Here is a 72,089-nt window from a genome sequence, read left to right as displayed (position 1 = left end):
ATTAGCAATTAATTAAAACCGTGGTTACCAATTCGAAATGATCCATGCAAAGAATTATTTTGTTAAAGTAGTAAAAAGGCGCGCCAAACCTATACAAATAACTTGTAAAACAATCCAAGTAACAATAAGGAGTATAAACAATAACACTCTCTATATTCTCATTTTCCGAAAGAAATAAAAGTTACCTTTATACGGACAAACAACGATTTCTTATTGTTATTATAAGATTTCCTTAATTTTCGAAACAGCATTTATCATCTTACCAAAACCGATTGAACAGTCTAATCGTATATAGCGTGAACTTGGCTCGCAAGCCGTAATGTATTTAAATTTAAGAAAAAAAATGTTTAAATGATATAATGTGTGTTAGGTCATTAATCACAAAAGGCAAGATGTCCTACGCATATTGAAGACTTTTTGTCACTTTGGAGTACAGAATGAAAATACTTAACAATCAAACATAAGTAAAATATATCTTTTAATTTTATAAATAATGTTCTTTTGACAATAAATAGAATTATTGATTGTAGGAATTAATATTGATATGCTTGGGAAGAATTTTCCAATAATACATGCATTTAATTATTAATTTCATTGTTGAAGTTACTTTAGTATTGAGAGAAAATATACTATTAGGCTTACCTTTCTGTAAAGATGATTAATCGCTTCAGTCGTTGAAGTAAGATTTCCAAAGCATAATCCACACATGCGTGATGTTTCATGATAAGTAAAACCACTGCAACCGCCCGGGCAATATCTTGAACAGTCAATATCATTTCTTCTGTTGCTCCAAACAAGTTGCATTTGACATTCCAAATGGATTTGCTCTGTGAAATAAGAAGACATGCCCTTAGTGGCAAATTTATAATGAAACAAAGAAAACATGTACAAGACACAAAATATCACGACGAAGCGCATGGTTTCTTTTTAAGGCCCTTGCCTATTTGATATCAAGCAGCTAACGGCGAAAGAAACCCAAATGGACTTCAAATTTGATGAACCGAAAATCAAGGTATTCAAACAATAATGATTTTCAGTGCGTCGCTATTTTAGGCATGCATTTGCGTGTTTTATCAATCGATACTACTCACTCGCTTTCCTTGTATGACTTTGTGTTCATAACTTTTAATTGGACCCGCGAGTTCATAAATGTCGTGCTTTAAGTGGAATTATTAATGCCACATTCAAGGCAAATTTTGTTTTGTAGAACGTTGTCAAAAGCGATCTCAGTGGTTCAAATACAAATATGAAATAAAGTCTGATGGTACGGGTCAATGCCCAAATATAATTAATTTACTGAGTAAAAGAAGAACACTTTTCAGTCATCAGATATAATGATAGAAATAAACTATTCAGCAAGAACTCGGTCGTGCGTTTATGTTTCCTTTATATGTTTTCAGTATGCCTTGAATCGGTATAGGCAAGTACCGCTTGTGTACAAAACGTTCATTTTATGAATACCTGTTGTCCGAGTAAACGTTGAAAGGAAGCAAATGTACCGCCGTGCTGAGGATTCCCAGCGGGCATGTGCGTCGAATATCAGACAGAGCATTCTTTATTGACGTATCTAGTAGCACTTGATAAGTCATTTGCAAAATATACTGCAGTAACTTAACAAGTTTCATACAAATATATCAACATTGTTAATATTTACAATCATAATATCCGTCTATGGCATTGGTAAACAAGCTACATCAGCCAATATCTAAGATCATCAAAAATTGATACTATCAAAGTTCTTTCAATAGTAAATAACAGGAACTAACCAATTTTTTTTGCTTTCAACCGTACATTGTGATGCCGTATTCTTGTCCTTCGGAAGATTTCATATTCGATAAAGAAATAGTAGTTATAAATTCCAATAGAATAAGTACTTTTAAAATACAAATGTATTATCATTTCTTCAATTCCTTTATTATTTAAAATGTCATCTTCCCTCTTCATTCCAATGTTTTAGCATAGACCAGCATCGTGTTAAACAAATTATGTTAACTATATTACACATATGCACATTGATGTTAGAACCAATAGTGATATTTATTTTAATTATGTATAATTTGATATTAATGGCTAACTTAATTATGTATCTTCATGTATAGAAGTTATTATAACTGTATACGCTTCAATAGTGTTTCGTATAAATTGTTATAACAAAAAAAATGAAAGAAATTTTTTCTCTCGCGACGTGCCTACAACTAGCAGTGGTCTCCCAGTAGGCAGTTGCCGAACGTCGCGGGCCGGTGTTCGCAAGAAGGGACATCGGGCGCACGTACGGCAGCGCGAGCCAGGCCTGGTAGGACCCCAAACTCGGCGGGGCCACTAGCCCGAGCGAACCCCTTGGAAAAGGCAAGAATCAAGCGGTCCCGGCCGCATTCACAACCGGCCAGCGGGAGAAAACCACAGGCCTGCCCACGGCGGCGCGTACGGGGACTAGTCGACGAACTAGTAGTCGGTCCCGAGACGCTCGCAGTCTGACGCGGATTCCGTGCTCTCGATACGGAGAGCCTTGACGTGTCCTGCCAGCTCGGCGCGGTCTTTCTACCGAAGCCGGGCGGCGACCAATCGAATGTAGTACGGGGGAGCTCGCTCGCAGCGGTTGCGGTGAATATTCCGCCTCTCGCACAGCGCAGCAGCTCCCCGAGACGGGTGGTGAGCTGGTCGGTCAGATGTCGGCTGGCAGGCCGCGCGTATTCCCGCAATTGGAATGGGCACACTTTAGATCCTTGAGCGAGGATCGATTGGATGTCAAGTATGTTGCCAACAGCCGCGGTAATTCCAGCTCTAATATAAAAGATGCTGCAGTTAAAATGCTCGTAGTTGGATCTCGGGCACAGACATGCGGCCCGTCTTGCGACGGTCAACGCTCGCCCTGGCCTTCCGGCCGGCGTCACCATCCCCTGGTGCTCTTTACCGGGTGTCATGGGCGGCCGGCACGATTAACGTTGAAGAAATTAGAGTGCTTAGAGCAGGCCCTGGTTGTTCATGGAATAATGGAATAGGACATCGGTTCTATATGTTGGCTCTCGGAGCGCGATGTAATGATTGATAGGGACTGACGGGGGCATCCGTATTGCGGCGCTAGAGGTACAATTATTGGACCGTCGCAAGACGAACGACGGCGAAAGCATTTACCAAGCATGTTTTCATTAATCAAGAATGAAAGTCAGAGGTTTGAAGACGATCAGATACCGTCGTAGTTCTGATCACAAATGATGCCAACTGTCGATCCGCGGTGGTTGCTTAAATGACGCCGCGGGAAGACCCCGGGAAAACGAAGTTTCTGGGTTCCGGGGGGGGGGAGTATGGTTGCAAAGCTGAAACTTAAAGGAATTGACGGAAGGGCACCACCAGGAATGACCTGTGGCTTAATTTGACTCAGCACGGCGAACCTCACACGGCCCTGACACTGCGAGGATTGCCAGAGTGAAGTGAAAGCTCTTTCTTGATTCGGTAGGTGGTGATGCATGGCTGTTCTTAGTTGGTCGAGCGATCTGTCTGATAAATTCCGATCACGAATGAATTCAACCCGGTTATCGTCGCACGACGATCATTTGCTGGGTCCGGTTTAATGAGAGCGACCATGGTCGGGCGACTATGGTTATACCAGCGAATAATCGTCGTGCGACGATAGCCGTGTTTAATGGAGAGCGACGGTCGTCAATCGACCGCGCGTTGTTCGACATATTGTCGAGCGACCGCAGTCTACCCCTCACACCACGACTGCTCGTCGCTTGACGCTTTGTCGGCATTGAAAACCCGTGCAAAATGAACGCGGATAGTTTGGAGCTTAATCATGGCGGCCTCCATGCGACTTGTTCATCGAATGCGAAGACATTTTCGAAGAGAGCGAGTTTTTAGAGATAGGTTGAATCCATTAGACATGTACAATGATGATGAACTTTTCCGTTGATTTCGCTTACCAAGGAGAGAGCTATTGGAGCTCATAGACACCTTTGCTTTAGATCTAGAATACGTTTCCGAAATTTATACAATATTGTACAATCAATATGCGTATTTCCCATCCAATACACGGATGTCTCGAGCAAGGGAAAGTAATACATATCAGTAGTTTAGAAGAAATGCACTTAATTGATTTACCTTAATAACAATGGGATAAATATGTTTTATGATGCGAAACGTCGCGTCATTTATTTTTCTCCCGGCTTATTAGGAGTAGTATTAATACAAGAGAGGGGTGCAAACTGTTCACTGAAAGTTAAAGTTAAGTCCCACAGGAAGGCAATGCGCAAATAATCCCGGGTTTATGTGCACCAATATCATTCAATAAACTGCTCATTAAGGGCAACTTTCTTTGGAACTTATCTTGGCCTATAATTCACAAATTGTACACGTACGTTGAGATGAATTCAGTTGAAGGCACTGATTTTACATTCAACGTGTCCCGTTGACGCATTACTATACATATGGTCCGTGCTCTGTAAAAAGGGGGTTTAATCCATGTGCGTAAAGTAGCATCCACTATTAGCCTGTGTAGTCCGCACAGGCTAATCAGGGACGACACTGTGTGCCTAAAATAGACTTTTGTTAAGGAGGCACTTTCTTTAAACGAACAATATCATAAAATCGGAAAATATCGTCCCTAATTAGCCTGTGCGGACTGCCTAGGCTAATCTGGGACGACACTTTACGCACATGCATTTAACCCACTTTTGACAGAGTACGGCTCATATATATGCTGAACTATATGGAATGACAACATATATGTATATTGATAGCATTCTTTTAAAATTGTAAAAATACACCATGGTATAAAAAACGGCAATACTTATACCATACGCACAAATGATTTATACATGCAGTAAAGTGTAAAGTAAAATGATGTTGATAATTAGTTACATGTGCACAACTTTAATGTTACTCCAACAATAGCTTCATCACTTCGTGTTTATATATAAGAAACAGTACCAATTTAATTTTGAAATAACAATATTGAATGAGTCATATAACCTACATCAATATTAATAATGAATAATGGCTTTTAGAAGAAAGAATTTGTGGTTACAACGAATGAAGGGAAAAACAGAAACAAATATCAACAAATAAAGGATAAGTATTTTCCCTCATGAATCATTACGTAATTTTTGTAGGTTGAGAAATAAAATGATATATTGATAAAGACATCAATAATAAAATTAAATCACAAAAATAAGGCTAAAAAACACTCGGATTACTAGATCAGTTTCGAGCCATCAATAACCAGACTAATATCTTAAATACAGACAAGATAAGTGTCAGTAAACTTTTTTGTAATACTGACAGATGCTTCAAATATTCATTTCATTAATCTCCTAGTACCGACAGTACGAATTTATGACGTTTTTTTCAGATCAGATGTAAAATATATCCCGTATAAAAATACCGTTTGATTTAGACAAAACAGCATGGTATCAATAAAGCAAATCTCAGATATGTTGACAGTATTATAAAATATGCAGGAACGAACTCCCCGAAATACAATTTTCTCAGCACCATGTACCTAGATTTATTTAGAAGAGTCCCATACATATTATTCGAGTATGTGTATCAAGTTGAAGAGAAATTTACAATGGAATATGAATAATTAACAAAACGATCATTGCCCAGATAAAGTGTCATAAGTTCAATCCTATAAAATAGAAATATCAATCTTATTTAGATAGATTCTCATTAATATGAATTTTGCAGACGATAATGCAATGTATCAAACCTTTAAGTGCAATAATTATTGGGCAGATTTAGAAGCCAGATATAAAAGAACATTTTAACAAAAATGTCTCAGCAGTATGTCCATTATCATTAGTGGATTCCAGAGCTGATTGCAAACCCGTTATTTGGTTTTAAAGACTTCCGTAGACATCCAGACTCCACAATGCAGTTTTTGCACGCGTTTTCCTCGATCTACGAGCATTATTAATTCGATCCTTCCTTCCGTCCGATTTGTCGAGCGCACTAATACATATTGGTATACGGTTAATATTCATATAAATGTACGGTCTTTAGTACCAACATCTTGAAACTGCGTTGGCAAGTATGTTTGAGGTTCTGCAATTTTGACACGCGGAAGGATATTGTCCAGAGACGCGTGAACCATAGTAGTAGATTTTATTTCATTGCGTCAGATTTTGTATTTGAACTTTAAACACTTAATGAATATTATTACAAACACACCTTTGACGAAGAATCCGCAAGCGAATTCTATTTAAACAAATAATATCATATTATTTTAACAAATTTAAGATTTACTTTTCGTGATATGAGTTTTCGCACAATAAATAAAAAAATGTTGATGGCGGAAGTGATAATTTTCTAAAAATGGCGACTACAACGACCGCAGTCGACTGACCACACAGTCATGCGACCACAGTCGCGGAAAATTTCTCCGTGAACGCGACAATTTGTCAGTTGGCGGCCGACAACCGTCGGTCGACCGCACAGTCGCGCGACTACAGTCGTGTTTTGTAGTTTTTTATTAAACCGGACCCTAGTACAGTCATAGTCACCCGACCATTGTTGCTCTCATTAAACCGGACCCAGGGAATAATCGTCGTGCGACGATAACCGGGTTTAATAGAGAGCGACGATCGTCCGTCAACCGCGCGTTGTCCGACATACTGTCGAGCGACCGCAGTCCACCCCTCACACCACGACTGCTCGTCGCGTGACGCTTTGTCGGCACCCAAAACCCGTGCCAGAACACTCCCAGACAATCTGCGACTTTACCAAGATCGTCTGGGCACATGTAGGACATTCTTAAACAGTCTGCGACGGTTTCAGAAGGTCTCCCAGATTAGCTGGGCACCTGCAGGAGATTTCAAGACAGTCTGCGACGGTGCCAAGACCATCTGGGCACCTGCAGAAGACAACCAGACAGTGTCTCAAACGGTCTCAGTGTGCAGTCTCCAAGACCGGCCGCGCACCTGCAGGACACTCCCAGACAGTCTACGATAGTGTCAAGACCGTCTTGGCACCTGCAGAAGAATAACAGACTGCCAGGAGACACACACACGGTGCCAGACAATATACCGTCGGGGCACAAGCAGGAGAATACCAGACAGTCTGCGACGGTGCCAAGACCGTCCGGGCACCTGCAAAAGACTCCCAGACTGTGTCAGACAGTCTCTAACTCCGTCGAGGTACCTGCACGAGACTCCCAGACAGTCTGCGATGGTGCGAAGACCGTGTGGGCACATGTATGAGATTCCCAAACAGTTTTCGACTGAGTGAGAGACTGTCGGGCACTGTAACAGACTGTCTGGGAGTCTCCTGAAGTTGCCCAAACGGTCTTGGCACGTCGTAGAATGTATGGGAGTCTCTTGCATGTGCCCTGCCGGTCTGGGAGACTGTCTGGTACCATTGCAGACAGTCTTGGAGTCTCCTGTATGTGTTCTTACGGTCTTGACACCGTCGAAAACTGCATGGAAGTCTCCTGCAGGTGCCCCTCCGATCTGAGACACTGTCTGGCAACGTCGCAGACTGTCTTGGATTCTGCTTAAGATTCCCCGCCGGTCTGAGAGACTGTCTTGCACCGTCAAAGACTGTGTAAAAGTCTTCTGCAGGTGACGAGACGGTATTGGCACCGTAGCAGACCGTCTTTAAGTATCCTGCTGGTGCCCAGACGGTCTTAGCACCGTCACAGACTGTCTGGGTATTCTCCCGAAGGTGCCCTGATGGTCTCGGAGACTCCTGGCACCGCCTGAGAGTCTCCTGCGGCTGCCCAGACGGTCCTGGCACCGTTTAAGACTGTCTAGGAGTCTCCTGCGGGTGCCTCGCAGGTCTGGGAGATGTTCTGGCAGTGACGCAGACATTTTGGAAGTCTCCTGCAGGTGCCCAGATGGAATTGGCACCGTCACAGACAGTCTGGCAGTCTCCCACTGGTTCACAGACAGTCTTGGCACCGTCGCACACTGTCTCGTAGTCTCCCTCAGCTGCCCCGCCGATTAAAAAGACTGTCTGGCACCGTCGCAGACTGTCTGGGAGTTTCCTCCAGGTGGTCAGACGGTCATGATATCGTTGCAGAATGTCTGGGAGTCTCTTGCAGCTGTCCAGCCGTTTTTTCCACAGTCGCAGATAGTCTAGGAGTCTCCTGCAGGTGCATCGCCGGTCTTGAAGACTCTTTCGCACCTTCGTAGACTGTGTCGGGGTCTCCTGCAGGATCCCAAACAGTCTTGGCCCGTCGAAGACTGTCTAGGAGTCTCTTGCATGTGCCATGCCGGTCTGAGAGACTGTCTTGGCACCGTCGCAGACTGCAGGTGTCAATGCGGTCTTGGCACCGTCTCAGAATTTCTGGAAGTCTCCTGCTGGTACCTTGAAGTCAATCAGTGATCAGTCTAGTTCATTCCTCTTTATGTCACGTAGCTTTTTTTTTTACATGTGTCTGCTTTCTTCAACGGGACCCAACACGCTTTTATGGCTGCCACAGTCTCCTGCCACTTTTTCCACTAATTTGCCTCGGTCACCAATGGCCCGTGCTTTTCCTCCAGCAGGTTCTTAGTCTCGATAACAATATTTTAAATGATATTTATCTCTTTTTTACACCACAAATGGCACTGACTCAAAATGTTGCTGTCTTCGTTTTCCAATTTTTCGCGTGTAATTTCGCCGTCGGATTTTGATGGCGGAAGTGGTTATTTTCCTAAAAATAGCGACTTCCACGACCGCAGTCGACTGACCACATCGTCGTGCGACCACAGTCGCGGCAACTTGCTCCTTGAACGCAGCGAGTGGTCAGTTGGCGGCTGACGAGCGTCGGTCGACCACACAGTCAAGAGACTACAGTCGGGTTTTGTAGTTTTTCATGAGAGCAACCATGGTCGGGCGACTATGGTTGTACCAGCGAATAATCGTCGTGCGACGATAACCGAGTTTAATAGAGAGCGAATATCGTCAGTCGACGCGTGTTGTTCGACATACTGTCGAGCGACCGCAGTCCACTACTCACACCACGACTGCTCGTCGCTTGACGCCTTGTCGGCACCCAACACCCGTGCCAGGAGACTCCCAGACAATCTGCGACGATACCGAGATCGTCTGGGTACCTGTATGACACTCCAAGACAGTCTACGACGGTTTCAGAAGGTCTCCCAGACCAGCTGGGCACCTGCCGGAGACTCCAAGACAGTCTGAGACGGTACCAATACCATCTGGGCACCTGCAGCAGACATCCAGACAGTCTGCAACGGTGCCAGAGAGTCTTAATGACCGGCGAGGCACCTGCAGGAGACTACCAGACAGTCGGCGACGGTGCCAGTTTCCAAGACCGGTGACGCACCGGCAGGACACTCCCAGACAGTCTACGATGGTGCCAAGACCATCTGGGCACCTGCAGAAGAATCCCTGACTGTGCAAGACAGCCTCTCAGGCCGTCTGGGCACCTGCAGGAGATTCCCAAACAGTCTTCGACGGAGTGAGAGACTGTCTGGCACTGTTACAGACTGTCTGGGGGTCTCCTGCAGGTGCCCCTCCGGTCTGAGAGACCGTCTGGTAACGTCAAATACTGTCTGAAAGTCTCCTGCCGGTGCCGAGACGGTATTGGCACCGTCGCAGACCGACTTTGAGTATACTGCTGGATCCCAGACGGTCTTGGCACCGTCGCAGACTGTCTGGGAGTCTCCTACTGATGATCCGCCGGTCTGGGAAACTGTCTTGCACCATTGAAGACTGTCTGGGAGTCTCCTGCAGGTGTCAATGCGGTCTTCGCACATTCTCAGACTGTATGGGAGTCTCCTGTTGGTACCTTGAATGTGACGAGTGGTCAGTCTAGTGCATTCCTCTTTATGTCTTGTAGCTTTTTTACATGTGTCTGCTGTCCTCAACGCCACCCACACGCGCTTATGGCTGCCACAATCTCCTGCCACTTTTTCCGCTTGTTTGCCTCGGTCACCAATTGCACGTGCTTTCCCTCCAGCAAGTTTTTGTTCTCGATAACAAGCTCTATATCTCATTTTTGGACAACGAATCGTTGCTGTCTTCGTCTTTCCTTTTTCGCATGTATTTTCGCCGTCGGAAGTTCATGGCGGAAGTGGTAATTTTCCTAAAAATAGCGACTACCACGGCCGCAGTCGACTGACCACACCTTCGTGCGACCACAGTCGCGGCAACTTGCTCCTTGAACGCGACGAATGGTTAGTTGGCGGCCGACGAGCGTCGGTCGACCACACAGTTTTTGTAGTTTTTCATTAAACCGGACCCAGATTATGGTAATGCGCAAGCTTACATGTTAGCTGATAGCACTGACGCTAGTTGCAATGCTGTTTTGGTTAATTCGCCACACAGTAACACACTGTGGTGGGTGGGGGGGGGGTATAAGCCGATGCAAATAAACGTGTGTATGAGTAAACTGAGTAAAAACTCACAAATCAGACGTGTATTGATATATCAGAAAATATTTGAGTTGATACACGTTAAACAAGTTGAATACCACTTCGCTCCACTATGCAATGTAAAGACTTGATTATATTTGGATATTTGTTTACCTATTTAAGTGAATATGGTGTAGTATGATGATTCATCATACTTTTAAATTACCTAAAATGATATAAAAAAGCTATTCATTTGATTATCCAAAACGGGCAATTGTAATTATTCTGCTTATGTACATTTTAACACAAGTGCTCAAGTATACAAGATGGTTGCGCTTATTGGTTTTAAATGTTTCATTACAAGTGTACTATTACATGTTCTGTCCGACACACGATCAAACTTAGAATGTTATTGCTAAAAGGGCAACAACTCAGCTTATGGTAAACAAACAACATCAGAACAAAAGTATCAGGTGTGCAAGTACACAAGTTGGCGTATGTGTTTGTAATCTTTCATAATTTTATAGCAATAACTTTTGAAATGCACGCGACTCCAGTTCAAACATTTTTTTGTTATGTCGCTTTAAAGGACTTAAACACCGTTACATTGGTAAACTAGCCCAAATTATGGTAATGCGCAAGTTGGCTGATAGCACTGACGCTTGCAGCAATTATTTTTTAGTTACGCGAAAATCCTGACGGCAATCGCAATAGACAAAGTAATATTTATAATCCGACCACTCCTTGTCTGAAAATGGGATAGATGATGTCTTTTTAAGGATAAAAATTGAAACAAATAGTATTTGCCAAATTATGCACAATTAAATTTTAATGCTTATTGTCAACCGATTCACAATATGACCGAAAGTCCTATTGTCAAACCTACAATTTGTAAACGACTTGTCTCTTTTCTTAAACGTTACACACTTGTCTCTATTGAAATGGTATACATTGCAAATGCATGGTTCTCTGTCAAAATATATTAATAGTAAATACAAACTTATTTAAAATGCAACTTTCCCTGCAAATAAAACACACTATAAATTAAAGGTCTCTTGTAAAAAAAAAGTTGCAACAATACCCATTTCAAAATAAAAGTATATTTTCCATTTCAAACGTTGTAAGTAAAAGGCGTATTTTTTATCGTAGAATATCGGACAACTCTTTTGTTAGGAAAAGAAGCATCATTATCTTTGGACCATTGAATGGAGATGACAAAATCACTGTTTCAAATGCCGTACCGACTGATGGTATTGGCGTCTGAATAATTGCCGGCATTTTGGGTTATGCATGTAAATTTATCAATTGCATCATGAACGTTGTCGGCGTTTGTGTTGTTGCTGCTGCAGAGGACGCTCATGCTGGATTTGTTGATAAAACCGTGACACAACTTTCAGTTCAAGTTGAAGCAAATGTTGGCGATGATATTGGAAAAGTGTGTGATGTATGAACACGTTTGGCAGAGACATGCATACATAATGACAAAAGTACACCTTTATCATTATGGTCTCATACAGTGTTCAGTTTCACTATGTGCAAACTCTCAAAGTGAGGCCGAAATATAAATTGTGTTCGACATTTTGGGATGGACAACAGAAATAATCAGTGTTGCAACATTATCATAAGTTAAGATAAAAATTAAATTAAAATTGCACGTTTGGTAGCGATAAATTTTCAAAGATGTATTTAATAACACACAAAAACAACTGAAAAGTCGAGATGTGATAAATATTCAAATTAAGCGTTATTGTGCTTCTGTTTAAAAGTTTTATAACAACAATCGTTGAATCCACTTTTAAACATTCATAATCTAAGCGGTTCATCCGTACTATTGTCATATACTTATTTAAGATACTGACAGCTGCATACTCGGAAGTATAGGGTGAACAAATATAAAATGTATTGAATCGTCACGACGCGAGTTATATGGTTGGGCTGTCATTCCTTGCTAGACTGGCACGGCCCAAATATATCTTGCATTGCTGTCACTCTGACTATTAATACGTTAGACGTTGTGTTCGATTGTATCTAAGCAGTGCATTGCAAAAGTGCTGTATTGGTTTCATAAATCGTTTGATAAGAGTCATTCTGCTGAATATTATCGTTGACAAACATCCTAAACATAGTTCTTCCCTTTGATTTAAAGCATCAGAATCAATGAACTAGAATGTAATATACACAAAGCAAAACAGGTTTGATACACACACGTACATTTATGTTTTAATGTGTAAAAATGTTAAATTGATTGTTTTGTTAGTGCTATAAAAGTACAATTATAATAGTTACTTACATAATTGAACTTGAAAACACAAATATTTATACAAAGCTTCATAAATATAATAATTACACATATGTTGTGGACATATGTTCAATGTTAATAATATTATATAGACTTCTAAATAAACATCTACTATTATTTCTACTTTTATTATAGCCATGTATATTTCAAATAATAAATAATGCACTCGTTCTATGGGTCATAGAAAGGTGTATACATACTTTAAATTCAATTCTGAATACAATTTGACTACAGAAAACATCTGAGATCACAGACATGGAACGGTTAACTCAAAGCATTTGGATTTAAACCGGTTTGCTGGCTAGCTATGTCATTTATGTAATATGTTATGTATACATGAAATAGAATATATTACATGTACTAAGTGTAGACTTTAATTATCATGTGCGATTCTTTTAATACAACATAATTAATAAAGCAAAACAATCTCAATGTTAAAAAATAGCACTGAGGCAATGTGTGTTACAACATTGCGAAGGTTTAATAAGCAATAGCCTAGTTTGTGTTGCCATCTTTAACGAGAAAATAAGATTTTTTAGCCGTCATCACTAGCCGGTGCAAAGCACAGCAACACTGTTAATGTATTTTTAAATCAGTTGAATATGTACATGTTTGGACGTTTTAAACATTGTTAACAGAAACAGGTCTAAATAAACTAATATAAAAATAAAACCTTACAACATTTTAGATAGTCCTAAGATGTGAAATGTTAATGTTGTGATATTAATGACATTTAGCTGCAATTCTAATGGAAACAAATAAATACTAAATGAAAGTTGTCATTCTATTTTCATTTATGAAAGCAATGTTTATATTAACAGTCAAACCAAAATGTTTAAAAATAAAGAAGGCGATAAAGCAAAGACTGTTCGTATTCGTTCATTTAAGGGTCGTTTTAGGTGCAAAATGTATGATAGTATGTACAAAGTGTTCAACTAAATAATAACTTCTGTATTCTTCATAATTTAAACACACAAATTAACATGTGAAGGAAACAAAGTGGTACAAAACACAGCTTATAATTAACAAGGTAAACTCGTAATAAAGATAGAAAACAAACACGTTAAGATATAAGTTCATCCATAGCATTACTTATAACAAAAAGGATGTTACAACTAAAAAGCATAAAACTTCATACACTCTTCTTTATATGTTTCGTCTTAATCAAAGTGTTTTTAACCTATCATAACAACATTCGTCCAACACAAAACAACCAATATTCGATTTATAATCATCGACACGTGTTGACTCATTCGAAACCAAAGATACCATGTGTGATTTATGCGAACAGTTCTAAAGTTCTGTTGAAGTGTACTGCCTATAGTCGCCGTATCCGGCCTTTGTTTTGTCCGAAAAATGTTTAGCGTGTATATTGTAGCCCGTATACGCTGTTTATCCAGAATTGCTCGTACCCAACGATGTGCATCCGACAGCATTGTCATCATAGTAACCATTGTCTTTACTGGACCCATGCTTATAATCCACATTAGGTCGCTTAATCTTTCAAATCTCGGTAGATGAATTAATTGCTTTATATGACAAGGTTTCAAGAATATGCAGATAGGCGTTTACAAATAAATTGGTTGACGCAACGAAAAAACAGACAACCAATATTATAACAACGTATTGGAATATCAACAACGTCGCGTTAATAATTGCTACGCTATCCAACATGATAATACATTTGATTCAATTGCACTTGTGATCACAACCTATGCCTTTAAATATATTTATAAAATTTATATATGAGAAAATATTTTTTTAAATGTTTTTCATTGCTGTTAAATGACACCGAAGCAAATAGAGCATTAACTAAGCGGTTTGTACGGTACCGTTTAGAGACACACGTAAGGATTGTCTTTGCTTGCAAACACTGAAAAGATATTTTGCCCTTAATATTTCATCAATCGCACAACCATTTGCATCGCTAAGTGATAAGACGGTCACTACGATAAGCCGTTCAGAATGACTTTGTATAAATGATTTATGTGTATAAATTGAATTCGTGCTCCGTTTACGTATAATGTCAGATTTGTATAATTTTTTGATACATCTGAATGCGTACAGTCAAGTAAAGTTACTGGTTCAGTTAATTTCAGTACTGATTCTTACCAAATTCCTCCAGTCAGAGGTACTGTTACTCGCTGCAAAAATACAAAAACGCGTTGTAAGATAACGTTAATGATAATGTTGCACGGCATTCGATACAGACAATTGTATATTAAAGGGTGCATTGTGATATTTAGAACATGCAACTTTAAAATGTTGAAAACAGACAAAGACGAACGATTGACTCATATGCATTTTTATGGCATACTGTTGAATGCGTTTAAGCAACTTACTGGCATTGTATCGTTTATGTCTGGAATCTTTTGTGTCCTGCAAAGTTAAACATAATATGTTTTTTTATATTTTGAGAAAAAACTGCATGGTATTAAATAAACATAGCAAAATCTCGACCGGTAAACAATGTAATTATTAGACATGTGCACATAAGGTTATCTTGACAGTTGCTTGCTCTGTAGTTAAAAAGTTATTACATGGCTGGGCTGTACATGGTAAATATTTGTCGAGAATGGCACAGTGTGTAAATGAGTAAAAGTACAGAACATATTAGTTGTAAAGGTGTATTAAGAATGATTATAGACAACCATGCATCAACACGAATGAGAAGTAACATAACAACATTAACAAACTCGTGTTATATTCCACATGTGAACTTAATAATTATAACGTTGTTTTCATTACAAGTTCAATGTCTAGACTAATGCAAAATCATCACAACAACTATATTTCACCATTGAAACAAATGTCTTGATAGGCGTTTATATTACACAGTTACACATATTGTCAATAACTATTAAGCAACAATAGTTGTAAAATAACTTACGGCTTCGGATTTAAATCGACGATACCGGAGGCACAAATCCACTCTCATCTGAAAAACGCCATCTATGGTTAACCAATCAAGAAGCTAAGCATACAAAGCAGAGGTACATTAAAATAAACAAACGGATTAAAGTAATTTCCGGCAACGGAATTCTGTATTGAAAATAAAATAAATACAAGCAAAATAATGTTATTTTTTTTGTTTGTTTCTACTGTTTAAACAATTGGATTGTTTTAAATTCAAATTTACGAATCTTGATTGTTGACGTTAGGTGACAAAATAGAGATTGATACTGATTTAATTCAAGCTATTCTATGGATTATTCAAACTCGATTATAAGCCCTACATCAATCAATGATACTTCAGAAACTCTACCAGAAGAGAAATCTTGTTTTATTCGGTATTACAATCTTGGTCTGTGTATAATATTAGTTTGTATAATAATGATTGTACCTTTGGGTTAAAGACGCAGTGGATCAGGAAAATACAGAAGCCCTGCAATAAACATAATATTCTAGGTCACTATAGGTCAACGAAAACAAGGACAACGCAATTGCAGTAGACGTCATTTTCAAACATACCTTGATGTGAATTTCAGTCAACTTTGTTAACTTAATATGATAATACTGATCATGCTTACATTTAGCTTCAGCAGTAGACGCTAGTCGACATTGTGGTATATTTATATACTTATATGATGAGTTTTAATATTGTTTTAATTTTTATTATAATTTCGCTGGCATATGAGTTCCTTTAATAAACAGATATCTTTTCCGTGTAAAGCATGATACAGGGTTCAATACACTGCTATGGTTTACATTACAATAATAAGTGCTTAACAACAGAACGGAATCTTTAGTTTTGTGCAAGGAAGTAAGAACGCGGATTATTACCGTTTTGCGCAAGGAATTGTTAATTAAAACTGTATGCACGGATACATCAATATTATGTTGTGCGAATGATTTGTAACCTGTAAGCCATTACAAACGGCAAACACGTATTACATGACGGTGAGGTCTTCGTTGACGATAAAGATACCGAGTATCCAGGACACGCCCATCAATGGTACCAGCACACACAGGGACCGCACACTGGTGCTATGAGACAAAACATTTAAGGAAATATATAGAACATTCCACACATGTCATTTTGACTCAGTCAGTCAACATCTCTATGCAATACATTAATTGAGTCAGGGTAAAGATAAATATTTACGATATATTAATTAGATAAAAGTAGAATAATCAGACAGGGAATGACGTCAATGACGTCAAGGCACAATAACAACGTATTCTATTATTCTTAAATATATTTTATTTATTATATTATCATTAAAGCATTATTTGCGTTCGCATGGCAGAAAATTAATTGTAGTTATTAAAAAATATCAACAATATGGTTATCAAATACAAACTGTCTCAAAAAATGTATATCATTAACATCAATAAAACATTTCAATTATAGCCATGTATAGTAGGACTCGACTAATCATTCAATTAACTTGAATATCGATCTCAACTCTACTGTCTATTAAATTACAAATTTCGGTTTGCTTATAAGACACCGTACATTATATGTTTATGATTAATTGACATAAAAGAATAAAGCCGTTTGTCCGGAAAATAATATGTTATATATATGTATATATTGAGAAATAAGCTTAAATAAAAAAATACGTACCATTAAAACTACTCGGTTGAAAAGTTATTGCAGTTTTCGTACTTTCGGCACCCCAAGCCAATGTATCTGCGAAATCTCCGCCGGGAAATTTAATTGCTTTATTACCTGTCATATTAAGTAATTATATTGCAATATTTGTGGTTGAATTGTCTGATTTATTGTAGAATCGGCTTTAAAGCTTGTTCTCAGTACGTCCGTCAATGTGTCTACTGCTTTCAAAATTTTGCCGCCATCATTTTTACCCTGCAAGCAAATCGTCACTGTTAATCACGCGCAAATTATAATTTGTATTAACGTGTTTCAATTGTCGTACTTAATGTATTTGGTCAATGTAACTAAGTAATAAGACATGGCGGCATTAATTGAAGCATTTTAAAAATTGTTATCAACTTCAAATGTAATTATGTTATTTGATTTTGCAACTTAAGTTACAACTATATTTAGTACTACAATTGAGTTATTTATTCTTCCACAATTTGATCGTATATTAGCTTATGATTTGCTTTAATAAGTTGAATATATTAACCAAATGTAACCTAGTTGAACCAGCTGTAACAGTTATTGACTTACACCTTTTATTGTCACTTTCGTCATTAGTGTTTTCGCATCTGCTTTGTATTGTACAGATGAAGTTTTGTATGAGCATTCGGAGGACACTCTGTCTTCAAAACTGCGTTGATATTGTTAATTACTAGTGCCTTTATGCTACGTTGCTTGAAATTCATTTAACAGTTTTACCGATTCTTTCATTGTTTTCCATGTATCTTTTTCCTCCAACAGGTTGCTCGTTGATGTTAGAAAATTCTTTATAATGACAACAAATACTAAATTATAGCAATATTGATATACGTTTCAGTTAGAAAAAAGACTAAAGCAACTATGAGTTGATTTGAATTAACTACATATTTGTTGTATGTTTGTATAACTTCTTCCAAGTATGTTTTTAAACTGGACTAGATCTTGCGTATTATAACATGAAATAATACAAAATAGAAAACAAAATTGTGATTTCACTTAAGTTCGACTCTTGAGTATAAACAGATTGATTCCTTATTTACATGCTTTTATTTTAAGAATGCTTGTATTTTAAGACTCACAGTGTTTTCCTTGCATTACAAGATGCCACTCTTAAAAGCAATACAATTTGTTGTGTGAATATAATTTGTGAAGGGAAAGTTAGGAAATTATAAATTTGCCATTTTTTATTAATTTCCACATCCCATAAAAACAGCAAAAGAAAATGGTCATTAACAGATACACAATCTCATTTTTGTGTATATTTATATATCATTATATGATGTTCACCAAACCAAACATAAGACTTTCTTACTTTGGTCATGCTTGTTGTTATATTCACCGTTCCGGCACTAGATTTCAAGATGTCTGCAACTTTTGATAGCGAGTCGGCTATTTTGAAACTGATCTTCCTGTAAGTTTTTCAGATGTGGTGGTATTTACAGTTGTCGCTGCTGTCATTGTATTTAACACATCGACAATCGCACTTGCTGTGACGTTTGTAACGTTCAGTTTATTCACCTACAATCATTCAATACCAGAATTCACATGATATTTATAATGGTAAAGGTTTGTATTTTTATTTTTATGAAGATAACATCTAGTTTCAAATGATTCACATGAAGACTTGTTCTATGCCACATTAAAATTATTATTGCACGCGTGTGCAATACGTAAAAAGCAAACAGGCCTTATCACTCTATGAAAGCACAAGGCTCATTAAAAATATTAAATAAGTTGACGGTTCAATATTACGAATTCGCATATGACAGACATTGTGAAAGAACAAATCAGATGGTACATGTTGTTGGATTTTGACATTTTGGGCTCTTGAATTATAAAATTTAATGAACTTAATTCATTTCATGTATATAATAATTGGAGTTTATCGGTGGGCAAAATGTAATCTCCTTTATGGTATTTAAGTGGAATAGAGTTTCATCAATTAGTCTCCGTAATTATTTTTAATATATAATTGCATTAATGCAAATGTCCATTTTATACTTTTATAAGTGGTTTATATAAAGTCACAATCATTGGTAAGATGAAATTATACGATAAATTTTCTCTATAAAGAAGTACACTTATTATATGATCGGGATTTGAAATGTTTACAGTATGTTCTATCGTACCGTGTTTGCAATGTTATTAATCGCCTCCCTTATACAGGTGTTGTTTAAGTTAACCCAAACACCTTTGCTGTCAGATTGTCTGGTGTTATTTTAATTAGGAAATAAAAACATGTTCACATCACCACATTCAATAGGCAAAAAAAGAACTACGACGTTTGTTCAAAAAGATTGAAATCAGACATACTATACCTTTTCTGTGGCAACTAGGTACTTTAGCGCTCCAATTGCCATTGCCGCATGTCATCTGGCTGCTTCCGTTCAACAAGAATCCCGGTATACACGTGAAAGTGGCAATAGTATTTGAAGCCGAGAAACTTACGTTGTCATTTTCAGGGGCTAATAGTTTGTCACAATCTGAAAAAAATACCGTTCTTTGTTTATAGAACGTTATGTAGATGCTTAAGACTCCAATTTACAAATAATATAAACATAATCATCCAGGAGCAAGTTGCTAAAATTCTTTATGAACTAAACTCCGCTCTTTACATTTGAACGAAGATATGTTTGTTAATTAAATGCCAAACGTTCAAATGTACGTTAAATCAAAACAATTAAATATGCACGAAAAATGCTGATTTTTTTTAGGAAAATTCTAAAACTGATCCTATTGATTTAATGGACAGCCGTCAGTTAGCCTAATTGGAATGTGCAGCGTGGAACTTCATTAGCTTAGACGGTGCAATGTTGTTTAATTAAAGGAATTGCAATTCCCTTATTGTAAAAAAGTGTGTGTATTTGTTACTGGTTATATGGTTTGAGTGGAAGAAAATTTGTAAAAGATTAAATCTACATAAATCTAAGAATAGTGCCTGTAATATACGTAATATAACAAAACAGAGAATGTATATCATAACTCACCATATGCCAAGCTTTAAGTTATATTAATATTGTACTTTCCAAACAGCTAGGATCATATCCACTCCATGTACCGTTAACACAAGTGCGTATTGCGCTGCCGTTCAACATATATCCATCGTGACACGTGTAATTTGCGAGTTTGCCATCGGCGGAGATTGTTACGTTTCCGTTTACCAGTTCTATCATGTTTAAACATTCTAAAAATTAAAATAAAAGGACTTATTATAAATAAATTGCTTCTATATATGAAACGTAAAAAGAAAAAAGCTTGCTGCCAAAACAAAATTCCAAATTTCTCGCATATTTGCCTTTGCACTTGAAGCACGAAGAAACCACAACCGCATGTAGTCTAGAAGTATCAGAGTGTCACGTATGTATAATTTAAATGCAACTTTGTTTTTAACAGCAATTTGAATTTCATATCTATAGCCGTTTTGCGATATGGTAATTATACAAGTATTGTTTTTAAAGTGATTTTTAGTTTATAAGTTAATACTCAATAAGTAAGTTTAGATTAAGCAATCATTATATATAAAACATATCTTTCTGATGTAAACAATGGTTCTTGAAAGTAGGATTAAGTTATAAATTCACAATGTATTAATTTAAATATGCATGCAATATGGTTCTGTATCTGCATGCAAATGCTGAGAAGAGCTAAATTATCACAACAATCTTTTGTCACTGGTTTAGCCGATGTTGGACGGTCTTCAGTTGTTATTGTCTCTGTGTAAATCGTTGAGCTTGCGGTCCTTTTTGTTTCGGCAAAAGAAGTAGTTGTTGTGTCTGAATATGTCGTTGTTCCATTGGTTGAATCTGTATTGGTTGTATTATTTGTGGTCGTTTCATTGTTAACCGTAGGGTCCATGGTCGTAATTGGATATGTTATAGTATTGTGCTCGTTTCTGTATTATTCGTATAATTTTCGGTTGCTTCTGAATTGATCGTATGAGTAGAGCTCGTGTCTGTATTGGTCGTGAGACTTGTTGTCGTTTCTAAATGGATCGTAGAAGGTACGGTCGTTTCGGTATTGGTGGTTGGACTTGGTGTCGTTAAAATAAAAGTGATATTAGTTCTAAGAAGTGTGGCAGTGTCTGTATTAGTCGTTAGTTTATTGGTCGTATCTGTATTTGTTGTATGAATTCCTGTCGTTCCTGTGATTACCGTTGTTACCGTGGTGGTATGTGGAATTGACATATTATACATGATTGCTTCGGTGGATGTTTCTGAATTTATCGTAAGAGTAAGGGTCGTTTCTGTGCTGACTGTAGGAGGACTTGTGACCGTTTGATTATAAGTCGTATTAATTGTAGAAATTCTGGTTGAGTCTGTATTAGTCGTAGTTCTATTCGTAGTATCTGAATAGGTTGTGTGACTTTCTGTCGTTCCTGTGTAAGCCGTAGGTACCGTTTCCGTGTCTGGCAGTGTTGTTTCTGAATTTATCGTATGAGTAGCGCTCGTGTCTGTATAAGTCGTGAGACGTGTAGTCGTCTCTAATTGGATCGTAGGAGTTACGGGTGTTTCTGTAGTGGTCGCTTCTGAAAAAATCGTAGGACTAACGGCCGCTTCTGTATTAGTTGTAAGACTTGTGGATGTTTCTAAATTTGTCGTGGGATTAACGCTCGTTTCCGTATTAGTTGTATCTGTAACAGTTGTCATTTCTGCTGTTCCAGTCGAAAGTTGGGTTGTTGTCGGTGCGTGAATTATTGTTGGAGTTAGAACATCGGACGTAGTTTCCACTTTAGACGGAAAGACGGTTTCCGCTTCAGACGTTGGATCCGCGGTCGATGTTGATGGCGATGTATTTGTAGGCGTAACAGAACCAATAACTGATTGAGTAGTACTCGTTGTAGTACCCGTTGGTAGTCCAGATCCAGATAATGTCTCAAGTGAAGATGAAGCCGATGTGCATGGTGTATTAGAAGTAGCAGTCTTCGAAGAGGTTGAGGTTGAAATAGTTACGGTACAAACACACAAACAGCCCGTGAGGATACCTATTATCGTCTTATGCATTTTGTTGAAGAAGTTTGTTATTACCTAAGACGATTCAAGTAGGCACTGAAATAGGATGTAACTTTTATATATACTCATACGGCGTGATATTTGCCTAACTAGTCATTTATTGTAAGAACAATAATGTTTGACCTAAAACCCTCCTTAATTAAATTAAGCGTATCGTAAGACTATGTTATAAAAACACAGAAGCAAAGATAAACTCTTAACATCTAGCTTAACAAATGTAAAACTGACTCGTTCTTTTTTATACATGTAATTTTATATCAGACGAGTGCACATCGTTTTTTATTATACGAGCACGGGATCGCTATATTGCTACTATCAATCTCGAGATAAGAGCCCATAAACAGAAAAACACAATCACTTATCAAACCCGCAAATTTAATTATCAACGAAGACCGTTAAATGTATAACTTTAGAATAGAATTTGTTGAATGTTATGCAGAAAAAAGATATATGAAAAACATGTATGCGTGAATAGACAATTTAAATGTCTATTGGTTATTTAAAGTACCGTATATAATGGAAATTATAGTCGTTGATTATTTAATAACACCGGAAGCACATCATTATTTTTTTGCAGTTGCCTTTCCCAAGGCTTAAAATCATTTGAGCGATAATATATAAATATTATAGTTAAGCAATTTATCACCGATCATCCAACATATGTACACATTAACAAGTTCCCTAATGCAATACAACTTTCAACTTTTAATACAAAGTATAAATTGTATGTCAATATATACGTTATACACGTTAATTGTTAAAGCGGGTATATACGATTTTTTATATGTGTTTAATTATATTATATATTGATAAAATATGTTACAATAACACAAAAAAGGCAAGAAAAATTATACATTAAAGCCAAATTTCATAAAATGTAGCAAAGACAAATTAGCGCCCCGAGCCGATAGTGACGTACATATTTTCCTACAATAACCGAAGCATTCGTCTTTGTATTATAAACCGTTAAACTACGAGGGGTGTTCCAGAAGTTCGTGGATTTTTGCCATAACTCATAAGTTTGCTGGTAAAAGTCAATGAAATGTACATATTATACAAACCAATTATCACGGACTTTATATATAAGCTAAAAATGTATGAATTCCATAAAGCGCGTTTGAAACGCGTTGCCATAGAGACCTCAGTAACGACATGCGGCGCACGCGTGTATTTTATTATAAGTATGAACGTTACGCGAATTTAAATTTGGTTTAAATGTCGTTGATAAACAGAATTTACGGCAAATTTCACGTTACAGCGCCTAAGTCTTCGTTACAGCCCGGATTTGGCCCCTATGGACTTCCGCGTCTTCCCGGAAGTTAAATCACAGTTGCGCGGTATTCGCTTTGCAAGTAAACAGGAACTTACAGTTGCAGCAAAGCGAATCGTGTCGTCTTTTGACGCTGACTGGTATAGAGACACTTTTGACAAGTGGATTTCCCGACACATAAAGTGCATTCGCGTTGGAGGTGATTATGTGGAAAAGATTTGACAGTTGTTAACTTCATAACGTCATTGACGTTGAACAGAAACGTTACACGTGCGTCGGTGTGCGCATTGTGCACATGTTTAAATCTCTGATATATATTTATTGTTTTATGTATTTCCATGATATTTGGAGAGTAGATTTGGAAAGGACGAAATATTCTTAACATGCTATTTGTTTGGTCATTTATGTTACCAAATAAAAGTTATAGCGAAAATCCACGAACTTCTGGAACACCCCTCGTAAGTTTAGATGCACATCGTACATGTATGGTATACATGCTGGCGAATTCGGCTGTACAGCCGTTTTCAATTTCAGAATTAAATATCTGGCTTATTTCGCATTTTTCGACACATGTTCTTCTTAACTTTTATTTTAATTTATATTGAAATATATATATAATAAGTTTTTTACACAGTTTATATAAATTCATAAATATTTGACAAAATCGTTTATACCCGCTTTAAAAAGCAAAAAGCAAAATAAATTGATTGTGAAATACCTTAATGCCGCGAAAGATGCATAACGATCATTTTCCATGTCTTGACATAAGCATCAAATGCATAGCTTTGACCAAACTTATAATTCAGCTGTAACAATTATGTTTAACTAATCAATTGTGATTTTCAATAAATATTTCATGTAAACAAACACGTTATGCAGTTACACTTAGAAGAGTTTACCAAAATAGGATAACATTAACGTGCTATTGTACATTGAACCGTCTGAATAGTATTCTCATGCATTGTTTTAAAATTTACATTGTTGTGCGTATTCCATTTAAATGCATAAAGAACTATTTGGTTGCATGCCAATTTTTTAGGTTTTAAACATACCTGTAGAACAAGTGTAAGTATAAACACTCATAAGCAATTATTGTCCACTTTTTGTCACGTTACATGTACTATTTAACCTTAGTTTATGAATTCATTCTGACGGAAAGTAATTATTTCACGTCGCTTACCTGACAGACGATGTATGGATAGGCAGTTTGATAAAGTTAATGGAAATATAAAAGCTAAGAGACGTAGCGACACTTATAGATTAAACTAAAGTATAAGATGCACAAATAATACAATACGTAGATTCTAAATGTCAAACATGTTCCCCCTTTTGTGTTTTGTCACGTTGTATTTTCCACAAACATCAAAAATAAAATAATTTAAATAAGTTTGAAATCAAATTGTTTGCATATATTAATTAATCATTTTTAAACGCGTTGTAAGGATTTCATTCAAATAACAAATAATAAGCCCAATACTGACAATAAATAGTTTTATATTTCAAATAATAAATCGCCATTAAGAAATGTTATCGATGTCAACGCAGTTACTGAACATGAGCTACATGTCGTGTAACATGTTTTCGGCGATGGTAGCTTATCGTTGTGGAGCAATATTGAACAAGAAAGAACTTTAATAATAATAAACAAACACATATTTTGAAATATGGTATATGGGTTTACCATTGAAAGCCATATAATATATATGATTGTACATCACACCATGAAAATGTATAGATACTCAGTGATCATATACGAAAAAAATTCCTCAGTAACTTATCAATAGCTACCAAATCTTAAATTTATTTCGTCTATGCGCAGTTAACAGGCAGTTTGATCTAAAATAATCCTCGTGCAAATAGTGTTATAAGTTTTACATTCAAAATCGATTAAGTAAATTATTATCAAGGGAAATATGCGATTGATTTTATGAGGTCTATGCGAATAAAAGTGACGCATTAACGACATTTTATAGACGATCCTTTGAAAATGCACCGAAAATATTTGTTTAACTAATTTAATAAAATTAAGTTTAAGTTAAACTTACTGACATCGTTTGTTGTTAACATACACGTGTCTGTGTTTTGAGGCAGATGAATGGTTGAGTGGTTGCACATGGACTTTATATCCCTACATTCTCTTTTTGTTTAGCCTTTTATTTACCGTTTCTTATTAACACTTCTCTCAAAACACTGATACTTTATCAACCTTATATGCATTCGTTAGTATACTTAGACTTAAATCGAAGTACTGTAATGTATTTGTAAATATGTCGATTAAAGGGAGGGACATTTTCACGTTTTGACAAAGTGACAAAATTATAGAGAAAATGTGTCAGATTTGCACATGTTCGTTTTAGAAAGTTTTCTTTTGCAAGGAAACAGTGATACTGAACATTAATCATGCTCTAAAATTTCCATCATTTGCATCTTTTGACGATTTTAAGACCTAAAAATTATCAAGTGTTACAAACGCGAAACAATTTTATGATTTGAAAACTTCTGTTGAGTGTTATCGTTATATTATGTGACATTACGAAGAATTCTTATATTGTAAATAAAATACATACCGCGTTCCAGAAATATTCTGGAATTGTTTAGTTCCGATGCTTACAATTCTCAATTTAAAGCATTTAATAAAAAACTTCAAAACATGCCATAATCTGTGAAAAGGTCCCTTAAATTCTATCAATTCACAAATTCTTTCAGAAACAATATAAGACTATGTATTTAAAAACTATTTATTATTTTCTTAATTAACTATTACACTTATAAATAGTACGTAAACTAAAAACGTATTAATCATATGTATGTTTGACACCGCGTCATTAGACGCCTATTTTTTCCGCAACCCATCACGAGTTATGAAATGTTATCATACGTTTAAAAAATCCAGATAGTGTTATATCCTTCATAAAGATGTAGATACCGGAAACTCTGTTCGTATTTTAATATAAAACATGCATACAATCATAATATATATCACATTTATTTCTTCAAACAAAGCTGTCAGAGCGGAATGCGAAGATTGATTAAAGATTAAGGAAAATATATTTACTTACATGGTTATACAACATTGCCAGGAACGTCTCCGAATAATTGATAGATGCTAAATAGAACATGTCTGTATATTAATGACACATATCTACTAAATTATTTAATGCTTTAAAAACTTACCGTTATTCGCGTATAGCAACTCTGAAAGCAAATGTAAGACTATACTCGATAGACAGTCGTTTAGGAAGTTTCTCACTTAAAATTAATGCTTTAATTAGAACACTGTGATAGCAAGCGAAACACAATGTTGCGACGCAAAACGCGCCAGTTTTTACTGTTTCAATTTACAAGACTCGCTTTCCGACGTTTTTGTCTGGAGAGATTTGTCTACATCAGCTACGCAAAGTAAATATGCGTGAAAAGCTCAGTAAATCCGTAAAACATGATCTTAAACTCTTAAGATCACCATAAAAGGACTTGCTTACAGATTTTGATATGTTTAAAATGTGTCATTAAATGTTATAAATTGATAAGTGTAAACATCGTAACTAAATAGCTCCAGTAGTAAACAATAATAACATTTAAGAAAGGAAAAATCTTATCCACACCTTGGCTCGAACCACTGACCATTGGAGTCAAAGACTAACGCTAGAATTTTGTGTAAGGCAAGTGATCAATTGCTTATAAACGCATCACAATTCATAATGAAGAACACGCAACATGAAATTGGCTGAACTCAGGTTTAGCACCTCGGAACGGTCATTGCAAAGCATTATGGGATTAAATTAGTTAAAAGGCGGACGAAACTACTCAATATTAATCACTATAACCAATCCAATGAGATTGTAAAAATTGAAGTTAACTTTTTTGCATTGAGTGTTGTTTAATGAACGTCACGGGCGCCAGTATACAACACAATTTTAATATGCATAAATAAATAAATACAAAGAGTTAAAACGACACCTAAATATATAAACAAGACTGAATGCAGAACAGTTTACTTCAGTTTTTACAATCTCATCGATATCATGAACATCCCGGGCGAGAGTCTATAACACATGGTTTAAATCAGTGGAAGGTAGTTTCCCGTGGCTGCAGAATTTAACAAGACAATGTTCCGATTATGCATTCGCACGGATGAATCGTGAACCCATATCTGTATACACCCCTGAAGAAGATGTATAGTCGGAAGCGCTATATGATATTGTAAGTTATCCTTAACAAACATATATAAAACATACTTACATATATAATTATGTTATTATTAATTAACATACAAAATCTCCGATCTGAACAATAACTATCCAATGTTTATTTTGATATGACAATCAAATTAAGCGGTAAACTGGTTCATTTTAATGTAATTTATTTTATATTTGTCGTCCATTTACGCTATTTCTACTTCATTTTTTTCATTTTTGATGATGTCATTTTGGTTCACGAGCACCAGAGTATCAATTAAGTCACACACGTGTTAAACAAAGCAAGACAGAATGCGGCTTACCTTCCTGTAAAGTTTAAAAACCTCTTCGGTCGTTGGCGCAAGATTCCCGAAGTATAACCTACACATACGTGATGTTGTATTGTAAATAAAGCCATTGCAACCGGACGGAAAGTATCTTGAACAGTCAATTATGTCTGTTTAGTTGCTCAAACCGAATTGCAATTGACATTGTAAATGCGATTGCTCTGTGAAATGCGAAAACATGCCCTTATTGGCAAATGTATATTTTACAAATTTAAATATAAACAAAACCAACAGCGCATGGCTTCTTTTTCAATAAGTTTCTTATGTGTTATCAAACAAATGATGGCGATCGAGACCAATGTGACCCTACAGTTTGATGAAGAATGAATTAATGGACCTTTTCACAGATTTTGGCATGTTTTGAAGTTTGTCATTAAATGCTTTAAATTGATAAATGAAAACATCGGAGCTGAAGAGTTACATTTCAAAACAAAAATTAAATAAAAGAGAGAAAAATAGGTAATCCTCGCCTGGGCTCAAACTACTGACCCTGAGAGTAAAGGTCCAGCGCTTTAACCACTCGACCATCCTGCGGACCTAGCTTAGAATGTATTGTATTCACAATATAAGAAATCCTCGTAATGTCACACAAATAACGTTAAGAACAGAACTTTCCAAATTATACGCGTTTGTAACGCTGATATAATTTTCAGGTTTTCAAATCGTCAAACCATTCATATAAGTATATATTAGAGCATGGTTAATGTCCAGTATAATAATGTCCTTGCAAAAAACATGACCACAACTAAAATGTGCAAATCTGAAACAATATTTTCAATTTATCAAAACGTGAAAAGGTCCCTTTAAGACATTAATTATGCATTATTATTATGCACAAATATGAATTTAAACGTTATAATATTAATTTAATTATCCGAAACGGGCAATGGGAATTATTCTGCTTATGTAAATTTAAACAAAAGTGCTCAAGTATACAAGATGGTTGCGCTTATTGGTTTGAAATGTTTAATTACTAGTGTACTATTGCATGTTCTGTCTGACACAAGATCAAAATTAGAATGGTATTGCTAAAAGGGCAATAACACAGCTTATGTTAAACAAACAACAGAACAAAAGTACTAAGTGCAGAAGCTGGTTAATGTGTTTGTAATGTTCAATACTTGTGATAGCAATAACTTTCGAGATGCACGCGATTTCAGTTCAAACTTATTTTTTAATGTCGCTTTAAAGGATTGTAACTCCGATGCATTGGTTAACTAGACCAAATTATGGTAATGCGCAAGTTTACATGCTGGTTGATAGCACTGACGCTTGCAGCAATTCTGTTAAGTTACGCGCGAATCCTGCTGCCAATCGCAATGGACAAAGGCATATTTATAATCCGACCAATCCCCTCTGAAAATGGGATAGATATTATTTTTTTAGGATGAAAACAAATAGTATTTGCTAAATGATATACGAAAGAATGGTCTCTTCTCAAACTTTACACATTGCTCTGTTCCTAAAAAATATACTTTGTAGATGCATGATTCTTTGTCATGATATATTAATGGTAAAGACAAACATATTGAAAAATCAGCTTTTTTTGTCAATGAAACACACTATAAATAAAAGGTCTCTTGTAAAAAAAAAACGCATTAAAATGACAGATATCAACATTTTGAAGTTGCAACGATACCCATTTCAAAACAAAAGTATATTTTCAATTAAAAACGTTGCAAGTCAAAGGCATCTTTTTATGATGTATTTTCTATTGTAGAATGGATAGGTGGCTTTGCAATTTGCCATTCTTTGTTGATTTGTAGGTGACGCCGATGTTGAGGATGTGAAAATGTGTTGAAAAGTGTTGAAAATCAGTGTAGAACATGTGGTATTGGCAGGTAATGACCAATATGGAATCAAAGTGGAATCAATAAGTTGTTGAAGCTGATACAAAGTCGTTTTTAATACAATCGTTGTCGTTGGTGTCAAAAGTCGGACAATTTTTTTTTTAGGAACAGAAGCATCATTTGACGTAATTTTCGGTGAAGCATTGATTGGAGATAACAAAATCACTGTTTCAAAGGCCGTATCGCCTGATGGTATTGGCGTCTGAATAATTGTCGGCATTTTGGGTTATGAATGTAATAATTATTTAAGGGATGGGAATCGTATACAAACGGTATTCATATAACAGCATCCAGTATCCGAATATATTCGGATATCCGTATACTTTGATAGGAAAACTATAAAAGACTACCGTCAACATCACTACCAACATCACAGCACTTTGAATACGATATTAAGCACGTTTAATACACATTTGAACAAAACAACGCCTTTTTATGATTAATTGATTAAAATTATTTTAAGTATACACACAATATCAAAGTCGTAAAGAACGTTCGTAAAAAAAAAACAACTCGTAAAACTGATACAGACTCAAGCAAGCTAGATATTTTACATTATATATATATATGTATATATATATATATATATATATATATATATATATATATATATATATATATATATATATATATATATATATATATATATATATATATATATATTTAGCACAGTATAAGAACAAGCAAGTAATCGATTCAATTGATTGTATATGCAACAGTGAAGAAAGATACAACCTTATTTATATTGTGTTTTATTACAAAAACAGATGTTTTATTACAGAAAGAGATTGGAATTGACGATTTAAAAAACAAATGAATGTACAGAACACATGTTTGCAAACTGTTGCACCCGTTTAATAAAGTCCAGTAGCCATGTGTCGTCAATTGTCGGTCAAAAATGACCATAGAATAAAACACGAAGGTGCAAGTGAACAATTAGCCATTTAGGCTATTATCGCCATAATGATGGGGGTACTGTAATCGGCACCCGTTGAGTAACAACCAATTTAGGGATGCATGATAGTCTGCCAACGATGTCTGGTCGAAATATACGAAAAGAGCATAATGTGCACAACATAATGGGTAAAAAAGTTTATTTTACTATTTCATCAAGAACGTTGTTGTTGTGATACAATAAGTAGTATATTGTCGGCGTGTGTGTTGTCTATGCTGAAGAAGACGTTCATCCTGGTGTTGGTGATGAAACCGTGACAGAATTTTCTGTTCAAATTGAAGACAGTGTTGGTGATGATATTGGAGAAGAAGTATGTGATGTATGACCAATTTTGGCAGACATACATACAGAATGACAAAAGTACACCTATGACAATTACGGTCTCATACATTTTGTTGCACAATGGTTTTCAGTTCACTATGTGCAAACTCTCCACGTGAGGCTGAAATATAAAGTGTGTTCGACATGTTTGGGTGGACATCTTACATAATCAGAGTTGCAACAGCATCATATTTCATGATAAAGAAATAAAATAAAATTGCACATTTGGTAGCGATGGATATTATGTAGATGTATTTAATAACACATAAACAAGAACTTAAAAGTCGAGATGTCATAAATATTCAAATTAAGCGTTATTTTGCTTGCTTTTTCTTCCCGTTTATAAGTTTAATAACAGCAGTCGTTGAATTCACTTTTAAACATTCAGAATCTAAGCGGTTAATCCATACTTTTTTCATATGCTTATATCAGACACTGACAGGCTGCATACTCGGAGGTATAGGGTGAACAAATAAAAAATGTATTGACTCGTCACGACGTTAGTTATATGGTTGGGCTGGTTTTCCTTGCTAGAATGGCACAGAACAAATATATCTTGCTTTTCTGTCACTCTGATTGTACATAAGTTAGACGTTATTTTAAATGAATTTATAATGGTTCGATTGTATCTAAGCAGTGCATTGCATAAGTGCTGTATTGGTTTTATAAATCGTTTGACAAGAGTCATTCTGCTAAATATTATCGTTTACAAACATCTTAAACATAGTTATTCTATTTGATTCAAAGCATCAGAATCAATGAATTAGAATGTTATATATACAAACAAACCAGGTTTGATACAAACACGTAAATATATGTTTAAATGTGTAAAAATGTTAAATTGATTGTTTTGTTAGTGCTATAATAGTACAAAATCTGCTTTAAAGGACTTAAATTATAAAAGCATCATACATAACTGAACTTGAATACACAATTATTTATACAAAGCTTCATAATTATAATAATTACACATATGTTGTGGACATATGTTCAATTCTAATTTTAAAGTATAGGCTTCTAAACAAGTAAACATCTTCTATTAATTCTACTTCTTATTATAACCATGTATATTTCGAATAATAAAAATTGCACTTGTGCTATGGGTCATAGAAAGGTGTATACATACTTTAAATTTAATTTTCAATACAATAAAACTACGGAAAAATAGATCAGGAGAGAATTTTTTTTATCCACTACTTATATAACAGAACACCAACAATAAGCATACAAAGACTAAACCTCTGATTACAGCCTTGGAACGGTCAATTCAAAGCATTGGGGGTTTAAACGGTTTGTGGCTGGCAATGTTATGATATGTGATATGTTATGTATACATGTAATAGAAGATATAACATGTATTAAGTGAAGACGTAAATTATCATGTACAATTCTTTTATACAAAATAACTAATAGAGCAAAAAATCAAAATGTTAAAAATAGCACTTAGGCAATGTGTGCAACAACCTTGCGTTGCGTTAATGAGCCTAGTTTGTGTTGCCATCTTTAACGAGCACATGAAATTTTTTTGCCGTCATCACTAGCCAGTGCAAAGCACAGCAACACCGTTAATGTATATTTAAATTAGTTGAATATGTTCATGTTTTGACGTTTTACACATTGTAAACAAAAACAAATCTAAATGAGCTTGTTATAAAATTAAAACCTCGAAACTTTGTAGATAGTCCATAGATTTGAAACGTTAACGTTGTGATATTGATGACATTTAGTTGCAATTCTAATGGAAACAAATAAATACTAAATTAAAGTTGTCATTCTATTTTCATCTATGAAAGCAATGTTTATACTAACAGTCAAACCAAAATATTTAAAAATAACGAAGACGATAAAGCAAAGACTGTTCGTATTCGTTCATTTACGAGTAGTTTTTAGGTGCAAAATTTATGATAGTATGTACAAAGTGTTTTTCAACTAAATAATAACTTTTGTATTCTTCATTATTGAAACACACAAACTAACATGTAAATGAAACAATGTCGTAAAAAACAGTTTATAATTATCAAGGTAAACTCGTAACAAAGATAGGAACCCCAAACACGTTAAGATGTAGGTTCATTCATATCATTACTAATAATACGTTAGATGTTACAACTTAAAAGCATAAAACATAAATCTTAATTAAAGTGCTTTGTTTTAAACCTATTATAACAACAATCGTCCAACACAAAACAACCAATATTTGATTTATAATCATTGGCACGTGTTGAATACCATGTGTGGTGTATGCGAACAGTTCTAAAGTTTTGTTGAAGTGTATTTCCTATAGTCGCCGTATCCGGCCTTTGTTTTGTTCGAAAAATGTTTATCGTGTCTATTGTAGCCCGCATATGCTTGGTATCCAGAATTGCTCATACCCAACGATGTGTATCCTACCGCATTGTCATCATGGTAACCATTGTCCTCATTGGACGCAGGTTAATAATCCACATTCGGCCGCTTAATCTTTCCAATCTCGGTAGATGCATCAATGGTATCATACGTCGAGGTTTCATGAAACTGAAAATAGGCGTTTACAAATAAACTGGTAATCGCAACGTAAAAAAAGACAGCGAACAATACGACAACGTATTGGCATACCAACACCGTTGCCATTATTATTGTAACGCTATCCAACATGATAATACATTTGATTTAAAGGGGCCTTTTCACGTTTTGGTAAATTGACAACTTAAAACAAAGTTGTTTTAGATTCGCAAATTTTCGTTTTAGTTATGATATTTGTGGGAAAACAGTAATACTGAACATTTACAATGCTATAAAAATAGCCATTATATGCATCTTTTGCCCTTAATTTTTCATAAATCCCACAACTAATTGCATCGCGAAGTGATTAGACGGCCGTTCAGAAAGCTTTGACATAAATGTTTCATGTGTATATCTTGCAAGGAATTCGTGTTCTGTTTACGTATTAAGTCGGATTTTGAATAAGGTCGGTGTATTATACATCTGAATGCGTATAGATCAAAAGTGAAGTTACTGGTTCAGTTCATTTCAGTACTGATTCTTACCAAATTCCTCCAGTCAGAGGTACTGTTACTCGCTGCAAAAATACAAAACACGTTATAAGAAAACGTTTATGATAATATTGCACGGCCTTCGATACAGACAATTGTATATTAAAGGGTGCATTGTGATATTTAGATCATGCAACTTCAAAATGTTCAAAACGACCAAAGACGAACGATAGACTAATATGCATTTTTATGGCATACTGTTCAATGCGTTTAAGCAACTTACTGGCATTGGATCGTTTATGTCTGGAGTCTTTTGTGTCCTGCAAAGTTAAACATAATATGTGTTTTATTTTGAGGCAAAACAACATGGTACTACATAATCATAGCAAAATCTCGACCGGTATACAATAGTGTTAGACATGTGCACATAAGGTTAGAACGACCATTGCTCTGTAGTTCAAAAGTTACTACATGGCTGGGCTGTACATGGTACATATTTGTCGAGAATGGCACAATGAGCTAATGAGTGAAAGTAAAGAACGTATTAGTTGTAACGGTGTATTAAGAATGATTATAAACAATCATGCATAAAGATGATAAACACGAATGAGAAGAAACATATCAACATGAACATACTAGTGTTATATTCAACATGTGAACTAAATAGTTAGTACATTGTATTCATCACAATGACATTGTCTAGACAAATGCAAAATCATCACAACAACTCTATTTCACAATTGGAACATATCTCTTGATAAGCGTTTACATTACACGGTTACACATGTTGTCAATAGCTATGAATTTACAATAGTTGTAAAATAACTTACGGCTTCGGATTTAAATCGACGATACCGGATGCATAAAGCCACTCTCATCTGAAAAACGTCAAACTATGGTTAACCAATCAAGAAGCTAAGCATACAAAGCAGAGGTACATTAGAATAAACAAACGTATTAAAATAATGTCCGGCACGGAACTCTGTATTTAAAAAATAATACAAGCAGAATGTTAACATTTTTCTTTTGATTCTACTGTTTAAACAATTTGATTGTTTTAAATTCAAATTTACGAATATTGATCGTTGACGTTAGGTGAGAAAATATAGATTGGTAATTATTTATTATAAGTTATTCTATACAATATCCAAACTCGAGTGTAACCCCTAAATAAATCAATGATACTCTATCAGAAGAGATATCTTGTTTTATTCGGTAACATAATCTTTGTCCGTGTATAATATTAGTTTGTATTAATATGGTTATACCTTTTGGTTAAAGACGCAGTGGATCAGGAAAATACAGAAGCCCTGCAATAACATAATATTCTAGGTCTTATAACTAAAGGCCAACGAAATCAAACACAACGCAATTGCAGTAGACATTATTTTAAAACATAGCTTGATGTGAATTTCAGTCAACTCCTTAATATGTTACCTTAATATGCTCATACTGATCATGCTAACATTCAGCTACAGCACAAAGCAGACGCAAGTCAGTCGACATTGTGGTCTATTTATATACCAATATAATGAGTTTTAATATTGCAATTGTAAGTTTTATTTATAATTTCGCTGGTATATGAGTTCCTTGAATGAACTGATATCTTTTCCGCCTTAAGCATAATACAGGGTTCAATACACTTTATTGTTTAGATTTCAATAACTAGTGTTGAACAACATAACGAAAGTTTTAGTTTTGTGCAAGGAAGTAAGAAAGCGGATAATAACCGTTTTAAGCAAGGAATTGTTAATTAAAACAGTATGCACGGATACATCAATATTATGTTGTGAGAATGATTTGTAACCTGTAAGCCATTACAAACGGCAAAAACGTATTGCATGAAGGCGAGATCTTCGTTGACGATAAAGATACCGAGTATCCAGGACACGCCCATCAATGGTACCAGCACACACAGGGACCGCACACTGGTGCTATGTGACAAAACATTTCAGGAAATTTATAGAACACATATGGTTAAGTGAGAAATTTTCTTTACCTTTAAACAGTATTATACGAATCATTTTTGAGCATAAAGAAAAGCACTAAACATTAACATGATTAAAACTGATGTCACTGCACTATGAAAAGTGCTAAAGCTGAATTAATAATAATACAACAAAATTTCATGATATCTAAGAAACGAGTACACATAATATGAAAAAAGTATCATATTCCATGCGGAGTTAGTACATTCTTAATGTTTTAAGTAAAACATAAAAAGTACACACGTGTGTCTACAAACTAGAAGGTGTGTAATTAAATACATAACACTGTCTAAAGTGTTTATACATACAGGATCTTGTCTTTGAAGTTCTTTTTTTCCATGGCTTTCGTTGTAAACAGTTTCCTCAACACAATGATCAAGCTTCCAACATTCAGCTGAAAGTGTAATTGAAAATGTATGCCATTAAAAACTCGTTTTGGATTGTTATGTTATCATATGGTTTGCTTTGTTTTTGTGTTGAATATTTTTTTTAAGAGACGTAAGCTTTTTCTGATGTACTTTTAGAATAAAACGTGAAGGGGAATACTGCGAAAGAAAGCACTCATTAACATATCAGAATTATTATCAAGGAATTGCATAATAGCCGTAATGAGAAAAACTTATATTAATCAACTAAATACCATAATTATAAGTAGAGTTGGTCCAACAAAAGCCCAAATCACGCCATCTTTTATAGACAACCAACAACTGAAATGGACAAATAGCAAGCCGTATTTACTGATTAGACTTCATAATAAAACTGCAGTACAAAATCTGTCTTCTAAACATTTAAGTTTTAACAATAATATAAAGTTACCAAAATGTATAACTTATAAGGAAGTTTAATAAAATGTTATTCCAAAAAACTCAATATACACTTACAAGTTTTTGTTTCCATACCCCTTTGTCTTCGTGACACCCAAACTAATTCCCACTATTACGACCGGAATTGCTGTAATGTCCAGATTGGAAGAACCAAGTATCAGTTATGCATTAAATAGGAATATCGTTGGTTTATATGGCATCAGAATTCAAACAATAATTCGATCTGTTTACATGTATGTATTAAATGGTTGCTTGAAAAAAGTTGAGATCTGTTGTGTAATGCATCAAACTTACCCCATGCCAGAATAATCAGTGGTCTAGCCCTTGACTTGGTGGCAAAGACATAGACAACAGTGATCACTATCTCTATACCTTCAGCCAGCATCAGACAAAATACCACCAAGTATATGTAGTGGAGTAAAGCAGCAACAGCAGCACAGAATGCCTAAATGTGCATAGCTTTAAACTATAGAAATAGTTATGATTGAATTAATTACATTTATGATTTCGACCATTTCACAATGAACATAAAGCAATAAATGTACATTCATTAAATCAGTATCTTACAAACAACAAGCAAATTCGTTGAATTGATATCCCACGCCAATATGCTTCTGGAAACAAAAGTATTATATTTGACACTTAATTTTTTTTCAAGATACAAAGGGCCATAACTCCGTTATTAACAGATGATGTACAATGCCATTTGGCTTGCATCATCTGTTGACGAATTTGGTAAATCTGAACCAAACGTTTAACACATTATGTTGAATATTATTTCGGAGATTTTAGCTTTTATTATATTTTTCATAGACCTAAAGTATACAATGTACAGCTCACCGTACTTTCCGTTCTATCCACGCCAGAAAGAAACACAATATATGCACACAGTAAGGCCACACACAAATTTATTAGAAGGGACGACCTGTTGTTTTTCACCTGTCTGAAATACAATAATCAATTCAGTGGCAACGGATACCTCAATTTTTCACAATTGCTTTAAATATATTTTGATAATATCAATGCAAATCAAAACTACTTGTAAAGATTGTGTACAGATTGAGGTTTGCTAATAACTTCTTTCAATTAACAATGTTGAGCATCAGTAAATTAAATGAATACAATTGTAACTAATATGATACCTTTTTGAAATAATAATAATAATTTTATTTGTGCACATAACATAACAATACAATCAACAGTCACAATTTTTAACAATTCATATATATCACAGATAGTTTACATCAGATCTATTTAAACATATATATATATGGTTCAAACGCTATCAAATTTTATCACACCTATTGGTCGATATTACATTATCTTTAATTATAGAAATATAAGTGCACTGGATAACCAATAAAGCTTTGACGATAAATCGTACAAAACTTATTTCCAACGGGGTCCAAAGCCATCTGTAGATCTATCTAAGTATTAGAAAGGCATTAAATGATGGCATTTTTTATTAAATGTTATGTTGTTCTTTTTTTAAAGCTGTTATAGACAAGAAATTCGGTGTACAAGTGCAGTGGTACACAGGTACGAAGCGTAGAAAACATGCTGATCCACTGTAAAACTGTAATAAAATAACAAAAAAAGTGGATAACGTGTTTGATAAAGCGACTCGTACCTCCAAAGACACGCATGAAGCAAGACCGTCAGTAGTAGGCCGAAAATTGAGACACTCATTCCAATGATGGAAACCAGTCTTAACGGAAGATCATTGTCAACCTGAACGACCAACGCTAGTAGTTATACTTTGAGTTAACACATGTAGAATTTTATAAAATATCAGGCCCTGTTCGGCCAAAACTGTGTTGATATTAAATTAAAAACGTCATAACGTATAAGCGTTTTTAAACAGAAACAAATTACTTCGGAGTTAATCGATACATTACAGATAATGCTTTCAAAGAAATAACTGATAACAAGTCTTAACATTTGAGCACATAACATATGTATAATTGTCAATTAAAAGTTACATACGAGATTTATTTTATCAAACAACATGGTGAATTGTCACGAGAACATAACACTGCATAAAACAGACATTCCATTTTATCAAAATGTATACCTCTACAAAAGGGCTCATTAAAACTGCAAAGTTGGTTAAGTGGTTACATTCGCATGTTGTGAGGTTGTCCGTTGAATTAACAAAGAAGCACCCCGATGTTGACCATTGTCCATTGCCACTTGAATAAATGAATAATTGTTTAAGATTACAAAAAGTGTTTCTGAAAATAAAATGTCTTATCACAAACATATTAATATTCGGAACGACATCACAATACAAACATAATATTAGATATATGTGGATCTGGCTCGCTGTACGTATTAAAATATAAGTTTGGCTCAAATTGTTACAAAAAGGGCATCTATAAACAATATTTAATTTGTCTCTATACACGATATATCTTATTTTAAAATGGTATGTATTATAATAAATATGACTCTTTTAAGTTAAAAGTTTGACAGTTGAAAGTATGTTAGAACTTTAAGCATTTCGACGTGCTTTATTAATAAAGATATGATTAATTTAAATATAATAAAATACACATCTTAAGTAAGAGCAACATAGATTTATTTACAGGTTTTAATGTGTTCAATATGTTTGTTTAAGAGTGAATAAAGTAACAACCTTGATTGTGCATTCCAAAAACTACATTGTGGATTTGTAAATTTTGGCTGAAACATAAACATAATATAGTTGTACAAGCATTCAGATATATATGTTATAGGCAAGATATCATAAAGCAGCTAAGTTATTTAAAGCTTAAAGACACGTTTGATGAATTGAAAAGTGTTAAATATGACAATTAATAATTCATTAGTTTTATTTTTGTTTGTTTTTCAACACAATATTTGCGAATAAACAAAACTAACACCAAAGATTTGTCATTGATGAAATTATAGTCCTAAAAATAACAAGACGGTGTCTAAAAAATCTTACAAACATTTTGAAACATATTAATTTTCGAAAAATTACGTTTATTTTATAAGGCTTTAATACAACAATTCGCGTGCTTACTACACACGGGTCTGCACGGCAAAGATGATCTAACTTACAGTTGGTTGCAATAAAACTGCTACAATCAATAATACCTGAATTGAAATACCCAGGAGCATAAATTATCATGCTCATTACTCTTCATTAGGTTTAATTAGCGACTTACGTTTTAAAAAGAGAGGTGTTTGTCAGAAACACATTACCCCGCTACTGCGCCGCTTTGAGTTGTTAAAATGTGGATTATATCCCTTTAAAAATATTACTTCCCTTGTGAAAATGATCTGAACCTGCCAAAAGATAAATATAAATTATCTCCCTTTAAAGATTGTTTCTTCCCTTGGATTTACCTTGACATTTCACCACTCAAAATGTGCAGCTCCATGAGATACACAGGCATGCCGAATATGAAGTTGCTATCTTCAATATTGCAAAAGTTATGGTCAATGTTTAAGTTTACGGACGGACGGACGGACAGACGGACTGACGAACAGTTCAACTGCTATATGCCACCCTACCGGGGGCATAAAAAGATAATAATAATGATATTCATATTTAAAAAAAATGTCATGGTGCTCATTTCATACAAATATCACATAAGCTAGTGTGAAAGTTTAAATGCTGATTACAAACATTAAACAATATTCAACTCTAAAAAATAACATTTCAAGCGATTATATTATGTCCATCCCTCTAGCCACGATAATGTTTGAGTTACGTGCGACAGAGATGGATGGAATGGCGGACATTTGCAATCCCGCAATACATGTTTCAATGTTAAAATGCAAACAAAGACAGTTACCGAAAAATGTTCAATCTGTATGGTAATATTTTTCGTCAAGTTAACACTTGTCTCAGACACCGAAAACGCCACAACCTGTCCACGGATTTCAGTGTAGTCTGAGTCACTATAAATACAACGAAATATACAATTAAAGACAATTTGCGACCGAAGAATGTCGTTTTGAGTTTGGTATATACATTTGAAATTAAGCTGTATATTTGCGAGCGTAGCACACGTTTTAACATCTGAGTTGTCATCATAACACTTACTTTGAAGAGTGAGTCGTCAAAATGTCGGACATGTTTCGATAAAGGACCCCAGTTGCAAATGAAGCTGTAAAGTTCAAAATAAAACAAACCATCATCTCTATGCAATACATTAATTGCGTCAGGTTAAGATAAATATTTACGAGATATTTATTATACAAAAGTAGAATTATCAGACAGGTAATGCCGTCAAGGTCCAATAACATAGAGGATATGTGTTGGATTCGGTGGATTATCGATTTTAATTCACGAGTAATCATAGAAAATAATATTTTCACGAGAGGCGCATCCACGAGTTAAAAAATATATTTTCTATGATTACGAGTGAATTAAAATCGATATTCCACCGAAACGAACACACTTTCTTTTTATTTTATGATTTTTTTCACAGTAAATATACATTGTTAAAGAGTTCAACCAAAGAATATCGCTGGGAAAATGACGTCATTTCGTCAAAAAATTATCGATAAATTTCACTGTTCATTTTCACTGTTTGAAACAGTGAAATTATCAGTTTTACTTCACTGATATTTCTTAATAAACCACCGGAAAACATAAAATAAAACGTATTCTATTATTCTTAAATATAGTGTATTTATTATATTATCATTATGTTTTATTTGCGTTCGCATGGCAGTACATTAATTGTCATAGTAAAATAATGTTATCAACAATATGGATATCAAATACAAGCTGTCTTAAAAAATGCATATCATTAACATCAATAAAACATTTCAATTGTAGCCAAGTATAGCAGGACTCGACTCATAATCATTCAATTAACTTTAATATCGATCTCAACTCTACTGTCTATTTAATTAAAAATTTCGCTTAGCTTATTAGACACCGTACATTATATGTTTATGATTAATGGACATTCAAGAAAAAAGCCGTTTGTCCGGAAAATAATATGTTGGCATATATTGAGAAATTAGATTAAATAAAAAATACGTACCACTAAGATTACCCGGTTGAAAAGTTATTGCAGTTTTCGTACTTTCAAGCCAAGCCGGTGTATATGCGAACTCTCCGCCGGGAAATTTAATTGCTTCATTACCTGTTATATTAAGTAATTCGAGTGCAATATTTGTGGTTGAAAAGGTCTTATTTATTGTAGAATCGGCTTCAAACCTTTTCCTCAGTACGTCCGTCAATGTGTCTACTGCTTTCAAAATTTTGCCGCCATCATTTGTACCCTGCAAGCAAATCGTCACTGTTATTCCCGCACAGTTTATCATTTGCATTTCCTTGTTTCTTTTGGTGTGCTTTTTATATATATTAATTTAATGTATTTGGTCACTGAAACTAATAATAAGACACGGCGGCATTGAATGAAATATTTTTAACATTGTTATAAACTTAATATGTAATTACGATATTTGATTTGCAACTATATTAAGAGCTACAATTGAGTTATTCATTCTTCCATAATTCGATCGTATGTTAGCTTATAATTTGCTTTATGAAGTTGGATGTATTAACCAAATGTAACCAAGTTGACGCCAGCTGTTATTGCCTTAAACCTTATATTGTCACTTTCGTCATTATTGTTTTCGCGTCTGCTTTGTATTGTACAGATTGTGTTTTGTATGCACATTCGGAGGACACTTTTCCGTCAATACTTCGTTGATATTGATAATTACTCGTGCCTTTATGTAAAGTAGCTTAAGTTTCATTAAAAAAACAGTGTTACCGATTTGTTCATTGTTTTCCATGTTTCTTTTTCCCCCAACAGGTTGCTCGTTGATGTTAGAAAATCCTTAATAATGAGAAGTACTAAATTATAGCAATATTGATATACATTTCAGTTAGAAGATGACTAAGTTCATATGAATTAACTTAATATCGTTTGTATGTTTGTATAACTTCTTTTAAGTCTGTTATTAAATTTGACTTGATCTTACGTATTATAACATTAAATTAAACAAATTAGAAAACACAATTGTGCTTGCTTTCACTTAAGTTCCACTCTGGACGATAAACAAATCGATCTCCAATTAGCATGCTTTTATGTTAAAACTCGAAGTTTTATTTCTTGCAATACAAGATGCAATTCTTAAAGACTTTACAATACTAAACATTCATGCTTTCATTTTCCGCTTTAGAATTGTCGTGTGATTATTTTAACACTGATTATAATTTGTGAAGTGAAAGTTAGGAAGTTATAAATTTGCATTTTTACCTAATTTCCAAAGAAAAGCATAAGAAAAGGGGCGTTAGCAGATGCACAATCTACTTAATTAGGTGTTTATTTGTATATCATATGATGTTTATCAAACCAACACTAAAATTGTCTTACTTGTGTCATGCTTGTTGTTATATTCACCGTTCTGGGACTAGATTTCAAGATGTCCGCAACTTTTGATAACGAGTCGGCTAATTTTGAAACTTCTCCTTGTGTTAGTTTTACAGATGTAGTGGTATTTGTCGCTGCTGTCATTGTATTTAACACGTCGACAATGGCACTTGCGTTCACATGTGTTACGCTCAGCGCATTCAGCTACAATTATTCAATACCAGAAATCCCATGGTATTTGTAACGGTAAAGGTTCGTATTTTTACATGTATAAAGATCACTAATAGTTTAAAATGATTTACACGTCGAATTGTTCTATGTCACTCTAAAATAATCTCGACGCGTATTACAGGCTAAATCACTCTATGAAAGCACAAGGCTAATTACAAATATTTAATAATTTGACGGCTCAATATTGCGAATTAACATATTACAGACATTGTGAAAGAACACATAAGATGGTACTTATTGTTGGATTTTGACATGTTGGGTTGTACGTGTGTTTCAATAAGTGCACGAACAGCTATTCATATTTATACGAAGTGTCGTGAGCTCTTTAATTATAAATGACGAACTTATTTCAGTTTCTGTATGTTATAATTGGAGTTTATCAGTGGGCCAATTGTAATCTCCTTTATGGTATTTGAGTGGGATATAGTTTCATCAATTAGTCTCCGTAATTATTTTTTTAATATATTATTGCATTAATGCAAATAATCATTTATTACTTTTATAAGTGGTTTATATAAAGACACAATCATTGCTAAGATGAAATTATACGATAAATCTTCGAAACAACATGCACTTCACTATAGACATAGAATATATTGGATTGCTTTCTGAGATATTTAGAATTGTATTTTCTCTATAAAGAAGTACAATTATTATATGATCGGGATTTTAAATGTTTACAGCATGTTCTATCGTACCGTGCTTGCAATGTTATTAATCGCCTCCCGTATACATGTGTTAGTTAAGTTAACCCAAACACCTTCGCTGCCACATTGTCTGGTGTAATTCCCTGCAAATTATAACATCATACAAGAAGTCACAACATATGAAATGGTAATTTGATCATGTCGAATTAAATTATTCCTTAAAAATTGAAAGTAATAGAAATCTGAGTTGGTAAGTAAAAAAGCAAGGCGATTTCAACCTACGGCTTTGTGAAAGAATTCATGACAGGCAACACGGTAAAAATGAACATCTAGTGTTAACAAATATAATAAAATATAAACATGATATCAATATATTGAAACGACCAAGACATCTCCACAAGAAACACTCTAGTTCATAGTCGGTAGTCTTTATCACTATTTATACTGCAATTTGTTTCATATAAGAAAGGACAAAACGAAAATAGGGACATAATTGTAATAATCAGACGGGGTAATCACGTCAAGATGGCGACGTCCATTCCAAGGCAAATACATTTCGCCGTGTTATACCCTTTATTACTTTTGCCGCTCACTTTCAGCAAAATAGTTAATGGCGTTTATTTTGTATTAATATTCGCTCTATATTTCGACTTTACTCCCTGCATAATGTCTTAGCGGGATGGCCTAATTACAGCTCAACTTAGAAAATTGTCGGCGAGTAAAGTCGAGCTATAAAGCGAATTTTAATATGAAAAATAAACGCGAATCACCGTTTTTTCTAATATGGCTGGAAAGTGAACGTTTATGAAATACCTGAACTTCCTTTTGGACACTGTGACCGCTGAGTTTGACCACACAGGGATTCGTACCAAGCAACGCCCCAAATATCCGTGTCATTTTTGCACGTACATGTTGATACTGCAACTGCATAAATAATAAGTACATTATTAACTCCACAGAAAGCCAAAAATACCAGATAATGATTGCATAATTATATGCATTGAGCATTGATAGTTTAGACGGTGCAATGTTGTATTAAAAGAATTGCAATTGCTGTATGGTTGATTGTGTGGAAGAGGATTTGTTAAAGATAGCGTTACAATCTAAGCAAACGAAATAAATACAAAGCACAAACTGTACACTATGACACGGACATAGTGTTTGCTATATACGTTAAATTGCGAACAAAACTATATATCATAACTATCTTCATTTCAAGCATAAAAATACATTCCTTTTATCTACCTCAAATATGTTAAACTAGACAACCTTTCAGAACAAGAACAATGAAGGTATGTGTTGTCGACTACAGTAAGCAAAAATTTATTTCCATGATATTGATACTACTCGCCATTATAATTATTAGAGTTCCAATGAATTTCTTGTCATAATGTAGCAATCAATGTATTCGTGTACCTCTTGCACAAGTTGGTGTCTGACCACTCCATCTTCCAGAGTCAAGGCATGTCCGTGTCCGTGTGCCAACTATGTAGTATCCGTTATTACAAGTATAATCGACTACCGATTCATATAACGACCCATTTTGAATCAAACTTCCGTTTCCTGGGGCAGTGAGATTTCCACAATCTACAAAACATTTTGATTACATCATCATCCCCTCATTAAGTAGTTAACACAAATATGTTAAATGATGATGTTTTTAGACTGAATATACAGCAAAATATGGTGACGTCAATGTGTTTCTTAACATAACTTCATTTGATGTTAAAGGTTTGTTTCCTGCCATTCATGAGAAAATTTGAACAAGAACAATAAAGGTGTGTGTTCTCGACTACAGTAAGCAAAAATGTATGTCCATGATATTGATACTGCTCGCCATTATAATTATTAAAGCTCCAATGAAGTTCTTGTCCTTAATGTAGCAATAAATGTATTCGTGTACCTCTTGCACAACTTGGTGTCTGACCACTCCATCTTCCAGAGTCAAGGCATGTCCGTGTCCGTGTGCCAACTATGTAGTATCCGTTATTACAAGAATAATTGGCGACCGATTCATATAACGACCCGTTTTGAATCAAACTTCCGTTTACTGGGGCAGTGAGATTTTCGCAATCTACAAACCATTTGTATTACTTCATCATCCCCGCATTAAGTAGTTAACACAAACATGATAAATTATTATGTTTTTATACTGAATGTACAGCAAAATATGGTGACGTCAATGTGTTTCTTAACATAACTTCATTTGATGTTAACATGGTTAAAGATTTGTTTCCAGCCATGCATGAGAAAATTTGAATGAGAAAAACACAATACCATTAAATATTGAATAGAGATGTCATTGAGTCGATTTGCTCTGCACGAAAACCTCAACCACTTGCTAAAGCTCGTGGTTTTATATTTCTTATATATTGCTAAATAAATGCATCTGAATTTCCCAATAAGCAAGTGACCTCTATATATGAACTGAATTCAACGACGGTTTTGGAACTTACTTCAAATAGGAAATAAACGTGTTTTAATATCACCATATTCCATAGACACAAAAAGAACTACGACTTTTATTCAAGAAGATATATTGGAAATAATAAAACTTTCTATCGAGTCGCATCACATCGTCGCCATGTTTGCGAAAAAAAACGCAAAGAACTGAACGCGTGCCGTACCGTGATTTATAAAGAAAAAGCAATAACAAGATTATTAAAGTATAATATTGAAGTATGCAAACGTCAAGATGGCGACGTCCATGCCGAGGCAAGAATTTTTCGCCGTTTTATACCCTTTATTACTTATATTAATTTTTTAAATGCCGCTCACTTTCAAGCCATATCAGCAAGATAGTTATTAGCGTTTATTTTGTATTAATATTTGCTCTAAATTTCGACAATACTCCCTGCATAATTTCTCAGCGGGATGACCTAATTACAGCTCAACTAAGAACATTTGCGACGAGTAATGTCGAGATATAAAGTGAATTTTAATACAAAATAAACGCGAATCACCATTTTACTAATATGGCTGGAACGATAACGTCATTTTACGATTTAACAAGAAAAATAGATGGTCTACAACGGCGAAAAATAACTGACCCCGAATAGACGTCGCCATCTCGACTAGCACGTGCTTATTTGACGACCGATTCATTTAACGACCCATTTTGAATCAAACTTCCGTTTCCTGGGGCAGTGAGATTTCCACAATCTACAAAACATTTTTATTACTTTATCAGCCCCGCATTAAGTAGTTAACACGAATATGATAAATGAAGATGTTTTTATACTGAATGTATAGCAAAATATGGGGACGCCAATGTGTTTCTTAACATAACTTCATTTGATGTTTAAGATTTGTTTCCAGCCACCCCTGTGAAATGTTTAAGAATGCTTCATGAACTATTCGCATTGTCTTCATGAACCATTCATGATGGTACTTCATGAAGACTTCATGAGAAACATGTGAAGACAAAATGAGACTTATTCCAAACAGAGTTCATGAACTATTCATGAAGTGGACAATGCATCATATCATGCATCCTTAATGCCCATTAAGAATTCATGAAGAGTTTAAGAAGTGTACACACCTAATGAATTATTCATGAAGTATAAACATTTAAGTTTTATTCATGAAACTGTACATATCTCATATGCATGAAGAATTCATGAATTTTTTGCTCAGATGTTCATGAAACTTTACTTCATGAAGAGTTCATTAATTTTTTGTTCAATATTTTAATGTCTCATTTTGAGTTCAGGAGTATTTACTTCATGAAGTTGAACAATTCATGAATATCATTATTCTTGAAAACTTCATGAAAATTTACGTTTTATTCATGAAACTGTTCATATCTCATATTCATGAAGAATTCATTAATTTTTTGCTCAGCTCTTGAAACTTTACTTCATGAAGAGTTCATGCATTTTTTTTCAATGTTTTAATGTCTCATTTTGAGTTCAAGAGAACTACATGTAACAGTATTGCTGGCCACATTTTCACGAGAACTATCAGTCTTGTTGGATACGTTTTCAGTAGAACCAATAGTCTTGCTGGCCACAATTTCACGAGAACTAGTAGTCTTGCTGGCCATATTTTCACGAGAACTAGTAGTCTTGCTGTCCACATTTTCATCAGAACTAGTAGTCTTGCTGGACACATTTTCACGAGAACTAGTAGTCTTGCTGTCCACATTTTCATCAGAACTAGTAGTCTTGCTAGACACATTTTCATCAATCATGTCAGCAGGGTATTCACTGATGCTGCTTGTGTCCTCCTCTTGAGAATCTCAAACACCAGTGGATCTGCAAACGATTGACACCAAAACAGAAATTGGTAATTTAAGGGTCAATTCTCCCCAAATTGGAAAAATAATATTAGCAAAAATTATTGACTCTTAGTACATTGTTATAAAATAGAATGTTATGAATGAAAACCAATCATTTTATTGGTTATTTCAACCTATTAGTCCTTTTTGTACACTAAAACTCTCATTATTTCTAAACTTTTAAAATCAAAACTTTCAATTTGGAATGTTTTTCCTGGATTTGGGAAAAAAGATATGTTTTGTAATTGGGCATATGACCGAATAACGGCTATAAAAACAGCTGAAAAAAGCCCTGGTCACTTCCATGAACTCATAAACTCTAAAAGGTCAAGAATCTATTATAGCCATGTTAGGGGCACGTGGTTATGAATCATGGACTCTTGTCATGAAGGCATTCTTCAAACACGTTATTAAATTGCTTATTGTGCATTCCAATAAAATGTTAAATATTGCTGTTATGGTAAGCTTGTCGTTTTAATATCTATAATTTAAATCAAAATAAGTTTGTTTGCCTGTTGTTTTTGTTTGCTTATTTAATCACATGATCAAATATGACTTAGCTCATAATAATTACAAGAAGTGGTGTAATGGCAGAAAATACAGTTAGAAAATGTACCAATATGTGTGGTCTCATTGGGCTGTGTGGGCTGGTTGGAACTGAGGAGAGGTTGGAGCAACTGGTCCAGGGTGGTGTCATTTCAGGGTTATTGGTGTCATCTGAGCCGAGTATTCCTACAAATTAACAGTTTTAAACTTTCCATAGTCATTTGTTAACAAAAAGAAGTGATTTAAGTCAAAAACATTTACTTTAATTTACTTCAAAATACTTTTATATACTACACGTTGCATATTGAACAATACATTTATAATTATGGATTGCTTCTTTCAAACAGTTTCATTATTATTAAGTGAAAAGACATGTACTAACTTGAAAGTTCAAACTATATTGCCTCAAAATCAGTCAAAAAACATTAAATTCAGAATGCAACTTTCTTCGACTACATTAATTAATATAAACAAAGCTTACAGAATTGTGAGATGTATGAGTTAGATCTTAGCATAACTTTATAATATAGAACAGTTGCTTAATAGAAAAACGAGTACGAAATTATTGAGTACGAATCAGTTCGAGAAACCAACAAATGGGATTGTACTATTAGCAGCTTATCAAACCTTTAAGCAAATGAAACCTAACAAATTACAAAGCAAGAAAATACATGATCAAACTTACACCGTGGGGGCTATAAAGACTTATAATCTGGTATTTTTACTGATTTGCGCGGACCGCGCCTTTCAAGGTTGAACGTTACTGATGCAAGATTACACACAACTAATTTGTTATACCCCACTTTATAAGAGAGTCAGAGGGGCTCTGGACAACACACTTGTTATGACTTTTTTTTATAGAAATGCATGATAAAAGAAGAATGATGACACTCTTACCGCTTGGTCATCAGTAGTTGCCCCATGCGATTGTCCTTGAAATTTTGCCGTAACAAAATCTCCAATAACGTATTTGTCCACTACTTTTCTCGAAGAAAGAATGACCCTCGGCTGTTCCACCGAAAAATCGCTTTTATCCAATTAATTATTTTCTAAATACGAAAGTGTATTGTTTGTTAACAGACGAAATCAAGCAAAAAGTTCAAACGTTGAAATTGGCGCCCGCTTTTGAGCATTCGTTTGAAAGAAAATCGACAATCAAAATCACGTTTCGGAACAGCGTAAAATACCGTCAATGGCGGCAAATTAACGAGTGTCTTTTCATAAAGCAATTCTGCGATAATACGGACTTACCCGAGCGTGACGATTGAACAAGCCAATTATTAACGAACAATTACGATTGATATTTAATATTCTTTCTTTTCTATTTTATAAATATTAATCTGTGTTTACGAAAATAATACTGTCTTACGAAAATGATTACAATCGAATAAACGTAGAATATTATGTAATTAGTGGGGTACATGAAATGCGTTTGTCAATTAACGATGCAAATTGCGTTCTAGAAACGGAAGCAATATTGTTTGTTCAAAAACAGTTTTACAAGACTTTCATTCGAAACTGAAAAAGACAAACATGGTTTGATTTATATGTGGATCTGTGTATAATAAGATTCATGTGCATATTTTTGCTTTATTATGTTTGTACAAAGTTTACTGTAATGGCATGAAGATTAACGGGAGAGGGAAAAAGGTACATCCTACAAATAAATCAGGCTTTGATAGACACCAACAATGCCGACAGTGTCTATAGTAGTGCTATGTTGGATTGGCAGAATAAATTATAATTCCCAACTTAAAAAAGTTTTTGACCTTTGTAATATCCTCCGATTAAAGACCTGTACAGTGTATCTGTAATTTGTTCCAATTAGAGCGGTAGAATTTGCTTGTTATGCTCAAATAGAATAAGATGTATGATCAATATTACATATATGTATATAGTTTTGAAATGCAGGGTAAAGTTTTATTTTGGGTCGTGTACGATACTATTTTATTCCGAGTAATGGCGCAATTGTTTCCTTAATTCTGACTAAAATACCTGATCTGCTCAATGACTTGAAACATTCATAAAATAATTGATGAATAGTTCATGGATGGTTTAAGAATCTTAAATTAAAAAAAAATATTCATAAAAAATTCATAAAATATTGTATGAATAGTTCATTGGTGGTTTAAGAATACTAAGTTCCAAAAATATTCTTTATTTATTCTGAAAACATTTTATGAATAATTCCTGGGTGGTTTAAGAATTTAAAATTAAAAAAATATTCATAAAACATTCATGAAATAATTTATGAATATTTCATGGGTAGTTTAAGAATATTAAATTCATGAAATATTCTTAATTTATTCTTAAAACATTTTATGAATAATTCATGAATTTTGGGAATCAGTGATATATTCTTGATATCTTCATGAATTGGAAAAACCTCACTTCACGATGAAAACTTCATGAAGTGACGTTAAGAATTAATTAAAGAAGAGTTCATGAGCAATTCTTTAAAGTATGAACAATTCAAGATTTCATGAAAATCATTTCGCAGAGGCATGCATGAGAAAATGTGAATGAGAAAAACACAATACCGTTATATGGAACGATTTTAAAGTAAATTTACATCATTCGTGGTGAATATTTACATTGTGACTGATGTTTATTCTAATATGCTTCATGACAATTTCAACATGGTTGTTGTCTATTCGTTTATACTTGATGATTGTTGCAACATTACATCATTCATGGTGAATATTTACATTATGCCTGTTGTTTATTATAATATGCTTCATGACAATTCCTACATGCTTTTTGTCTTTTTGGTTATACTTTATGATTGTTGCAACATTTTTGGTGAGTAGTGACTATCCAATGTTTGTGTGTTCATTATTCCTGAAACCAGTCATAATCAGTTTTGCCACTAAGCGTCATTAACAACGACAGTTAGCAACAGGCAGTAAGCAGAATGCAACTAAGCAGAATGCAAGTTGCCAAATTATGACAGCAAGTAGCGCTCGTTTATTTTCCGTATGTTGAATAAATTACTTTTCGGAAAAAAGAGAAAACATCCAAACCATTTTGACTACTATACTGAATAAGCTGAATTAGTTCCCTTTGTTTTATAATCTCCATTAAACTAAATACGTCTATTATTGCCATTCAGACCAGTAGGCCTACACAAGAAATTGACTGCCGTGAATGTTTTTGATATTTGTAAGTTGCAGTTGGTACTCAAGAAAATATATATGTATTTTATTCAGGATATAACGGAGCTGATGTGTTGGTGATGCTGGTTTTGACACCCGACGCATATAAATTTATGAATGAAAGGCTTCATGAACGTTGACGTCGCTCTCGGTAACCAGAAAAATTCCCACGCACGGATTTCAGCCGTCATTGTTAACAATCAATTAAGTGCACGAATAAGGTGTATTCCCAGCGCGTGTGCCGGAAAACAGGGCTTAATGTATTTTTTGTTCACCTCTATAATATTTATATCAAATCTGTATGAAAAAAATGTCGGTGAACATTAATCCGCTGTTAATTTTTGAAAATATTGAGGCGTTCATTAATTATGGATCTAAAACTGAGCATTAATCCGCATAAAAAAAAAGGGGGCGTATTGCATATAAGTTCGGAGACATGAAATTATTTCGAGAAGAAGCAATAAGAGGTTCAATTCTATATGAGCAAGTCTCGCTGCGCACGATTACGCTCTTATTTCTCGTAAATATTTGACTCGTATGAATCTTGGCAAATACCTAATGTTTTATTTTGCTTAATCTAAATTAAGTCATGCATCTATTTATATTTTAAGCAGCATAGCATGACTTCCAAATGACCAACAACTCTTTTATATGTGAAAGAGATTGACACGAAATACCTACCCATCTATAATATATATGTGCACTTAAATATTATAGTTTTATAGCATTGTATGTGGTGCAATATAAGTGCACTCTAGTAAATTTGAAATTATGTAATGGATTTCCTCTCAACATACATGCAGAGTTCCAGATAACTTTTTGCAGCAAAATCTTGGTTTACACTATATAAAAAAAATCCAGCCTTAAAGTGTATTATTAATTCCCTTTTACCGGTAAGTATAATTTTTGGCACATCAGTATTTAGGTTTATAGTCTAAGAAGAGCTCATGACAATTGCCGGTATACAGCAGACTTTTTGCAAAAAGGACAAGATAATGGAAAACGTTTGGCTTTTCGACTGTTTTAAAGATGGTCTGTAATTCATAATAACGTTAAAGTGCTGTTGATTTCATAATTTAAATAAGGGCCTAGACGAGTGAGAACAATGTGTAACCGTACGCACAGAATTTAAGTCTACCTTTGTTACTAAATTTAATTATATTTTTAAGACTTTAAGCGTCTTATCTGGAGCTCTGCATACATGTATAAGTAGCATATATTGAAATATATCCATAGAGTTTCTTTGGTAATTGAAGGTAAATGACTGTACACAAATTATGGTAAGTCATAACCAAAAAAAAGTTACGTCTACAAACACGCGGTTAATGTCGGTTCAGTAGCAAATATCACACACAGGGGCGCAACTCACATCTTGCCATCGCGTTAATTTATTCAACGCATTAATGTTTGATGTTGGATCTGTACACATGAATGATACCATTAAGCAGAATGTAAATATATATTGGTCATCAGGCAAGATGTAAGTGTCATCAAGCATGAAAAGGTGTCTATATACAAATTGAAAGTACCATCAAGAATCATGACACAGGCATAAAGAAGGATGTAATTTTTACCTAATTATCGTTCCATAAGCAAGCTGCTTTAAACATAAATGAAGTTAACTCAGCTGTATACATATTTGTTAATTAATTGCCTGCCGTTCAACCTATATCCATTGTGACACGTGTAATTTGCGAGTTTGCCATCAGCCGAGATAGTTACGTTTCCATTTACCAGTACTATCATATTTTAACATTCTAACAATTAAAATAAATGTTTATGTAAATATAGTCTTCATTTTGAAAAAACATATTATAGTATTGTTAATTGTCATTGAATACATACGGGAAGCAAAATTTGTCAAACATTGCGTAATAAATGAATCCGAATTATACTTTTTATTTCTTTAATATGATGTAATATATTTTAATTTTACCTATTTCTTTGGTTTAGACACTTATTTTTAAGGCCTTGAAAATCAATACCTAAAGTTGCAGTTGTACTTAATGGTCCAATTGACGTCGATGTTTCCTTGGGCGACACACTTGTTGTCGGTGTTATCACTGATTGTGCCGATGTTGGACGGTCTTCGGTTGTTATTGTCTCTGTGTAAATCGTTGAGCTTGCGGTCGTTTCTGTTTCGTTATAAGTAGTAGTTGTGGTTTCTGAATATGTCGTTGTTCCATTGGTTGAATCTGTAATGGTTGTATTATTTTCGGTCGTTTCATTGTTAGCCGTAGGGTCCATGGTCGTAATTGGATATGTAATAGTAATTGTGCTCGTTTCTGTATTATTCGTATAATTTGCGGTTGTTTCTGAATTGATCGTATGAGAAGCGCTCGTGTCTGTATTTGTCGTGATACTTGTCGTTTCTAAATGACTCGTGGAGCTTACGGTCGTTTCTGTATCGGTGGTTGGACTTGTAGTCGTTTTAATAAAAGTGGTATAAGTTGTAAAAAGTGTGACTGTGTCTGTATAAGTCGTAGTTACAGTGGTCGTATCTGTATTGGTCGTATGAATTTCTGTCGTTCCTGTGATTACCGTTGATACCGTGGTGGTATGAGGAATTGTCATATTATACATGATTGCTTCGGTGGTTGTTTCTGGATTTATTGTAAGAGTTATGGTCGTTTCTGTGCTGGCTGTAGGAGACTTGTGGTAGTTTGATTATCAGTCGTATAAATCGTAGAAATTGTGGTTGAGTCTGCATTAGTCGTAGTTCGATTCGTAGTATCTGAATATGTTGTATGACTTTCTGTGATAGCAATAGGTATCGTTTCCATAGTTGGAATTGTAAAAGTTAACGTGGTTGTTTCTGTTTCAAGGATTTGTTGTTGTTTGTGAATTGGTCGTAGGAGTTAAGGTCGTCTTTATATTGTTCGCTTCTGAAATAATCGTAGGACTGACGGCCGCTTGTGTATTTTTTGTAAGACTTGTGTTTTTTTATGATAAATGCTGATGTTTTATACTGAATATAGAGCAAAATATGGTGACGTCAATGTGTTTCTTAACATAACTTCATTTGATGTTAAATATTTGTTTCCACTAATGCATGTGAAAATTTGAATGAGAAAAACACAATACCATTTAATATTGAATAGAGATGAGTCGATTTGCTCTGCACGAAAACCTCAACCACTTGCTAAAGCTCGTGGTATTTTTTTTATATATTGCTATGTAAATGCATCTGAATTTCCCAAATGATCTCTATATATGAACTGATATCAACGACGTTTTCGGAACTTACTTCAAATAGGAAATAAACGTGTTTTAATATCACTATATTCAATAGACAAAAAAAGAACTACGACGTTTATTCAAGAAGATATATTGCAAAATAATAGTTTTACCTTTTCTGCTGCAAGTTGGTATTGCTGCGCTCCATTTGCCATCGCCGCATGTAATCTGGCTGCTTCCATATAAAAAGAATCCCGGTATACACGTGAAAGTGGCATTAGTATTTAAAGCGGAGAAACTTACGTTGCCATTTGCAGGGGCTAATGGTATTATACAATCTGAAAACATCACAAATGTATTTCTTTGTTTATAGAATGTTAAGTAGATGCTCAAATTTACAAATAATATAAACATAATCATCTAGGAGCAAGCTGCTTTAAACATAAATGAAGTTAACTCAGCTGTTTACATTCGAAGGTATATGTTTGTCAATTAATTGCCTGCCAAAATTTCAAACGTACGTTCAATCAAAATAATTAAATATGCTTGAACAATTTCGAATGTGTATTAAGAAAATTTCTATTACTGATGCAAGTGTTAAAAATTAGTAATACATCTTAGGGCCATGTTGTAATATGCAATTTATTGAACATTCTCATACTTTTCAAACAGCTAGGATCATATCCACTCCATGTACTGTTAACACAAGTGCGTATTTCGCTGCCGTTCAATCTATATCCATCGTGACAAGTGTAATTTGCGAGTTTGCCATCAGCCGTGATAGTTACGTTTCCATTTACCAGTTCTATCATATTTAAACATTCTAAAAAATAAAATAATGGTTAATGTAAATATAGTCTTCATTTCTAAAAAACATATTATATTATTGTTAATTGTCATTTAATATATACGGGAAGCAAAATTTGTAAACCTATGTGTAATAAATGAATCGGAATAGTACTTTTTATTTCTTTAATATAATGTAATATTTTTAATTTTATCTATTTCTTTGGTTTAGACACTTATTTTTTAAGGCCTTGAAAATCAGTACTTAAGACGGTTTCCGCTTTAGACGTTGTTGGTAGTCCAGATCCAGATAATGTCTCAAGTGAAGATGAAGCCGATGTCCATGGTGTACTAGAAGTAGCAGTCGTCGAAGAGGTTGAGGTAGAAATAGTTACGGTACAAACACACAAAAAGCCCGTGAGGATACTTATTATCGTCTGATGCATTTTGTTGAAGAAGTTTGTCGTTACCTAAGACGATTCAAGTAGGCACTGAAATAAGACGTATGTTTTATATATACTCATACGACGTGATATTTGCTGAACTAGTCATTTATTATAAGAACAATAATAATTGACCTAGAACCCTTATTAATTAATCTAAGCGTATTGGTGCGAACAAATAGTAAGACTTTGTAATAAAAACCCATAAGCAGAGATAAACTCTTAACATCTAGCTTAGTAAATGTAAAATTGCCTCGTTCTTTTTTATCCATGCAATTTTATATCAGACGAGTGTACATTGTTTTTTATTTTACGAGCACGGGATCGCTATATTGCTACATGTACTATAAATCTCGTGATATGAGCCAATAAACAGAAAAACACAATCACTTATCAAACCCGCAAATTTCATTATCAACGAAGACTGTTATATTTATAACTTTAGAACAGAATTTGTTGAATGTTATGAAGAAAAAAGAAAATAAAGAAATCATGTATGAACTAATGGACAATTTAAAAATCTATTGGTTAATTGTCGTATACAACGGAAATAATAGTAGTTAATTACACTGGAAGCTCATCATTATTTTTCCGTAGTTGCGTTTATCAAGGCAAAAAACATTTGAGCGATAATATATCAATGAGTATTCATTTTATTTATCAAGGCAAAAACTCATTTGAGCGATAATATATCAATGAGTATTCATTTTATCACCGATCATCCAAAATATATACAAATTAACAAGTTCCCTAATGCAATACAACTTTCATCATTTAAAACATCCCAAGTATACATTGTATGTCAATATATGCGTTATACACGTTTATAACTTACTTCCAGGAGTAATAGTTAATTGTTAAAATGCCAAAAACATAGATTGATTGTGAAATACCTTAATGCCACGAAAGATGCATAACGATAATATTCCATGCATTGACATCAGCATCAAATACGTAACTTCGACCAAACTTATAATCCAGTTGTAACGTTTATGTTTAACTAATCAATTATGATTTTTTTTTCAATTAATATTTCACGTAAACAAACACGTTAAGCAGTTATACCTAGAATAATTTTCCAAAATGTATATATTTTGTTGGCTGACACAAACGTGGATTTGTACATGGAACAGTTTGAAAACAATTCTCACGCATTCTTTCAATATTTACCTTGTGCTTATTCCATTTAAATGTATAACAAGAAATATGCGGTTGCATGAAATTTGTAAGGTTTTAAACATACCTGTAGTACAAGTGTAGGTATACGCACGCATATGCAATTATTTTCCACTTGTTGTCACGATACATGTACTACTTAACCTTAGTTTACGAATTCATTCTGACAAACATGCTCACGGAAAGGAAGTATTTCACGTCGCTTAGCTGACATAAGATTTATGGATAGGCAGTTTGATAAGGTTAATGGAAATAGCAAAGCTTAGAGGCGTAGCGATACTTATAGATTAAACTAAAGTATAAGTTGCACAAATAATACAATACGTAGATTCTAAATGTAAAACATGTTCCTCCTTTTGTGTTTTGTTATGTTGTATTTTCCACAAACATCATTTTGGAAAAATGAAATAATTTAAATAAGTTTGAAATCAAATTGTTTGTATGTATTGATTAATCATTTTAACACGCGTTGTAAGGATTTAATTCAAATAACAAATAATTAACCTAATACTGACAATAAATAGTTATATATTTTAAAAGAATAATTTGCCATTACGAAACGTTGTAGATGTCAACGATGTAACTGTAACATGTCCATGAGCTAGATGTCGTGAAACATGTTTGCGGCGATGGTAGCTTATCGTTGTGGAGCAATATTGAACAAGAAAGAACTTTAATAATATTATAAACAAAAACATATTATGAAATTTGACATAAGTTACATGATTTGCCATTGAAAGCAATATCCTAGCCAGCACACCACTATCGGATAGATATCGGTAGCTAAACGGTATATCGGCAAATCGGCCCGATGTCTATCCGATGTTAATCCGTTTCGCCGCCCGATATATGTAATTAACAAAAAAGTCATTTTACATGCAACAAGTTTTATGAAATATTACAAAATACATATATTCGTACCACAAACCATAAATATGGTCAATAAATATGCAACTTGTGCTTATTTTTGCCGATGGCGAGCCGACAACGGCCCGTTGTGGTCGTAAATGTTTTCGTTCAAAAACGATAATTTCGTTCGGTTAAGGAAATTTTCTGGCGGCCAAGTTAAATGAGGCGTTCGAACACAAACATTGTGTCTTGCGTTTTGTTTCGGAGATCTTCATTAAAGCTCAAGTTAGTATTTGTTCTTTATGATATTGTACGCACATGTAGATTTGTTCGTAAATAACGTGATGGTTCATTAAGAATTTGAATTATGCATTCGTAATATATATTCGCGAGGTACTTTTTACCGCACGTTCATACTTTGCTGTTTTTGGTACTTGTACACTGACTTAAATTGGATGTTTATACAGTTAAAATTTATTTGTACGAATTAAGAATATTTTTGTTTCTTTGTTTCATTGAAAGATTCAACACTATTGTTGCCAAGTCTGACAGATTTCCCGAAACTCAACAGCCTTCAGTCAGACATTTGGTCTGACTGGTCAGAATTTTCTGTCAGACCTTAGGTTATTCTGTCAGACCAAAGAACATACGTGAAATTCAAACATAACTGAGAAAAAATTAAATAATTAGAAATACGTTAATATTGATTTATCATTTTATTTTGATCATATTACTTTGAGTAAAAAATTAAATTAACACAGTTTGTTAGCATCCACTTTCTCATTATTAAAGTCACTAATAAAATCACTATCTGTATCGTATATATTTAAAAGCTTAATGTCACTGTCGTCTTGTTCCCAGTCTTCCTCATCGTTCTGCGAGTGTCCAGGCTCGGGCTCCTTGGGGGCAATTGCTCTGTAAAGAAACGATAACATCAGTTTATTCTTAAGTTAATCACATTGTTTTGAGTAACAAAGTAATTTGTTTAAATTCATGGTCTGCCTGTTTTCCAAGACTCAACGAATTTACGAGGGGTCGCTTATCCTCGTATTTTTTTCCACTAGCTCACGGGCGTTTACATCTGCAACCCGTTTTGGATTTTCAGGCTTTGCGACATTCAAAAACTTCCACATTATGTATATTTACTTATTTACTACAAATTTACTTAATTCAAAAGAAGGAACATGAAAACGAAATCACCTGGTTATAAATCCCCGTTAAACTCCGTGTGTGTTCCTCGATATTGTTGGTAACTGCAAGCTGTTGCTTTGTTTAACTTTCACTTTAGTTTAAACTAAAAGTCGATCGAATGATGGTCAAATGTACCGATCCCGGCTTGAAGCATGCATTTATCTACTCGTCGACAATAAGCAGGGAACCAAATGTATTTCTGAAACATGTTTCGCTGAGCACGGACAGATTATTTCCGATTTTTGACAAGACGACTTTGGACCAATCAACAGCGGGTTAACTGACCGACGAATACATTAAAAAAATCTCGTATTTCACGAAATCGGCAAAGTGCGGATTCCGTCGTATTTCGCCGATCTTCTATAAATACTTTTAATTTCTTGGGAAAACCCGAAAATATTTGTGTCGGACATTTTCGGCCGACGAGTTAAGAATTTTGATCGGCCCGTGACAGTTTGTGTCGCACATGTCCGTAGGTCCGACGGAGTTTCGGGAAGATTCCCAGCCCTCAACATCCAACCCACATTTCCAGTGGGGAATCTGTAAGGTTGTCTTCTGACAGACCACAGATGATAGTTCTAGGTACGTACTATTCTTGAAGTATTTTTCTTTGGTTGTTAACATGCTATTTGTATTACGTAAAAAATACACTTTTATAACAGAATAAAGTACTAGTCAGCAGAAGTGCAATACTTTATGCAGATAATTTAAAAAAATGTGTTATTAATTCTGGTGACTATATGAATTAAACTGCCATAATATAATTTGATGTTTTAAAAACAGATCATCAAAATTAAATAGCACTGTATATTCGAAAAGTTAACAATAATACTTGTCCATGAAAAAGTAAGCGAATATCATATTTTAATAAATTAAAAATCTTAGGATAATTAAGCAAATGTATTTAAATGATCATATAATAATAATAAACCTTAACTTGTACATTTTCAGAAGCCGTCAAGCAAATCTTTCTGAACACAAATAAACAGTGACATGGAGTTTTTCATAAAAGAATTGCTTCGAAGTGCCAGTGACTGCCATGAGGGAGGGCGCACCAAGCCATCGACGATGACATCAGCCATGGCCGAAGAAGATTATGATGATTAGTTAACTTTATATATGACTGACAGTCAGACTGTTAATTGTGTTAATAGTTACAACTAATAAGGTTTACAATTTTTATCTTACCTTTTACACTTTAAGTTATGACTTATTTTGTCATCCTCAAAATAAGACTGACTTTGTTTCATTGTAAATATATTCTTAAATATTAAGTCGTTAAGTTAATATAATAACATGAATAGAATTTTTAAAAGTTAAATATTAACAAAAACGTTTGCCGTTATCGGGGCTCGAACCATTGTATGTCATTACATGGATTAAACAGTTATTGCTGTTACCACTCGGCATTCCGGACTGTTATACAAAGTCTGCTTTTGATACTTTATTATGCTCCCCAAAAATTTATTTTGGGGGGAGCATATAGTCGCCGCTACGTCTGTCCGTCCGTGTGTCCATCCGTGCACAATTTTTGTCCGGGCTATTTCTCAGCAACTAATGACCGGAATTCAATGAAACTGTATGGGAAGCTTCACTACCAAGAGGAGATGTGCATATTATCAGCGGGTTCTGGTCGGATGATTTTTCACAGAGTTATGGCCCTTTGAAATTTTCTATTAAATAATTCTTGCCCCCCCCCCAACTACTTCGCCCTCAAGACGTTTCTTTTTATCTGAATATATAGTGCAATATTGTGACAAAAACACCTTTGGGGAGCATCACCCGTCTCCGACGGTTTCTTGTTTATATAAGTGATGTACATGTTGTTACACAATTTAAAGGAATATCAGAAACTAGCTACTCTACAAATTTTAACGGAATTAACAGAAACAAGCTATTCCAACATATTCAATCGTTTCGAGTGTGTAACACTCGTTTCGAGTGTGTAACACTTTATAATTTTATCAATTTCAAATGATCACTATTCATAAATTAAACTGTATTTCCATCATCAGTCTACGCCATGTAGTGTCATTTTGACAATCTGTGAACAATGCCCTTCAAGACTTTCTTTTCTTTAGCCAAATTTGCATCGATATATATTATACAATCTTGTAACTTTTGCTATTTTATTATAATGGGTTTTAATGAAGAAAATGATGCAGCCAAATAAAAATTTCTTAAACAAAATGTTTCAACTTGCAGTCGTAGGCTAAATTTAGGGAATGGCAGAGTTAGCCATGCCCTTTTAGACTGTATATTGTTCCAAATAGGTAGCTGAGATTAGATTGTAGATGAAAAGTGCATTTTTATACTTATTATGTACATGAGTTATAATTAATTGTCCTTAATTCCTGTTTCATGCATGCTATGTGTTATACTTAGTTACATACAGTTGCCTTTATCCATTTTATACTTCATAACGTGTAAAAGGTTACTTTTAAACTGCTAGAAATAGTTTTAATATATCAGCAGGATTGTTTTTGTTCCTTTTTGTATTTAATCCTGTTGTTGCCTAAAGAAGGCACATTGTGCCAACATATCGCTGTTTTTCAATTTCAACCGTACCTGAATATTTGTCATGTAAAAAAGTTTTGATTAAGTTTATCAAAATTATGCATTTTTGATTGCATTATATAGATTAAATATTGAGACAGGTAGATGGCTAGACATGTGTCTATTCCATTAGATCAAAGAAAATATATTTATTTGTTATACACTCATAAATGAGTTTAATTTTATTCTTGAATGTAAATTATATACGGAACTGAGATCAAAATTATTTTTGTTTAGATATATTCAATTGTATCACAGACAAAGACCAAATATGTACACATTTATCGAGCTAATTACATCAATTAATGGACTATTTATAAAAAAAATTGGGCTGTTATATTTATCACTCTTCAGGTTCAATCACATTATACCTTTATACCATCAACTTAATGTATTCTGATGTGTTTTGTACCGCATATATCTTGTTGTTACTGTAATGGTATTTGTTATGTACCGCATACATAATGTTTTTACTTACACATTATAAAGAAGGACCCAACGCGGACTTTATGGATTGTTTGCGATTTTAAAACTTTAAAAAAATACTTGCTGTCAATTACACTTAAACACCTGTATCCATAAGGATGTTATATAATCTATGTTCTAATCTTATCTTTGAATTGCAGTGTAGTAAGCCTCAAGACTGTTGATTGTTTCGTTAAGGATAGACAGTCTAAACGTGGCGTTAGTAGACTACATTTAAATGGTTGCGATTATTTTATTTATTGGATTGCTATAAAGTATAATATGATACATGTTCTGTATATTGTTAAACCCCTTAAGTATTATGGTACAGAATAAGTAACATTTCTTCATCTAGGTATTTCTATTAAGACTCTTCGAAATAACAGATAATTTAAGAAAACAATAAATCTGTGATTGCATTGAAATGTATATAAAATATAAAATGCAATGGATATCCTAAACTGTCATTAAAATTATCAAATTGTAATACTCAACTTTCAATTGTTTTTCCATAGTACATTCTGAGGCTATTTTAGATTTTTATTTGGTTAAGATTTTAGTTGCCATATTTAAATTGTTTACGCAAATGTATGGTATGTGTGTGTTCATATGTTTTATATTTGTAAACACTGATGTAAAACTTGGCCACTTGCTAGCATCACATTTAACCGAAAACGGGCCGACGGCGAACCGATATATAATCTTGCCGATATCGGGCCGAGCCGATGCCGATGGGCAAAACGATAACGACCCGCCGTCGTTGCCAATATCGGGCCGATATCACTTTTTATAAAAACGAGATCGGACCAACGGCGGCCTGATATATGTTTGCTAGCTGGGATGATATACATTAATTTTCACCACACCCTGACAATGTATAGCTCCGCAGTGATAAAATACCAAACAAAATAACTCAGTAACTGATCAATAGCTACCCAATCTTAGATTTAGTTTGTCTGTGCGTAGTTTACAGATAGCTAGATGTAAAATAATGCTCGTGCAAATAGTGTAATCAGTTTTACATTCAAAACCTATTTAGTAAATTATTATCAAGGGCGATATGCGACTGATTTTGTTTGAGGTTTGCGAAAGTGGAAATGACGCATTAACGACATTTTGATAGATGATCCTTTGAAACTGCATCTGACATATTTAACTGTTTAACTGTGTTTAATTAAAAAAAAATAAGTTGAACTTACTGACATCGTTTGTTGTTAACATACACTGGTCTGTATTTGGGGGCGGCTGATTGGTTTATTGGTTGCACATGGACTTTATATCCCTACATTCTCTTTTTTTGAGCATATTATTTACCGTAACTTATATATACTTCTTTCAAAACACTGATACTTTACAAAGCTTATATTCGTTCGTAAGTAGAATGAGACTAAAATCAAAGTACTGTAATTTATTTGTAAATATGTTGGTTTAAGAAACCTTTTCACGTTTTGAAAAATTGACAAAATTAGAAAGAAGGTGTGTTAGATTTTCACATAATCGTTTGAGTTATGTTTTTTTTACAAAAAACAGTAGTAATTAACATTAATCATGCTCTAAAATATCCATTATATGCATCTTTTGACGATTTAAAAACCTAAAACATCTCAAGTGTTGCAAACGCGAAACGATTGTATGATTCGAAAAGTTCTGTTTACTGTTATCGTTATATTTTATTATATTACGAAGATTGCTTATATTGAAAATAAAATACATACCGCGTTCTAGCTGCACGGATGGCCGATTGGTTTCAGCGCTGAACGTTTACTCCAAGGGTCAGTGATTCGAGCCTTGGTGTCTATTCTTTTTTAGTCCTTAAATTGTTGTAATACTGGAATATTTTACTTCCGATGTTTACATTTATCAATTGAAATCATTTAATTACAAACTTTAAAACATGCCAAAATCTGTGAAAATGTCCATTAAATTGCCACACATTCTGTCAGAAATAATATCAGAATATGTATTTAACACGACTTATTATTCTCTTAATTAATTATTGACACTTATAAAATAGTGCATTAACTAAAAACGTATTAATCATATTTATGTTTGATACCGTGTCATGAAATGCCTATTGTGTCCCGCAACCGATTACGAGTTATGAAATGTCAACATACCTTTATTCAATCCCGATAGTGTTATCTCCTTCGTTAAGATTAAGATACCGGAAACTCCGTTCGTATTTTAATATAAACAGGCATACAATCATAATATATATCACATTTATTTCTTCAAACAAAAATGTCAGAGCGGAATGCAAAGATTGATTAAAGATTAAGGAAAATATATTTCATAACATGGTCATACAACATTGCCAGGAACGTCTCCGAATAATTGATAGATGCTAAATAGAACATGTCTGTATGTTAATGACACATAGCTACAAAATTTTTGTGTTCGTTAAAACTTACCGTTATCTGTATATAGCAAATGTAAGACTATAATCGATAGACAGTCGTTTAGGAAGTTTCTCACTTAAAATTTACCTATTTTAGCATCACGTTAATGCATTTTAGATTGTGCAACAAAACAATGCTTTAAGGTAGCGCACCTGTAATGGGCACCTATCCAGGAAGGCTGTGGTCAACGATTTTCAAAATGGCCGCCAAAATGGCCGCCATTTCAACTTTAATCCAAAATATCACCATAACTAGTCGTTTAAAGTGCATTGTATGTGTTGAAGACTTATATTAAATTATATACTGTCTATCCAGCAATGACCTTGAGATGACCTTGAGGTAAATTGTCAAGGTCAAATATCTCATTTCACTTTTTATGATGGGTTGAACATGTAAATATTTACATTTTTTCTTTATTTGCCCATGTTTTGACAGAAAAAGTATGCATTACCGTTAATATGATTCTGTTTGATCGCGTAAACATACACAAAATTGATGCACTGCTATATGGGGGATTATACAGGGCATTGTCAAAAATAACAAGGTCAAGTTGTAAAGTATGCCAGCCTAACTGATGTTAGTTATAAAACATGATTTCATCCAATTGGCAATATCATTTTGGTGGATGTGCGATGAAAAAAGGCATGTTATTCCGGGAAGCAACGGCCTTTACAGAAACAGAGAGCTGTACACTTAAGGCTGGCCTTGCTACACTTGCACAGTCCCCTGCAAGCTTTCTTACATCCACAGTGAATAAGCTCATAGCACATATCTTGGGCTTGTCCTAGGGTAGTCCACCTTGGCTTCCACGTACCCGTGCCTGGTTTCTCCCATCCCCAGAGCGACGGGCTTGGTAGTGTTTGATTTGCCTGTAGAGCTTTCCCCCAAACATGGCCTCCTTGGTACACCGCTAGCAGTAAGTGTTGAGGGAGAGCTGATTGTGTTGGTGGAATACTCTCCAGTGCCTTTGATCTTCTTGAGAAAAGATGTCTCCGAGCGTCGTTAACTGCCATCAGATCGCTTGTCCTGTCGTACATCAGTATGACAAATCTCTCACAGAGATTGAGATTATTGCCGGTCAGTTCTATGGGTGTGTCAGATAGTTCCAGGAACATATTGGTTATATCTGGGTATACGTCCCATGTGTCCCAAGCTGATTTCTTACCCCGACCACAAAAGAAAGAGGTAACATCGCATCCTGTCAATGCATGGAAAATAGACATTGACCTACATTTCATTGGACCTAGTGAGTTGGCAATCCCATGTACTGCTATGTAACGTTGGTGTTTGCCAACACCAAACAACATCCATATTTCAGAGTCTGGAATTCTGTGGAAATTAGATAAAATAATGACTAACACATCTGTATCTAACGCAGTGATCATAATGCTCCTGTGACCTGATAGGGCCGCATCATACAGGTGAAGTACCATCCTTGTATCAGCCTCCTCATGAGTGCATGGCTCAATGATTGTATTTGCTATCCTTGGAGGGGCACATAAAACCTGTTCACCTGAAGTGCAATAGATTTCTTTTCCATCTTTCGAAAGAGACAATGACTGCTGAGCGAGAAACTGAAAAAAGTTCCGTTTTGTTCTCGTCAACTCGAAGAAACGACTGCCAATTGTTGGGTACACGGTTTGAAGAGGTGACACGTCGTCTTGAGCCATGTCCTCTTCTTTATTTGGTGGCTGATTTAAGACTATCTGCAATGTATCGGTCCTAGATTAAATCCAATCTTTTTACATGGATAAGTCTTTCTGAGAGATGTGACAAAAACACATTGTAAGCATAGTCCTGAAATGTTTTTGAACCTCTAGGTTGTAACATTTGAACCAACATCGCCCCGTCTAGAATGTTAACCGTAACTCTTGGGGTTGTTTCTAAACGGCGTGAATGTGATTCTAGTACACTAAGAAGATCAGCCTTTGTTCCTGATCTCATTTCCCCATTTTTGGCCAAAGCAGGTGGATATGGTTGGTTTTCATACTTGAAAAACTCATCCAGGTTTCCTTCCCGAGACTGGCATGCAATATACAGCCTGGAAAAAAGGGCACAGTCATCTTTTAATATTGCAAGTTGGGGGTTTGTCTTGTTTGACACCATTGTAAATTGGAACAATGCCAATTTTTTTTCTCTTGATGGGCTCGCTTATAGGAACAGATCTTTTGATGAATCGTTCATCTTGAAACCTATAGTACTGCTCCTTACCGAGTTGCAGAGCTTGCTTAACAGAATCCACTACAACTTTATCCATGATATCTTTTGTATCAATAGTAAGAAGGTTCCCACTGTCCTCTGTAAAAGGGTTACCCATGTCTGTGATTATTGATACGAGACCAGCAACATTTTTTTTTTGAAATTTGCCTGAGCAGCAGGAGTCTGTTCATGGTGTTTCTGAAATACATTTTCCGTAATTTAATGACCTTCATATTCCTCAATCATTCTTGACATTTCCGGACCAGCCACCATCCATCGTGTCAGAGCGGATGGATTGTCGGTCAGACCAACAGCCCCACCATCACCTTTAACTACAGCATTACATTGTTAATGTGCCTGATCAAGGGCCATAGCTGAAAACGGGAGAGTAGTCTTATAGGCTACGAAACCCCCAGATAAAAACTCCTGATACACTGCTGGCAGAGTGACTGACAGAGAGCTCATGTCCCTAATATGAACAGACAACCATCTGGCATAGTTGGTGTGGTCTAAGCTAAATACCCATGGAATCAGTTGTATCAGAGACTCAATATATTTGGTAAAGTTTCCACTTCGTATCGAGTTAATTAAGCTGAATATACATAGCTCAAGTTCAAGTACATGTGACCAATACAGAAACTGTGGTTGCTCAGATTTTATTTTGGTACACCAATCTAAAAAATCCAGTACAGCTTCATCTCCTGGAGTCACCTGTTTGTAGTGATCATATGCTTGATTTCTTAAAATGAACAAAGCAGCCGCTGTGACCTTATGAGCATGCCTTGTCCTTGTCAGATGTGTGACCTTGATAAATGAGTCCGCCACCCCACTAGTTGCAATTTTTGCCGTGCATATGGCTGTAGTCCACCCGCTACACTCTAACCAATTCCCCAGGGTCTTGAATGCTGCCATTTCAATATGGAGTCCACCCGACATTATAACAAATTTATCTTCACCGTGGGTATTAGGGAAGTTCCACTGAATTGATTTTGCTATAGCAAATAATGGTTGATCCATGGTGATAACGGGTTCAGCAGTTGTATGGTGTCGCTGATAACATTCATAGAATGCTTTATCATTGCGATGGAATGTGCACAATCAAGAAAGAGAGGCATGAGGGTGACAGTTGTTTTCATGTTATTAAATGGCATTTGTTTAGAAGCATGATATGCACCCCATGATATATAGTCCTCTATGTCCAGCTCAGGTTTGTCCAACAAATGTTTAAGGTTATTCAGCCATTCATACTCCTTCACTATCAAAGGATCTATTTCAGGTACTTCAGAACGTACAGCTGGACCAACTATGGGAGGAACAATTTGCTCCTTCTGTGCAATAATAGTAGGTGGAACGTTGGTGTATCTATCTGGCAAAGCTGTAATCTTCTTTCCAGCAATCAGTCTTTCATCAATTACAGGATTAAATCTTGGTGCACCTTCAAACCCCAATTTTGGGTGCTGCATAATAGAAATGTTTGTTCCATGAAATGAATCCATAGAAGTTGTACTGCTAGGATTATGGTCAATGTTATCCACCGCTGCTGTAGTAAATAAATGGTTAGAGAGCTTTGGTGGGCACACAATCCCATCTTCCTCATACTTGGCGCATACACTGTTTGCAACACCTGTGGAAATAGACAGCAAACGGTCATACGATATGCATAAGCCATTATCGTACAATGTGTCTATCAGAGTCCGCTTTCTCGTCTCACCATGAACTTTAAGAGCAAGATAGATTGGAAGTGGGGTCTCTCGATCCTTGACGACGAAAAGCACCAGTCCCACTAGATTTTAGGCTATTGAAAACAATAAGCTGTGATATGGCAATAGAGGCACATGACTGTGTATGTTCACCTTCAGATTGGTCTTTAATTTTTGGACCATCAAGAATCATACTGATCAAAGCTGCTAGTGTTTGAGGAACCGATTTGTTTTGGCAGTTTTCTGAAAAATTGCCTGTGAATTTCTGCTTTTGCTGAAACACATCACGCCGCACTTTTTTGGCAACTTTGCTTAGGAGCAGAGCCTCCGAGTCAAAATCTTGTTCTGATACCTGTTTCAGGACTGATCCAACGTCTTTATCGAATGCAAGTATGACTCTACCCTTTTCAGTGTATTCTCTCAGACTAGGCAAAGCCGAAAATAGACGATTTTTAAGCCTGGTAGTGTGCACCTCAGTTACACCTTTTAGCCCTAGTTCACTCAGCCGGATGCAGTACATCTTGTTAAGAAAAGACATATGAAAGACTGGTATTTTAAGGCCTTCACTGTTTTCTATACAATGTTCCATGTACGATACAAGATCTGAAAATGCCAAACCATGCATTGAGCTTTCTTTCGAACTTTGCGCTGTTTCCTTTGCAGCTAATTGTCCGCGTCTGTAAAGTGCAGATAGACATTTTTTGTGGTATTGGGCTTCAAAAGCAACCATGTCACCAACTGAAAGTTTAGCAAAAAGTTGTGTATCTTGAAGCTCTATAGCATAGTTTCTCACTTTGAAGTCAAGTTCAAAGGTAGAGGCTCTATGGAGGCCATCAAGTCCTGCTGGCTCAGTACAGAAAATGCAATTACTCACAGTTGATTTCAGAAGACTCGCCCGTCTGTACTTTGCAGATATAAATTCGGTTGAATCTTCAATCTTCCTTTTACGAAGTCTTTCTAATTTCTCATTACTTATTTTATCTCTACAAGACTTATGCCATGATGCACGATTTTTCAGCATAGTGTTTCCTATTCCAGTCCCATCATCTAATAGCTGAATGTCTATATTAAATGGCAAACAATTAAAATCATTGAAGTTTTTTAGGTTTTCAGACACATAACTATACCCAGCCCCGATGTCTTTTCTCAATGAGTTAGCGGGGCATTGAAGAGGCTGGTTGTTATGTTCTCGACATAAAATACACAATTTCCAGTTAAAATATTGATGTGAAGCATTGGCTTCCATACGATCGTGTTCATTCTTTGAGTTGCTTGCCATTCTCAAAGTAAGTCGATCTGTCCCTACTTTACATATAATATTACTATAATGCTACTTTTCACTGAGTGCACACTATTTATAGTATATTCCGCTAATATTGATCTTCATTTACGTCAGATGTACGTCATAGTCATATCCTCTCTTGCTGATAAATATTTTGGGATGGTGTGTGTGCTTTTAAATACACAAGAACATGATATCATTTTTGAGGGAAAATAAAAAATGTAGGAAAATGACAGTCTCATTTGGTGTGCACAATGTTGCTTTTTTCATGATGTTTCCAAATGCTAGTACTATTATTTCAATGTATACCCATTTGAAAGACCAAAAAGGAGTGGGGATAATGGTCCACACATAGTTAACTCCTATCTGGTTTTGTTTAATTGCCAAATAAGGTCAATTTTGATTTCAGGTTTTATACAACCGCCATTTTGGTTGCCATTTTTAAAATGGCCGCCACAAGCGCCACAGATACATGCCGACCTGGATCCATATCCAAAATTGTTCAGGATAGATTGGAGCATAAGTGTGCCAAATTTCATGCTTCCACTCAAAATTGCAGGATTCGATGAAAAATTTGACCGAGGCAGCTGCACTATGAACTACATGCAAAGTTTTAGGTAGGCTTTCCATGCTTTAAAAAAAAACATTAATAAAACTGATTTTTCAAAACCACCCCCACACTCGGCTTTTGTCCAGTTTATGTGCACCCCTGGGGTATATGAACGTTCCATAATTCATCCAGATTTCCACATATAGGCATGCATTTGGTGTGAACAGATGCAGAAAATGTGTTTAGAGTTTAAACAATATGAAAAAAGTTTTCTTTTACAGCCATTTATTTTTTTAGAACGTGTTATCTATGGAAGAGCGCGATGAAATGTAAGTGGTTTTATGCCACGTAGAAATTAGGTTGGTAAAAAACAAAGTGTCATACAATTCAAAAAAGTATAATTTAAGTTATATTTTGAACTGAGTTTTTATTGATACACTATATACAGCAAAAATACTAAAAATAGACAGATTTACCGTTTACTTTTTAAAATAAAAATGCAGCATGCATTGTTCATATTTTCAGCAGTAAATCACCCAATTTAGCCATAACGTTGTTTTAATTTTAATAATTGATAAATGTGCATAAAAAGTGCTACATATTTAACAATAAACATAGCTTATATGCCATATTAAATCAAATTTCATTAGAAAAGATATAAAACGCGTCGCAAAAAAGTATACGTCGTCGGCTGGATTCGAACCTTTTTCGGGAATATCACAAAAGATTTCTAGTCTATCGCCTTAACCACTAGGCTACGGCACCTAATATTAGGCTCTTCAACCTTCGAAGAAATCGCGGGAAATCATTAGGGGTGCGCTACCTTAATTTTCGAAATAAAACACTGTGAGAGTAATCGAAACACAATGTTTCGACGCAAAAACGCTCCAGATTTTACTGTTTCAATTTACAAGACTCGCTCTCCGACGTTACTGTCTGCAGAGTTTTTTTCGGCGTAAGCTGTATTAAGCCAGCTTTTCACCCTGACTTGACCTTTGTAAGTGTCCAATAATATTCAAATAAAATTTCCCGCGGCTAGGTACGAATGAATACACTTCATTTATTCCATTGGCTGATTTGAGTATAACACCAGAACATTGGAAACATATCCGCGTCTTTGTTACACTGTTTTACTGGATGAAACAAATTTATCTCTAATGAAAAGGCTCAATAGATAGAACAGTTTTACAATCAATTTTCGACATAAATACA

General features: G+C 34.7%; 3 protein-coding genes and 2 long non-coding RNA genes across 11 annotated transcripts; all 5 read right to left on the bottom strand.

Annotated features, from left to right (window-relative positions):
• Positions 1–17,174: 17,174 nt before the first annotated feature.
• Positions 17,175–25,699, bottom strand: LOC127854313 (uncharacterized). Its single transcript, XR_008037023.1, has 6 exons — positions 25,510–25,699; positions 20,173–20,369; positions 19,504–19,668; positions 18,498–18,703; positions 17,906–17,971; positions 17,175–17,410 (listed from the first exon to the last, which is right to left on the bottom strand). It is a non-coding gene; the product is annotated as an uncharacterized LOC127854313 (long non-coding RNA).
• Positions 21,002–24,627, bottom strand: LOC127854310 (uncharacterized). The gene is made up of 2 exons (XM_052389413.1): positions 24,517–24,627; positions 21,002–22,230 (listed from the first exon to the last, which is right to left on the bottom strand). Exon 2 carries the CDS (start codon positions 22,183–22,185, stop codon positions 21,058–21,060), a length of 1,128 nt encoding a protein of 375 aa, XP_052245373.1. The 5' UTR covers positions 22,186–22,230; positions 24,517–24,627; the 3' UTR covers positions 21,002–21,057.
• A 7,549-nt stretch (positions 25,700–33,248) lies between the features above and the next one.
• Positions 33,249–43,462, bottom strand: LOC127854309 (adhesion G protein-coupled receptor L3-like). Its single transcript, XM_052389412.1, has 19 exons — positions 43,250–43,462; positions 42,644–42,709; positions 41,906–42,146; positions 40,954–41,017; positions 40,703–40,808; positions 39,535–39,581; positions 38,971–39,088; positions 38,527–38,627; positions 37,737–37,839; positions 37,191–37,341; positions 36,954–37,023; positions 36,713–36,779; positions 36,381–36,466; positions 35,892–36,018; positions 35,353–35,394; positions 34,915–34,962; positions 34,368–34,404; positions 34,139–34,170; positions 33,249–33,626 (listed from the first exon to the last, which is right to left on the bottom strand). Exons 1-19 carry the CDS (start codon positions 43,388–43,390, stop codon positions 33,546–33,548), a joined length of 1,728 nt encoding a protein of 575 aa, XP_052245372.1. The 5' UTR covers positions 43,391–43,462; the 3' UTR covers positions 33,249–33,545.
• Positions 43,463–44,116: 654 nt separating this feature from the next.
• Positions 44,117–64,824, bottom strand: LOC127854311 (CUB and sushi domain-containing protein 3-like). Of its 7 annotated transcripts, none has more exons than XM_052389414.1 (9): positions 64,463–64,780; positions 59,380–59,450; positions 56,333–56,558; positions 55,943–56,104; positions 55,455–55,619; positions 54,090–54,299; positions 46,028–46,198; positions 44,938–45,048; positions 44,117–44,267 (listed from the first exon to the last, which is right to left on the bottom strand). In XM_052389414.1, the coding sequence occupies exons 3-9, from the start codon at positions 56,511–56,513 to the stop codon at positions 44,167–44,169; spliced, it is 1,101 nt and encodes a 366-aa protein (XP_052245374.1). In that variant the 5' UTR covers positions 56,514–56,558; positions 59,380–59,450; positions 64,463–64,780; the 3' UTR covers positions 44,117–44,166. The 7 variants fall into 7 exon arrangements, 6 of the variants coding, with proteins under 6 accessions (XP_052245374.1, XP_052245376.1, XP_052245378.1 ...); XM_052389416.1 differs by lacking the exon at positions 46,028–46,198 and adding an exon at positions 45,541–45,711; XM_052389418.1 differs by lacking the exons at positions 59,380–59,450; positions 64,463–64,780 and adding an exon at positions 64,804–64,824.
• Positions 47,342–49,835, bottom strand: LOC127854312 (uncharacterized). The gene is made up of 3 exons (XR_008037022.1): positions 49,635–49,835; positions 49,020–49,135; positions 47,342–48,380 (listed from the first exon to the last, which is right to left on the bottom strand). It is a non-coding gene; the product is annotated as an uncharacterized LOC127854312 (long non-coding RNA).
• Positions 64,825–72,089: the final 7,265 nt, after the last annotated feature.

Source organism: Dreissena polymorpha, chromosome 12, assembly GCF_020536995.1.
Source record: "Dreissena polymorpha isolate Duluth1 chromosome 12, UMN_Dpol_1.0, whole genome shotgun sequence".
Classification (NCBI taxonomy): Eukaryota; Metazoa; Mollusca; class Bivalvia; order Myida; family Dreissenidae; genus Dreissena; species Dreissena polymorpha.
The sequence above is the reverse complement of the archived record's forward strand: the minus strand, read 5'-3'. Positions and strand labels throughout refer to the sequence as shown.

Coding starts and splice junctions, on each gene's coding strand:
- LOC127854311 (XM_052389418.1), bottom strand. CDS start 56,513: ATGCATCAGACGATAATAAGTATCCTCACGGGCTTTTTGTGTGTTTGT. Junction 46,199..54,089: donor AAGTACAACTGCAACTTTAG/GTATTGATTTTC, acceptor AATGGTTTGTAG/ATTGCGAAAATCTCACTGCC. Junction 44,268..44,937: donor GTGTCCAAAAGGAAGTTCAG/GTATTTCATAAA, acceptor TATAATTTGCAG/GGAATTACACCAGACAATGT.
- LOC127854309 (XM_052389412.1), bottom strand. CDS start 43,390: ATGACAGCAGCGACAAATACCACTACATCTGTAAAACTAACACAAGGA. Junction 41,018..41,905: donor TCAACCGGGTAATCTTAGTG/GTACGTATTTTT, acceptor TGAACTTTACAG/CTTCATTTGCAACTGGGGTC. Junction 36,467..36,712: donor CAACTCTACTTATAATTATG/GTATTTAGTTGA, acceptor TTACACTTTCAG/CTGAATGTTGGAAGCTTGAT.
- LOC127854310 (XM_052389413.1), bottom strand. CDS start 22,185: ATGCATAAGACGATAATAGGTATCCTCACGGGCTGTTTGTGTGTTTGT.